General features: G+C 41.2%; 8 protein-coding genes across 9 annotated transcripts in view; 4 read left to right on the top strand and 4 right to left on the bottom strand.

Annotated features, from left to right (window-relative positions):
- Positions 1–891, top strand: part of LOC134186989 (uncharacterized) — a 998-nt gene extending 107 nt beyond the window's left edge. The window contains exon 1 of the mRNA XM_062655098.1: positions 1–891. This exon is cut by the window's left edge and continues 107 nt beyond it. Coding sequence (XP_062511082.1) covers positions 93–509 — 417 coding nt within the window. The 5' untranslated portion in view covers positions 1–92 and the 3' untranslated portion in view covers positions 510–891.
- LOC134186766 (mitogen-activated protein kinase kinase kinase 6-like) overlaps positions 1–6,436 on the bottom strand; it is an 8,975-nt gene extending 2,539 nt beyond the window's left edge. The window contains exon 1 of the mRNA XM_062654821.1: positions 6,406–6,436. Within this exon, the coding sequence (XP_062510805.1) occupies positions 6,406–6,407 (2 nt within the window). The 5' untranslated portion in view covers positions 6,408–6,436. The remainder of the gene's footprint in view (positions 1–6,405) is intronic.
- A 15,687-nt stretch (positions 6,437–22,123) lies between these two features.
- LOC134186700 (mitogen-activated protein kinase kinase kinase 15-like) lies at positions 22,124–41,884 on the bottom strand. Its single transcript, XM_062654723.1, has 26 exons — positions 41,708–41,884; positions 40,633–40,875; positions 40,272–40,367; positions 40,117–40,214; positions 40,005–40,053; positions 39,720–39,954; positions 39,493–39,652; positions 39,343–39,427; positions 39,208–39,276; positions 39,067–39,138; positions 38,585–38,629; positions 38,074–38,120; positions 37,922–38,017; positions 37,790–37,868; positions 37,595–37,731; positions 35,855–35,982; positions 31,500–31,603; positions 31,401–31,434; positions 31,239–31,343; positions 31,121–31,182; positions 23,560–23,625; positions 23,399–23,499; positions 23,271–23,342; positions 22,856–22,941; positions 22,756–22,795; positions 22,124–22,226 (listed from the first exon to the last, which is right to left on the bottom strand). The coding sequence occupies exons 1-26, from the start codon at positions 41,768–41,770 to the stop codon at positions 22,181–22,183; spliced, it is 2,418 nt and encodes an 805-aa protein (XP_062510707.1). The 5' UTR covers positions 41,771–41,884; the 3' UTR covers positions 22,124–22,180.
- A 178-nt stretch (positions 41,885–42,062) lies between these two features.
- Positions 42,063–47,740, top strand: LOC134186772 (spliceosome-associated protein CWC27 homolog). The gene is made up of 12 exons (XM_062654827.1): positions 42,063–42,128; positions 42,180–42,533; positions 45,271–45,369; positions 45,432–45,535; positions 45,598–45,667; positions 45,732–45,805; positions 46,012–46,033; positions 46,728–46,828; positions 46,896–46,990; positions 47,052–47,149; positions 47,203–47,309; positions 47,376–47,740. Exons 1-12 carry the CDS (start codon positions 42,087–42,089, stop codon positions 47,515–47,517), a joined length of 1,308 nt encoding a protein of 435 aa, XP_062510811.1. The 5' UTR covers positions 42,063–42,086; the 3' UTR covers positions 47,518–47,740.
- Positions 47,741–47,840: 100 nt separating this feature from the next.
- LOC134186770 (palmitoleoyl-protein carboxylesterase NOTUM-like) lies at positions 47,841–51,535 on the top strand. The gene is made up of 11 exons (XM_062654824.1): positions 47,841–48,424; positions 48,563–48,847; positions 48,937–48,989; positions 49,664–49,762; positions 49,854–49,914; positions 50,028–50,198; positions 50,257–50,448; positions 50,505–50,602; positions 50,670–50,808; positions 50,875–50,922; positions 50,990–51,535. The coding sequence occupies exons 2-11, from the start codon at positions 48,573–48,575 to the stop codon at positions 51,321–51,323; spliced, it is 1,470 nt and encodes a 489-aa protein (XP_062510808.1). The 5' UTR covers positions 47,841–48,424; positions 48,563–48,572; the 3' UTR covers positions 51,324–51,535.
- A 538-nt stretch (positions 51,536–52,073) lies between these two features.
- Positions 52,074–60,653, bottom strand: LOC134186771 (homogentisate 1,2-dioxygenase-like). Of its 2 annotated transcripts, XM_062654825.1 has the most exons (16): positions 60,616–60,653; positions 60,496–60,561; positions 60,334–60,422; positions 60,160–60,265; positions 60,036–60,092; positions 54,807–54,898; positions 54,702–54,736; positions 54,549–54,628; positions 54,393–54,492; positions 54,014–54,138; positions 53,713–53,817; positions 53,532–53,658; positions 53,405–53,457; positions 53,211–53,342; positions 52,998–53,149; positions 52,074–52,320 (listed from the first exon to the last, which is right to left on the bottom strand). In XM_062654825.1, exons 1-16 carry the CDS (start codon positions 60,637–60,639, stop codon positions 52,242–52,244), a joined length of 1,422 nt encoding a protein of 473 aa, XP_062510809.1. In that variant the 5' UTR covers positions 60,640–60,653; the 3' UTR covers positions 52,074–52,241. The 2 variants fall into 2 exon arrangements, with proteins under 2 accessions (XP_062510809.1, XP_062510810.1); XM_062654826.1 differs by lacking the exons at positions 60,036–60,092; positions 60,160–60,265; positions 60,334–60,422; positions 60,496–60,561; positions 60,616–60,653 and adding an exon at positions 58,169–58,348.
- Positions 60,654–60,706: 53 nt separating this feature from the next.
- LOC134186769 (probable lysosomal cobalamin transporter) lies at positions 60,707–62,621 on the top strand. Its single transcript, XM_062654823.1, has 2 exons — positions 60,707–62,389; positions 62,448–62,621. Exons 1-2 carry the CDS (start codon positions 60,764–60,766, stop codon positions 62,457–62,459), a joined length of 1,638 nt encoding a protein of 545 aa, XP_062510807.1. The 5' UTR covers positions 60,707–60,763; the 3' UTR covers positions 62,460–62,621.
- A 6,416-nt stretch (positions 62,622–69,037) lies between these two features.
- On the bottom strand, positions 69,038–69,944 carry LOC134187021 (uncharacterized). Its single transcript, XM_062655131.1, has one exon. It carries the CDS (start codon positions 69,894–69,896, stop codon positions 69,252–69,254), a length of 645 nt encoding a protein of 214 aa, XP_062511115.1. The 5' UTR covers positions 69,897–69,944; the 3' UTR covers positions 69,038–69,251.
- Between the last annotated feature and the right edge of the window lie 803 nt (positions 69,945–70,747).

Genomic DNA, 70,747 nt, shown 5'->3' with positions numbered 1-70,747 from the left:
GCAGATAAACAAAGAGGCCTGAAGAGCGCTGAAATAGGGTTGAAGTGCGGCATGCTCCAGAATCCAGTCTGAGTTCATCTGCTATAAACGGCATGAGGATGAAGAAGTCTAGACCAGAGAACAAACAGCAAGTGAATGAAGAAGAGGAAGAAGGCCTGAAGAGCGCGGGAAGAAGGGTAATTGTGCGACAAACTTCAGGATCTTGCCCAACTGCACCACTTGCCACAAAGACAGAAAGAAGTCTCCACATCAAAAGAACAGAAGAAAGGTTGAACATGAACAATGCAGAAGATGAAAAATTGAAGAGCGCTGAAGAAGGGGTGAAAGTGCGGCAACATCCAATATTCCATACGACTGCAATGATCAGAGTTAAAAAGAAAAGAATCCAAGAAAGAGAAATCAAAAAAAGCAAACCAGATGAGCAAAGAATCCTGAAGAGCGCTGGGTACGTGTTGAAGATGCGGCAAGCTTCAGGAACAAGATCAACTGTTCCACTTGATGACAAATGAGGCAGCAAGAAATAAGTACAGTTGCAACAAACAGTCAAAGCCGTTGAAACAATACAAATGTAAAGCAGAACACGCAGAGCGCTGGAAGTAGGGTGATGATGCGGCAAACTCCATGTTCCCGTTGACCTGTATACTCCAACAGACAAACAAAATACGAACAATACGACTACGACGAATTGACAGTTGCCCACCCAACAATAAAGCCAATGAAAAAAGCGTTCATTCCTCAAATGGGGTCCCATCACCAGAAGAAGGACTGACGCAGACAGCCAGAGTGGCAAAAGCCACAATGGCACAGTCTGAAAAGATGACGACCTCTTCTTCTCTTGTTCCTTCAGCAATTGACGGCTACAACAATTCTCGCGGCAATGCCAGCCATACATCCGGGATATATATATATATATATATATATATATATATATATATATATATATATATATATATAATTATTTGCATTGCAGAAATGTATGACATTGTGAGAGATCAGTATGCAGATTCCTTCAACCCTATTGAGTTGTCTAGAGCTTCATTTCTAACAGAAGTTAATAGTCTTCCAAGGGGCTCAGGCACAGGACCATCTGGATGGCGGTATGAACACCTGAAGATCTTAGCTGAATGTGAATCAACTGTATTTGTTCAATGATTGCCAAAGGCAGGATACCTTCCGGTGCATCAACCCTTCTTTCAGCATCTCGCCTAATTGCTATTCCGAAGTCAAATGGAGATGTAAGGCCCATTGCCATTGGAGAGTCATTGAGGCGATTGACTGCCAAAACTATCTGTATCCAGAAGAAGAATTCTTTTGCTCAGTTCTTCTCTCCTTTACAACATGGAGTTGCAGTTCAAGGTGGATCAGCACTGCTCGTCCATCACTTACAGCTGCTATTGGACTCACATCCTGACTCGGTAATCGTCAAGACTGACATAAGGAATGCAATTAATTATTTGGACAGATCCTGCCTTCTTGATGAAACGGCAAAGTCTTTTCCAGATTTGTATGAGCATGTTTTTAGTCTGTATTCACAGAGTAGTCCTCCCATGTTTCAACAAGGTTCTTCCAGTTTTAACCTTTTGTCACAACAGGGAGTTCATCAGGGGGACCCTCTGGAACCAGCTCTTTTTTCAATTGCTATACAGCCAATCCTCGCAAAAGTTCAGGAACTCCATTCTGCCACACAATTGCTGGCATATCTAGATGATGTGTTTGTGATCGGTTCTCATGCAGATGTTCTTTTAGCTCTGGATGCCTTGAAGGCATCGCTTTCTGCCATTGGTTTGCATATTTCTATGGAGAAGTGTGAACTGTTTGGTAGCACAAAGATTTGTTCCCTACAGAGGCCTGAAGGTATTAAAGTATCATCTTATGGTACCACGATTTTAGGAGTTGCTGTTGGCCACGTGGAATATATCGCAGAGAACTGTTTGGATTTTGCAAAATCAGGTCAGACTCTCTGTGATCAATTCTTGTCACTAGAGGATGTGCAAAGTGGGTGTTTACTTCTGAGATATTGTCATGTCGCACATATGAATCATCTCATCAGATCTGTGAACCCAGAACACGTACGTTCAGCAGTTCAGGCTCATAACAGTTTGACAAAGTCAACATTTATACGGTTAGTTCAGTGCCCTGACCCAACCAGCAAGCAATGGCTTCAAGCTACTTTGCCCATTAGGCATGGTGGATATGGATTGACCAACATTGAGTCGTTGTCTGCTGATGCTTTCGTAGCAGGTTGGGCACAATCTATTCAAGCACTTCCTGCTCGGTTCCCTTCTATTGCTAATGACATCTTTGGTCTGCCAATTGAAGGAAGAATGGGCATAGCGTTAAAGTCATCTATTCCTGACAACCATTCTTTAGCAGACATCCTTAGTGACACCAAATATCTCCAATGCAAACTAAGCTTGGAGCGTACCAAGCATACACTCTCAACATTTATACAAGAATTGAAGTCTATGAGAGATAAGACTCGTCTGAGATCTCTGCAAGGGAGGGGTGCAGGGGCATGGTTGGATGCTATTCCCACTTCCACGAAGTTTGCACTTAGTTCTGGTGATTACCGTTTGGCAACACGTGAGGTTGGGTTGTAGTATGCCACTGTCGTCTCATTAAAGCAGTGTGAATGTGGTCGAAGGCTTGATGAACACGGTTTTCACCTCCTTACTTGCAAAACAGGGGGTGACCCTGTTTGGTCACAAAACGCCATCACTGGTGTCTGGGCTGATTGTTTAAGAACTCTTTCAATCCCTCGTCATGTCAAGTTAAAAGATCGTTACACTAACAGCAACGACCGACCAGACATTTCAGTTTTGATGCTTGCATTGGAACATCGTATGATATTGATATTTCACTGGCTCACCCTTGGAATCAAGACATAATTGAAAGAGCAGCAGAGCAAGATGGGTTTGCAGCACAAGTCAGAGAAGAACTGAAAGAAAAAAAGTATAAGGACAAGATACTAGTAGCAGGAGGACACGCAAAAGTGATTCCTTTAGTACTGGAACACTTTGGGTGTTGGGGCTGGGAGGTTCACAAGTACCTCCATCAACTGCCTGAGAAATCGGTTGACGAATTTGGCAAGAAAAACAGAGGCCAGTTCAAAAATTATTGGAGGCGATGCTTATCAGTTGCTCTACAATCATGTAATGCTAAAGTTTTATCAAAGAAGATCAGCCATCAAGTGAAGAACGTTGACAGACAATCAGACACAAGTTGCTCTTTAATTATTTAGACAGGGACATCTATGTCCCTTTATGTAGTTACTAGTATGCAGTTGCTTTAGGAACATTACATAGACAGACAGACAAACAAACAGACAGACAGACAGACAGACAAAGACCTTCAGAACATCATTCATTAGAGTTTTAGTAGTATTCGATCTGTATGTCTCAGTTGATGGACATTTAGCTTAGCAGTTTTTACCTATAGTTCAATAGTGAAATAAGACAGAAAAACAGACAGACAGACAGCTAAGAAAAAAAGCAAAGTAGCCCTCAGGCTTATCAAAGCAAGTGAATTATCAAGAGCTGCCAAGGTACTAACAAGTAACGGTTTAGCTCCAGACAGATGAAACAGTAACCAAATTGAAGTCTAAGCATCCATCAGCCGTTGCTCCAACTATATTGCAAGATTCTCATACTCCAGAAAGCAAGCAATTCAGCTTGGACAAGTCAACTTTGTGTGATGTTCTGAAAAAATCACCAAGAGGATCGAGTTGTGGTCCTTCAGGATGGAGGTACGAGCGTTTCCAGTAGATTCTGAGCAACTGTAATTATCTTGATTCTCTTCACCTTATTTGTTCACTCATTTCGGAGGGAAAGATACCACATAATGTCGTACCTTTGATGTCTGCTTCAAGGCTCATTGCTCTGCCTAAACCTAATGGGGATGCTCGTCCGATTGCCATAGGAGAGACGCTCAGAAGAATAGCTGCAAAGGTAATCTGTCGGCAGGAATGTGCTTCTTTCTCTGAGCATTTCAGCTCTTTCAGCATGGGGTGGCAAAAGCAGGAGGGACCGAATAATTAACTCATCATGTACAGTTGTTGATGGAGCAAAATTCAACGTGTCAGTGTTAAAGACAGATGTACGCAATGTGTTTGGCTCTGTCAGCAGAAGGTGTCTCCTAAAGAAAGTTTCGAATATTTTCCAACATTGACTGGCCATGTCACTCAGATGTATTCAAATCCTTCACCTCTTGTATACGTCAAGAATCAGTCAGTAGTCATCATACAGTCAGAAGAAGGGGTACACCAGGGTGACCCGATGGGGCCAGCATTATTTGCAGCATTGATTCATCCTCTCTTGGCTGATCTACAAGAAAATCATCCCAATACAACCATTCTTGCTTACCTTGATGACATATATGTCATACAGACAAGTACTTGCTGTTTGTTAGCGTTTGGAGATATCAAAATATCTCTAAAGCAAGTAAACCTATCTGTCTGCAACCACAAATGTAAACTGTATTATCGAAGAGAGTTGTCATCTCAAGTCAGATCAGACATTCCAGTGGTGACTAAAGGAATGGATATCCTAGGAACATCTCCAGGCTGCCCAGAATATATTGAATCAAGATGCGTAGAAACCTCTAAGTCTGGCCAGGCTCTTTGCAACATGGTGACCAAGCTGCATGGCACACAGAGTGAACTTCTCCTTCTGAGGATTTGTCATGTGCCAGCCATAAACCATTTAGCCCGCTCAGTCATTCCCTCTTGTCTCCAACCAGCAGCTAAAGTTCATAATTCTCTGACAAAGTCTACATTTTGCAACATCTTGAATATGGCTACAATTGATGAGTGATAGTGGAGGCAAGCCACACTGAAAATCAAATACAGGGGTTTTGGTTTGACAATGGCAGAAGTGACATCTCCTGCATGCAGTCTTTGCATCATGCTGGGGTGATACTATCATGAACTACCCATCCGTTTCCCAAATGCAAAAAAGGTAGTTGACAACATTCTGATATCAGAGCCACCTCCATCCCCTCAGTCTTTGGCATATCACTTACAATCAGCAAACACTTCCCTGCCTTTGTCGCCATCTTGGAGTGATGAACAAGAAAGAACCCCAAGCCTTCAAAACCTATCAGACAAGCCTGTGAAATTACAGCACCAGCTGACACAGGACTTAGACAACCTCAAGCATCAGTAGCTTTGGAAGATGCAAGATCAGCCCGTGGTGCTGCCAGAATTCATTCATTACAAAGCAAGGGAGCTGGAGCCTGGCTAGAGAGTGTGCCCACCTCAGGATCGTTCACAATGGATAAAACAAGTTTCAAGTAGCGGCGTTTCTGAGGATCGGTCACCAAATGCCATTTGCTGATTGTATCTCTCAGCAACTGTGGTCAAATAGTGGATGCAAATGGTTACCATCTAATTACCTGTAAGCTTGATGGCGGTCCTGTTCAAGAACATAACGACCTTGTCTCAGAACGGTGTGAATGTTTGAGAGACCCTCAGCTTCATTATAAGAAAAAGCCAAGAAATCAGTACTGTACCTCAACAGCGATGATCGACTTGACATCACTTGGCAACTTTCCTAAGGTTGGGTTTACTTTCGATTCAGTGATGACATTAGCTTGTAACTGTGACAAGGCAACCACTGATGCTAGCGGCTACAATCAAATCACATGTACAACTGGAAGTGGCCGGACTAGTCTGAACACACAACTCCATCATACGCAACAAGGCCAGACTGTTTGGCCAGCCTATGAATATATCACAAGATGGACTCAACGTACAAGTACACTACCTCTGGAATGCCACCCAGATAGTCAGTGTTTGATGCTGAGGCTGGTTCCAATGTCAAGCTAAACATAGCTATAGCTTATCCTTGAAGTTGAAGTATTTCCCTTTATCTGCTTTGAGTGATGAAGCTGCTGCCAGAAAGAGGACAGAAAGGAGGTTGCTTTGCCCCGGAGACACACGTACCCAGGTCAAGTGATATGTTCATGCAGGTGGTTCCTCTACTTTTTTAGTACTTTGGGAGATGAGAAGGCAGAGAACTATCTAAACAGTTTATCCAAAGATCAAAAGTCACAACAAGGTGTTCAAAGACAGCAGACTTCAAGGACCATTGGTGAAAAGAATTTCAATGCAACTGCAGAAGTGCAATGTCAGCATATTCATAAGGTAGATTCCAAGCACATCCAATCAAGATGACTCAAGTTGTAATTCAATGATTTAGACAAAGACATGTATGTCCCTTTAGTTAGAACTATTCTATTGAAACAATGTAATAGTTGATCTAGAAGAACTTCAAGCGTTTATTGCTATTGTATGAAGTTTGAACATGTACGAGAGAGACAAAGACATAAATATACATACATACATACATACATACATACATACATACATACATACATACATACATACATACATACATACATACATACATTTTTTTTCTACAAGAGCCCCTAAGGCCCAGGTTAGATACTGCAACCACTCAGTACTTGTTATGATACGTTGTAATCTAACACCATCAGCAGTCACTCTATGTCACTCTATGTCACTATGTACTTCATACTTGCAGTATTAACAGAATTGACACTCCAGAGAGAGAGGCAATTGTATGTTAGTTCCTTGCCCAAGGGAACTTATGTATGTGGCCATCCCACACTTGAACTCTGACCCAAAGGTCCCAGATGTTGCCAATCTCCAATTGCACACTCTAACCAATTGAGCCGCATACATACATATATACATACATACATACACACACACACATGATGATGATGGTATGTCCACCGCTTTCGGTGATGACTCCTTCTTCAGTGTCTCTTACGTCGGAGATGCCTGCTTTTGAGTGGCAAGATAGGTAACACGTTGGACACTGTAGAGATGGATTTATGGTAGATGATTGTTGTTGTAGTTGCTTACGACGTTGTCTCTTGACTTCAGCAGCTTGAACACGTTGTTGCCCAAACTCATGTGAGGATGTTTGATAACAGCGTCACCACAAAGCTCTGTCTTTCACAAAGGCCTCAAGGCTAGAAGGGTTGATGTCACAGCACTTCAGATGACTTTTTAAAGAGTCCTTAGACCTCAATTTTGGTCCTCCTTGGAGTCTTTGCCCTTCTCCTAGTTGCCCATATAGAAGTTGCTTTACATACATACATACATACATACATACATACATACATACATACATACATACATACATTTTTTCTGTTTTATTTAAAAGAGTCCTTAAGACTCAGTTTAGATCGTTTACAATTATATGCTATATACTATTATCAAATTAACAGTTACAACTCCTTTTCTTTCTGCAAATGGTCTCCAATAGTTATTAAAGTCTCCCAAGCCCTAAAAAAGAAAAACACGTAGTTTTGTTCAGCGGTGCTTTATGCGCCCCTTTCGACATTTGCTCTTCTGCTCAATGACAGGTGATCTAGAGGTGATCACGAATGTGAGATCTATAGCCCTACACCACTTTCTAGTCAGATAAGCTCTCAGACCACTATCCCAATCAACTATAGTGGTTCAACAATTCTAGGCATCCCAATTGGAAAGGTTCAGTTTATACAAGAGTACTGTGTTGAGACAGCAAAATCATGAGACAACCTTTGCAAGCAGCTGACTGAGCTGGACAATATTCAAAGTGCCATGCTATTACTAAGATTCTGTCACATTCCTCGAATTAATCACTTAGCTCGTTCAGTAACACCACAACTTCTCAAGTCAGCAGCTGATCTTCACGATCTTCAATCGAGGTCAACATTTACCAATTTGCTTGGTTGCAACTCAATAGATGACACCGTATGGCACCAAGCAACCCACCCAATCAAGTATGGTGGTTTTGGTATGCCATGGGTTCAATCAGTTGCTTCATCAGCCTTCCTGGCTTCATGGGCTCATTCTTCGAATGAATTGGCCATTCATTTTCCACATATGAAACCTGAAATACACAAAGTTGTCATGTCAACACCCTCTTTTAGCTGTCTAGGTCAGACACTAAATTCAGTTGTACCACCATCCTAATCCTTATTGGAGCTGTTGTCTGAGTCAAAAGAGGCTTCAACACAAGCTCTTAGAAGAAATGCTAAACTGGAAGCTACTTGCTTAATTGAGAACGCAACTTCACTTCGAGATGGCATTAGACTTCGGTTTCTGCAAAGTAAAGGTGCAGGCGCTTGGTTGTCTGCTATTCCTACTTCAGAGAAGCTCACTGATTTGATGTGCCCTACAACAGCAAAGACCTATCAATATCTCTACGTCAATTTTATCCAACCTCTTTGTAATCCCATGTAGACAAGGCCATGGACTAAATGGTTTAAATTGGCAAGGGCTACAGTAATTCACAGTTCCTTATTTAAATGTCCAATTTAAGTACTGCTGTGACTTTAGTAACTCTGGTCAGACACACATACTTCAGCCTGAAAAGTCTATATTGTACACTTGGGACGAACCTCTTAGGCCCAAGTACATTTGCTGGAGACTGGTTGGGTCAAAGGAAGAGAAGAAAAAGATATACTGCATTGTATGTCATTCAACCATACTGGGTGGTCAAGCTAGAATTATTTGTCTGTTGATTATTGCAATTGTTGTAATCCAGAATGGCAAAGGTGGATTTATGATTCCAGTATGACGAAGTACATTTAAACCCTCCGAATTTCGGTTGGCGGCTTACCTGAGACTTGGACTTCCCTTGCCTTTGTGTGATAATATTCAGACGTGTGACTGTGGACGAGCAACTGGAGACTCAAGTGGATATCATCAGATTACATGCAAAACAAGGGTGGTCCTGTGTGGTCACATGACTCGATCATGTCTGCGTGGTCAGAGTGTCTACACGATCTCAAAATTCAATACAAAAAAGAGCCAAAAGATTGATATGCTACATCTGACAGCCGCACAGACATTGTTGTTTCTGATACTGGTATTGGTTCCAATGTAGAGTTAGATATAGCACTTACTCATCCACGGAGTTCAAACATATTTCCAACGTCAGCCACTATGGAGGGAGCAGCCGCTGCTAGAAGGGAAGACAGGAAGTTGGCTCGCTATGAGAAAGAAAAACATCCTGGTGCGTTGTCTGTGAGAGTGGTTCCACTAGTCTTGAAACATTTTGGAAGATGGGGCAAAGAAGACAGAGACATATTTAGAAAACGTGTCAAAACGATCAAAGGATGACTTTGGAAAATCAAACAGGGCAGAGTTTAAAGACTATTGGCATCAAATAATTGCCACTCAATTGCAACGTTGCAATGCCAATGCACTTCTGAAGAAAATCAGTAATGCCTTGTCGGGAAAGGCCAAGTGCCCAGACTTGTAGATGTTCTATAGAAAAGGGATCACATGATCCCTTTTAATCAATTAGTAGTTAAATATATCTTGTATTTAGTTGTTAGTTGTTTTCTCTTGCTTTTATTGTTATAGGAGATATGTAGTTAGCCATTTGCTATTGTATCCTAATTCAAATATGAAAAATATATGTATTGACAGACAGACAGACAGACGGACACTCATTCTCATAGACTCTACTTGTACATACGCTAGGAATTTGTGAAAGCAAACCAGTCCTTGCAAACAACAAAGTCGTAGATTAGCTAATGGACTTGGCCATGAATGTCAAAGTCAAATAATCTATCTAAATCACCAGACAGACAGCCAGATTGTTTTATTGACTTTAAACTTTAATACAACACATGCAAATCTTCAAAAATATACAAATCCACCTCAGCCCATTACTCTGTTCATCAATTCAAGACCTAATGGATCAAAAACTGAATATCCCTGTCTCTAAATTTGTCTATCTCTACTCGACCAGGTGAGAGGCAAGATATTTTTCGTAACATCATTTGGTTGTTACATGTCTGTAATAGAACAAAAGTCAGTGAAAACTTCTGTTGCTGATTTAGTATCTCCAATAGCTTTGCCTTTTTTGCCGGTTCTTGTAGAAACCATTCTGCTGACTCACCCCAGCAATCAAAACGTTCAAAGACTAGATAGAGGGATGATTGTGGTGTTGAGCCACTCAGCAAACTTCCTGTTTGTATTTTTTCCATTTTTTCTCTTCTCTCCAATGCTGCATAGCCATCTACCTGCCCTTATAGTTTGACGATATCAAGATTCCAAGAAATATCCAGTTCAATATCTTTGCCAGACTCCAAATCAAAAAACAATGCCTGAACGATATTCTGACTCTGCATACCTGAATAGTGGTTCCTTGTGGTGAAATATTTGCAGCTCATTAAGACATTCACTTCAGAGACAGACAGACAAACAGACAGACAAACAGACAGACACTTGTTCCACTTGTGTTTGAGCATTTTGGCTATTGGGGAGAACGAGCCACCAGATACCTACAAGAACTATCAACCAAGTCAATGGATGATGATGGCAAAATAATGCTAAAGAATTTATGTGTTACTGGAAAAAATAATTCTCAACAGCACTACAACGTTGCAATGCTAAGACTATTGCCAGAAAACTATCACACCTTTTATCTATGAGCTCCATTAATTAATGTAAAGAACTACCATACTCAGTTTTGCATATGTTAGTTTGCAAGGTATATTGACCCTATTGGGTCTCTGAAACACTTTAAATAACTTTGGTTGCAATAACATTCATTTATAAAAATATCTGGAAAAGACAGACAGACAGACAAACAGACAGACAGACAGACAGGATGAAGAGTGCATACACACATTTCTAGTCTGTTTGTCTCAAGGATCAAAGAGAGTTTTTGAGTCATCGTCCAAGTCATCGTATGTGGCTTCGGCCACTAACACCTTTTATGACTCTGTTGGCAATTGGAGCCCCTTTCGTTTTTGATCGTCTGTTTGCTCACCTGTTCATTTGCACAGTCTGCTGTCTACAATTTACTGTTTGGTACTTCTCTCTTCGTGTCTTTGTGCCAATATTTCCTTTGTTTGAGCGTCGTCATCATGGACTGTACGCAACTTTACCTCGCGTCGACATCAGCCCTAGGTGTATTCTATAGTGGCTCTGCACGTTGTGATGTCTTCCTCTACCTGTGCTGCCTACTCTTTTGTATCAACATTGCCGTCATGGAAGGGGCAATGGCTCTTGGCTCCAGGCATTCCCATCATCTGAGAAACTTGCACTCAACCCTAGCAGATACCGTTTAGCAGCTTTGATGAGGCTGAGCTGCCCAATGCCATTTGGAATCTGAATATCTACTTGTGAGTGTGAGACAAAGAATCAAGTTGGATCAACGACAGACAGAAACATTCAACAGTTGTTCACTAGAGCAGTATATAATCATAGTGGTAGTTACTGCTCTCCGTTCCGTTCACTGTGAATCTGGAACTACGTAATGAAGCACCTGTGTTGGTTTAGAAACACTTAACTAATTGCCTGTGACCTACAAAGTGATTATGACATCAATAGCTTGTTTACTGTGACTCCTGGATTTACTGTTACTGACACAGATGTGTTTTAATGTGACTTACAATATCTGCAAAACACGTAGAAAAAAAGAAGAAGAAAATTTCTAGAAAAGAGATGGGATGCAGGAAAGACATCATGGAGAGCTATAACATCACAAATAAGATAGATGACGACTACGAAGTGACCGAAGTTGATAGTGATGTTACATTGACCAGCCAAGCCCAGACAAACACGACCAAGCGTTGCTGAATGCATGAAGCTTTGCACTAGAGTAATTAATAGTAATGAAGTAATTGTCATGGCATCTGCTTATGTGACCACTTATCTGTAATCATATTGTAACCATAACGTTCTAATAGACTAATGGTCTTTGATATGCAAAACCTTATCCTCCTGCGTGTGTCTTATTTACATGCTATGTTTAGCGTCTACAAGAAATCCGAGCTCTTGCGCTTTCGAATAATGCCAAGATCGTCGCTTACCGACAAAGGACACAGGAGTTATAGCGATTTTTATAAATACACAGTGAACGCAAACAGAGAGTAGTTCATTTAGGTTTAATTGTTCTATGGTTTAGCGTTATAGGTTGGTATCGTAGTAGTTGGGGCTCATCTGAGTTATTTGCATTGCTCAGCTGTTGTATTAAATAGAAGATTTATTGAATAAAACAGACAGACAGACAGACAGACAGACAGACAGACAGACAGACAAACAGACAGACAGACAGAGAGACAGACAGATTGTTTTATTGATTTAAACTTTACAGGGTAACTGCAATGCACAATCAAAAATTCTTGATGTTGGAGATCGATAGTTCTAGTTGCATACATGACAGAAAAATAGTTTTAGATTTTTAAGTTAAGTCTTCGCTGAGAAATAGCAGGTCAAGGTTGCTTCCGGTTCTTCAAGTTCCGGTAACGAGTGCAGTGTAGTGCACACGTCACAGACGGGAGACACGTGTGCGTCTGTATAGTCAGCAGCCTGTAAAATGACTACATCTTCATATCCAAGGCACAACGCTGCTAAGGTAGATGCAATGGCAGCAACAGTTATTCTTTTGAAGAGCCCTGTGGAGGTTTTTACGTGATGATAACATTCCGTCATTGCACGAATCGCAGGATGAAGAAGATTTGCTGGGAAGCATCAGACCATACAGGTTCGAGCTCAGCAACAGTGTCTCTGAAGCTTTGAGATCGCCTGCTGCCTTGAAAGCGGACAAGAAGACAGGTAACCCGATAGCTTGCCACCATCGTAAGTAGAAGTAGAAGTAGCAAACATAATCGATGCACACCCGGGTAAGTAAACAACCATCACAGGTGAAGCTGCGGTCATTGTGAGATGATAGATACGTACTCGTGTTGAGTGCTTGTGCTGTCAAAACGTATTTGAGGTTGTCTTAAGTATCATGGTGCAATAATAATGACGAATACTAGCGACAATAATGGCACAGCGTACTGGTGAGTTCGTGCAAACTCTAGCTAGTGCTGTGAGAAAGAGAACGAAATAAGTTGACACTCGCGCGTTGAATTCACGTTGACACAAGGTCTGAGTTCACTGTACAGTATACTGTAATGCATACGACTGCATTCACTACACATGACGATCAAGCACATAGATGCAAGTCTATAATCATCAGGAGTATGACCTCTCCTAGCCATTTGCAGGAGTTTTAGTCTTGCACAAGATTCTTCCTTACACTCATTTTCCCGCTTCTCAAATGCGACGCTCCTTTTCTTTTGCAAAGGTTCCAGAGTGCTGCAATCTTGAAATGTTAGAATCAGAGCCAACAAATATCTCACATTTCTTTTGACAAATTTCTAAGTTAATTTTAGCCACAGACAACTTCAAATCAGATAGAGCCTTCATTCATTCATTAGGTCGTTATCAGGACCAACAACAAAATGTCATCAAGGTAGGCCAAAAAAGTCAAACTGGGATATTTGTCTTGAACAGAATTCAAACCTGGATGAAGGCTGACAGCAAATAAGACAAGAGCCAGAGGGGATTCCCTTGATGCACTCCATCTTCTGAGGCTATGTTAACTGCTGAGCCATCTCCCATCTCATATACCAAAGAGCTTGTGTTGCCATACATTTGAAAAACGTGGTTCAACAATTCCAGAAATTGAAAGGCAACTTCATGAATCAAATGATATCTGGATATAGAAACAAACGCATTGGAAACGCCTGTCTTTATAACTGACAAAGTTGGATATTGTTCAATCAATAACTGGATATGGTGGCAAATCAATTCTGCCTCACCTGGGGCTGCTACTTTATGTTGTAAGGAACTAAAATAAGTCATAAATCTTTCGCAATATTGAGAACACATAGATCCTGCTGTTACTCTTCTCAAACACTCTCCGATAGCTATTGGCCTAATGCCTCCATTTGTTTTTGGCAAAGCAACTAGTCTTGAAGCTGATAAAAGAGGAACTATAGTTGTTGGAACTTTGCCAGCTGTAATAGATGAACAAACCAAATAAAGAAGATCTGAAGATAGTGCATTATTCAATAGCAATCAAAGATGTTCATAACACCATGCAGATGGACCTGTTCCTGAACCCCTAGGGCCTTTATGAAGCCTGTCAAGAAACACAAACTTGTCTAGTTGAAATGCTGATGTGTCCTGTAATGTTGGGAAATGGAGTCCAAGGCAGTTTGCCTAGAAATATCTTTGTTTTCCACTTGTCAACAGTCCCCTCCAAGGTTTTGCCAAACCACTAGATGTTAGAACCTTAGCAGCTCTTAACAGTTCACCCATCTTGACATACCTCAAAGCTGGATTTTGATGAAGACCTTTTTGCTTTCTGATGAAGGAGCTCACGTCAATGATAATGACAAAAACTCTGATGAACTGCCTTTATTTCTCAATTTTCTGATTTACCTTTTCTTGGGTGTGGATGAAGAACCATTCTAGGAAAAAATTTCCAACAAATTTCACTCTCTGGATCCTCCTCAATCTTTTGCAGTGGAATGAGACAACACTCTTAGAACGATGCTGTGAGACATTGAGGAATATGCCGAACAGATCTTGCTGGCGCAAATTCCACTGACAAAGAATTTATGAAGTCCCAACAATCCAGATGCATTGTAGACAATGGTGAGAAATTTGAATCTAGTGATATGTTTGATTGAGAGAGTACATTCGAGCTAGACTGCAAGCAATCGCTGCAATGCACCGCCCCGCTTTCTGTTGCTGTAGATGGATTCAAATTTGCATACTTGTGCGAAGCGTTTCGCAAAAAACATGAATGTCGGCCTACCCGAATGAACCAAAGTAAACACTCTTCGCATCTAACCAAGCGATGTTCCTTCACAAAATCACCTGGACACTCATCAAAGTTGTGTGACGATTGAAAATGAGCTAGAACTCGCCGAAGAGGACCTCGATAGTAGCAGTCTACTATTAGGCAATCGACATCCACAAATAAAGCCGAAAACCAACAGCAAGCCCAGTCAAGCGTCGAAATGAAGAGCGTGGTCACTCCATATCTGATGCCATGCAACATCCAGGGACAGAGAGAGACAGAAAAACAGAGAGACAGACAGACAGACAAACAGACAGACAGACAGAAGACAGATACATGGATTATTTTACAGATCTGGAACTTCAAATATACAATAAACAAATCTTCAAAACAAAATAAATCCATATCAGTACAATACACTGTTCATCAGTTCAAACCTAATGGTTTGCAAACGGAACCTATCCCTAAATTTGTCCATTTCTACCTGTGAGAAGCAGCCTATTTTCGTTGGGATCACTTGACTGTTACATTATTGTAAACAGAACATAGTAGTCAGTGAGGGATTCCAGTGCTATTTTGGCATCTCTAACAGCTTTTGCCTTTAGTGCTAATTTCTGTAGAAACCACTCTGCTGACTGCCAGTGTCTGAATGTTACAAAATAACTAAGAAGACGACTGTGAGTGTTGAATCACTCAGCAAAACTACATGATTGCATTTTCCATCTGTTTCTCTTCTCTTCAGAGCTACATAAGCATCTAATTGCCCGCATCGTTTCACTGTATCAAGACTCCTTAGACACACCAAAAGCATGTCCGGTTCATTATCTTGCCCAAACTCCAAATCAAAGAACACAATATCTAAGCAATTTCCTGATGATCCTTTGTGGCGAATCATACGAAGCGCATAAAGTCTAGAATTAGACTGCTACAAAAGCAGCAGACAGTATGTTGCGGGGGGGGGGGAGGAGGGAGGCAAGGTCCCTAAGAGGTGTGTCACTCACAAACGTTGTTCCCGGATGTTTCACGGCAATATCTACTCAGCAATCAAGGTAAGAGCGTTCAAGATTAAAGTAACTACGGATCTATTATTAATGACTTTGCTGGGATCTATAAATGTAGAATAGAACTAACAAACCTTATTGCTGAAAGAATTTCCTAGGATGATTCTTGCTGATACTATAAAAGTGGTAGTTGAGATGTCTATTAATATTAACCGAGCACCAAGCAAAATTGAACGTTGGATTCATACCTGACTAAGTCCACCAAATTTCATCTTCAGTGCACCTTGTGCCCATATACTGTCACCAAGTGATGAGATGTAAGGCCCATTCTCTTAGCATACGCGATCCAAGTTAGGGTGTCACGAATTATAGCACTTTCTTGAAAGAGACCTGGAACAGGGACGTAGCCACCAGTCTAGTTGGTCCGGTTCTAACCGGACAACTTTTCAAAATTAGTACTTTCACCAACAGACCATTCCCGACAACGGAATAGGGCATAGCTGATTAAATAGAATTTATTCAATCAAGTGCCTGCAGACCCGCATATTAAGAACGTATACAGCTCGTAGAACTGTTCATTCTGGTTTTAGAACTGCGGATAGTAAGTGGAACCAGATGGTGTTGCTTCTGTCACCTCCCTCTAATGCCTCATCTGCCTATGAACTTCTTGTTTCCAACGAGATCCTTTTGAGCCGGGAGTCTATGAATTTACCAAATGTGCTGCATCGTACTCTGCACAGACCCAACGCGCTATGGTTCTATACCAGGCTGCCTTTTCACTAGTACGTCAATAATGCTCAAGACGTTGCATTCTGTCACTACATTACTATGTACCACAAGAAAAATTATCTTTTGTCTGTCTGCGCATGCGCATCGGTGCATCAGCCGGACCACTTCCAAACTGCCGGCTACGTCCCTGTGGAAGCACTGCTCTAGCAAAATAATTTACACGAGGCATGTGGCAATATCTCAGTAGAAAGTATATAGCACTCTCACAGTCATTCAAATCAGCTAGGCAAGAGCAAGGTCTTAACTACATTCTGTAGCTTTGCTGCAGTTTTGGACGATAAATGTCTCAAGTCCCATGAGAACACCTAAATCTCTATGCAAAATTTTTGGACACTGAAACAAGAACAGCTTGGCAGCTTAACCATCAAACCTAGTAATAGCTCACCTTTCTTGTGACAAATTTCTAGGCTAATGTTAGCCAAAGACAGCTTCGAATCAGACAAAGCCTTTAGTAAGTCATCGGCAAGACCAACAGCAAACTGTCATCGATGCAAGCCAACGAAGGCAAACTGGAATACTTGTCATGACTAGATTTCAAGACTGGATAAAGAGTGACAGAAAAATAAGGCAAGATTTAGAGGGTCTCCCTGGTGTGTACACCTTCTTCTGAAAGTATGGTGACTGCTGAGCTGCCTCCCATCTCATACACCAAAGACTTTGTGACGTCATACATTTGAAACATGTAAAACATGTGAGTCAATAATGTGGAAAACTGAGCAGAGACCTCACAAATCAAGTGATCATGATGTCTCAATATTGAACTGAATGAATTGGAAACATCTGTCATGAAGAAATGAGAAACTACAGTTGCTGGAACCTTGCCAGATGCAATAGGTAAATAAACAGACCAAGAAGGTCTGAAGATAGTGCATTATCCAATAGCAATTGAACATGTCCATACCGCCAACCTAATAGACCTACTAATAACCCTAAACCCTTTGATGCCTTACAAAGACTGTCTAGAAACACAGACTTGTCTAAGTAAAATGTTGACGTGCCTTGTGGTTTTAGTAGTAGTGCACTTTGGAGTTGAAAGCAAAACATGTTTTAGAACTACAGCCTTGTATCACTATTCCCTTCATATATGCTAAAACCTTGGCAGCTCTGACAATTCACCTATCTTGACACAACCTCAAGCTGTTCATTGTTATCACCCTGGGTTTAAGGTTGGAATACAAAATCTTTTTCTATTCAGATGAAGAAGCTCTGAGCAATAAAAATAACACAGCACTAATGGATTGTGTTGATTTCTTGTTTCCTGATTTACTTTGTCTTTCATGTAAACGAGAAAAGCATTCAAGTAAGTAAAAGTAGCTCTCAGCCTCGATTTCATTCTCAGAGTCCTCCTAGTGTTTTGCAGTGGAATAAAGTAACTCTCTTAAAAAAGACCCTGAGACACAGAAAAACTTGCTGAAGATTTCTTTCTGGCATAGATCTCAAAAAATAATCAATTACAAAGAAGTTAATGAAGCCCACCCATCTACCTGAGTTGTAGGCAACAACCACAAATTGTCCTTTGATGTGCAAACAGGTGGTGGGCCCAGTCCACACATATAATTCAATTGCTGCTGTGTAGGCTGCATGTTTATGTAGTTTACAACTGCGTCAAAAATTAGAGGTACAAAATCGATATATTGACTCTAATCAGCAGTAAAAACCTGGTATTACACTTTTTTGACAATCAAAGAGGAAAGATGTCTGATCTGGACATTGTGGTTGTTCATTGTTTGCATCAAGACCTAATGCCCAAGATAGCAAGAGAAGACAGAGCTGCTGCTGCCAGAAGAAAAGATATCAAAGACAACCAATTCAAGAAAGAGTGGTTGTAGTTGAAGCAGCTGCCTTATGCAAACCTCTGGTATTTGAGATCTTCACTCGGTGGGGATGGACAGCTCCAAAATATCTGAATAGTCTGTCACAATTGTATCAGGATGGATACAGGAAACAACTCACTATCTGCAAGAAAACAATGACTGTAATGTTATAGAAATGCATTAGAACTACCATTGTCAACAAGATTAAGACTACGGAAGACTTTAGCAGAAGTAGCACTAACAATGATAAAGATTCATGTAACTTGTAATTGTTTCAAGGCCCTTCAGGGTAAAAACCGTTTACGGAACTTTAGCTCTAGTGTTAGTATATTTGTTTATAAGAAACAAAAAGTGTTTGACACACAGACAGACAGATTGACTAGACTGACAACCAATGTATTGCTTCAACCAATTACCTCGTGTTCTCATCCAACAACTGGCGAATTTGTAATCTCAGCTCACCTACATCTGTGCCTTCTGAAAAAGTCGCAACAATAGGCTTTGATGCCTGCTCCCTTCTGTCTTCAGAAGCAGTTATTGTGATTACAGGAGTAGTGGATGCCTCAAAAGCATCTTGATAACTGATATCAGGTGATAACACACCAAGAGCCAAATTTACAACAGTTTTCACAAGCCCATCAATGGCGAAGAGAAAATGTGGCTTTGTTTTCCGCTTCTTTAATTCAAAATTTGTCTAAAATAAAATCTGTCAACTGCCAGTTTTCTCAATAAAAGTAATACAACATACCACATCTTGGAAGACAACAAGAGCAAGCTTCAAACCATTTGTTAGTGCTGAATCTCTCTGACTGTCTTTAATCAAATCATCTGAGGATGCATAAGAAGACTGTCATAATCAGTGTTTAAGAGAAATCCAAAGTACTTACTTATTACACTTCGCACAATTTCCTCTTTGCTTTCATTGAAGTAGTCTTTAAAACTGTCAATCAACTTACATAATTTCTCCTATGCACCCAAAAAATAAATGCAGAATTTCTGCAGCACACAAGTCTATACAACATCGTATGTATTCTTGTAAAGTTATTTATCTGCTCCTCAATACTCAGTAACTGTCTATTTGCATGTGTCTGACAATTTAATGATTTGCCTCATAGGATGCCTGACCACCCATTGAACTAACTATCTAGTTTTCTCTTACAAAGCTTAGAAAAACAGTAGAGGTAAAGTCGATTCCATCTAACTTCAACCCTCCCCCAAGCAACTTATGAAAAGACATTGGTAACTAAGATTAAAGTCATAGTAAACTGATGCATTATCAACAGACAATTTAATGTGCCAATAGCACAACTGCATTTCTAAAGACTACATGAACAAACCACAACCAGCATTGATGACATGAGACACTGATGATCCAAAGTCAAACAATTAGGGAAATTTTCTTTGACAAGAAGGTTTCACAAAGCTATTGACCTGTTTAGACTACTAATCAATAACATTACTAGCTAGATTTACAGTTGTTAGGAACTCTGATAGCTAAATGTTTCTAAGTGTTACTATGCCTCCAATCACGTTCTAACTGTCCATTGGTCATTGCATTGATGCAAAAATTAATATGACAGAAATTATCACGATATCAATATCTATCTTAGAAGAACAACATCACTTCAAAATGATGTTAGTAGCAAGTTGCTGCAACTTCCTAACGCCAGTTATTGCAATTTTTCTAGGGTTGAAGTTAGCTAGGATGAACTTTAGTTTCTAGTTTACTTGTAAGTACAAGAAACCAATAAATCTAAAGTGGTCAAGTGCGAAATGCTCTTGCACATTGTGTTTTGTTTTCCCTCCGTTGCTGTAGTGTAATCATAAAGTGTACCCACATTTTGCAGAAGCAACGAATTTCGTTTCTGAAGGCAGTGCACATGTGTTTGTACACCTCTGCCTGTTCTGCATTGTCACTGATTTTCTAACATTGGTTGACTGTTTCATAGGGGCAGTCCCACACAAAAACAACCTAGGCTATAAAAATATGTCTTGACAAGAGAATCTGAATGACATTAGTTACTTGTCCCAATTTGCTATCATTGCTTTTCAAGGACTTTGAAACCCCGGTTTCAAGTCAACAACAAGGAATGTCTTTCACATGACACAATGGGAAACCATTACTAGTAAGTGGTACTTGTGTATCAATCCAACTCAGGTTTCTAGGCAGAAGAAGCAGTAGAAGGCTACTGAAACTGTAGTCATGATTCATGAGTGGGTCTCTTCTAGATGGCAAGATATAAACTCTTGTGCATTCTACCTACTCGCTACGCAAACACAAACAATGAACGAGAATGTTCACAAGTTATTTATGCGTCTTTTAGTTTGTACTTGCATGTTCTTCTGCTTGCAATACATCCTATGTACAGTAGTACTTCATTGCGCTGGGTGCATGGGGTGGACGTTTCCCCAACAAAGAGCGCTAGCATAAGCTGATCCTATTTCTGCCACTCTGTTGATGCCTGGTAAGAGAGGGAACTCTCACCCTTTATGTACAAGCCAGAAAGAGAAATCAGCGACTGACTCTAGCGACGACGCTGGTCAAGAACACAAACAGATGTCTGGTACACTTTCCACACTTACTACTGAACGCTTCTCATTAGTTAGGAGAAAAAAACACACCTTTCGTTGACTTTTGAAATCAGTGATGTCATTTATTGCAGAAAGCAATGACTTCTAGCTCACTAACGGAGGCAAATACAGATGTGAAACTAATGCCATTCAAATTGTCTCATTAAAAACTACTTTTAAAGCATAACTTGTTTTTCCGTGGGACTGCTCCTTTAAGTATCCCCTTGTATTATGTAGCTAGTGCAGATAAAAAAAAGACGTGCAGAACAATGCTGCACTAGTTAGCATATGCATTTTCAATTTAGAAGACATTGTTGTTATTGTAGGAGTTTAAAACACATACATGTACAGCAATCAGTCTGTCTGCTTAGAATAATATGTCTGTTTGTTGTCTGCTATAGAATGTCTCATAAACCATCCCCTGACCTACATGCATCAAAACTTAAGCTCTGTACAAGCAATGAGCTGGTGTCTGTTCAACAATATTGTAACATGAAGAAAGTAGGCTATGCAACAAGAATACATGTTGCCTAAGTCTCTGAACAGACAATTACCCTGGAAACAGGACAGCAACCACGTGGTGAGTTCTCTGCAATTCGTCTTTCCCAACAGGAGCACACCTAAAAAGTCCTATTGATTTTATGAACGCTACCCTCTCCAACACATCAACTCACTTCATCTCGATTGTCTATCAATAATCGCACAATTTCATCTCGTCTTTTTTTGTGACTCTTTACTTGATTAAATGTCCCACTGCTATCAGATGTGTATCCTGATGAAGTGGTTGATGTTGTTGGTGACTGGAGGTCAGCTGACATTGGTGACAACAAACCGTGAGTGCAACTACATACACAACAAAATTACGTATGTACACAATGAAATGTAGTCACAGCTAAGAGTCTACCTGGAACTTACAGTCATGCTCATGCCTCTTGACCGTGGCCTGCCAACAAAAAAGCAAAGCTCAAGTTCAAATAGCGCTTACAAGTGCGTAAAAGATTGTCACAATGGCAGGCAGTATAGTGTGGTATAGTCATGGTAGTAGTGGTAGCAGTGTGTGTGTGTGTGTGTGTGTGTGTGTGTGTGTGTGTGTGTGTGTGCCGCATTCATGACTCCGTTATACATCAAGAAATCACAGAGATATTAGCTATGCTCACTGCAACATGACAACAGTAAGGTGTACTCACAGAATACATTAATATCTATTCTCACACTTATGCAATGAGCTCGAGACTCTATACTTTACATACGCAAACCATACACATTTAAAGTACAGTAAAGTATGAAATGTACATACTCATATTTGATTCATTAATATAGATGGCAATTAATCCAACACAAGTCTCAACTAGCTAGTAAAGTTTGACATTGACCATCAACTCAATTATCATTTCCACAGCAAAACTTCAACATATTTAGAAGCAGTTCTGTTACTACATCAACAAAACAAAATGCACATACAGCTGAAATCGTGACATAGTAAGGTAAGGTTCAACCTATCTCAGTCATAAAATTGTCATAACTGGTTTGAGTAGTTTGATCACAAGTTTTGCTCTACCTATCGTTGTTGTTCACTACAATTAAATCAGTTAACATTATTATAAAACCGGCATCACAGACTGTATTGAAGTAAACTTGAACAGCCTGCTATGTTAGAGATTCCTCTCATGTGTCTTCAAATATTGAACTTCACAATGTATTAATACTCTGCAAAGCTGTTTCATTCATTGCATAACAGTGCACATGTCCCACACACCTGTCCTTCCAAACCAAAATGCAAAATCGATTAGACATGCAGTTACACAACTTCCAACACTTCCACCACGCTTCCAATCCAGTTTCTTTATAAAATCCATAAATCAAAGTGATCCGTGCTTTATACACATAACATTGTATGCATTTTAAATTCACATACTTGCAACTTAATTCATTACTCAATCGAGCAAAATGTTCAAAACGTACTCAACTGAAGATGCTGTGTTTGCATCTTGTAGAACAGGTGCTAAAACAGAAGTATGAATTATACAAACAAGACGACAAGAACAATGTCTTTGTAGCTTACTGGAGTAACTACGTTGATACCGATCCTCGGGAAGTGTTGTTGCAACAGAGTTAGGCCGTTTTTTAGAATCGCCAGACTTGGTCCTTCTAAACATAAAAATTTCAAGAAACCCAGAAAAGCATAAACATGCTTAAAATAAACAAATTTATTAAAAATTAAGAATTTAATAATTAGAAGAATAAAATGGCCATCATAGATGTTACGTTTCACTAAATCTCAAATATGATAGGAGTCTTTTTACTCAGCACAAAGTATTATATCAACAACAGTGGATATACTGATATCAGAGAATGATAGTATACAATTTGTTGTTTATGATATACAGTGTACTCTAATACATTGTACACTAACTTGCTAGTCACTAAGGTAACACATCAGATGATCTGCAGCAAAACAATGCCACTTGTTTGCTTACTTTACAGCTAAGAATGGATGTTGAAGAAGCTCAACTGCTGATGCTCTTGTTCCAGGATTAGGATCAAAGCATCTATTACAATAACCGTGCTGCAATAAAATAATACTCATGATCATAGTCAGTGCAACCTTTTGAGAAAACTCTTGGCATCCTCTGACATCTCCTCTGGAATATCGGGATGGATTTTGTGAAACCCAACTTTGAAGACAGCAGCATGAGGGCTACCCAGCTTAAAATAAAAATGCAATAGAGCAAATCATGGCATGTACATAGCACTGGTCATAAGTACTTCAAAGAATGGTGGCAGACCAGTCGCCATTTCTATCACAGTGCAGCCAAGAGACCAAATGTCAGCCTAAAGCAAAGTAAATAATTACTCAAACAAATTTATAAATACTATAACAAGACAAGTATACAAGGCATGCATTGCACACGTGTACACAGTCTGTGCACCTTTCACCCACATGATGTCAATCAAATTCTGGTTTTTAAAAGTCAATTTGACAGAGAGGCACCATAACTTTGGCTGTTTGGTACCAACCAAATGTTGATGGATTTGGCCACAAGGTACCAGTCTCTAAAAAAGGCCATGCCTGCTGAAGTTAGGTATCATCCCTCAAAGTTGGCCGAGAGGTACATCCTTATAATGGTACCTTTCATCCAAGTTTGTATACCTTGATAATATAATTTCACTTCTTAGTTACTTGCCTAAATTGCAGTCAAGGCACCGATAGAGATGCAGCGTCTGCAGCTTGTAATCCCAGCAACCATGTTAGTTGTGAAACTGACAAGTTTTGGTTCTTTCAACACAAAGAGGCTAAACTGCCTCCTCTCCCAAAAATAAATAAAGGTTTAGCCGAAAAGTGCACAAAATCTATACTCACAATGTCCATGAAAATAGTTATGTATGTAACATAAAAAGCTTCTACTGTTTACCACCTTATTCCACTATCACACTGTAAATTAGTTCTTGTCAATTCTAACACAAACATGATGTAGCCAAAAGTTACCATAGTTGTGGTAATATTCAGCCAAATCAACTGAGATGTGCCAAATAATTGATTTCGCTGAAAGACATCAAACTACTATCTGATATCTCTTTGGCTGAACGATGCATTGACTGTACACAAACACACACAAACAAACACACACACACACACACACACACGCATGCACACACGCACGCACTCACATACATGCACGTGCGCACGCACGCACACACACACACACACACACACACACACACACACACGTATATGCCTATACACACGGTTTCGACAAGTTTACAGCATCAAATGCGTAGAATGATAGCTAATGTGACACTAAAATGTATTCTGCACCAAAAACTGTCAAGAGCAAAAGTGTACATACATAATCCAACACCACAACATACTCAGAACTTTGTACAATAGCTCAATACCCTAATGCATTTAATACTATTCTCTAAATAAGTAAGAGCAAAGAGAAAATAGACAAAGCAAAAATGACAGAAATACATAGAATTATTGGATGGCAAAGTATTCATCTGCAATAACATTTTGTAATTGTGTTGCTTCTTTTTGTTTCTTCTGTTGATACAAAAAACCATACCATACCTTCTTAACTGCAGAGTCAACAGACAGTGAAGATACCGTTTATAGCCTAACATGGTTCACATTGCATCATTAAACTCAGTCCCACACTCTCCACCATTCTGTTCAAACCCAGGCCTGGTTCAAACCCAACCACAATACCTTACTACCAGTATATCTAACGTACGTTTCTCATGTCTGCCCTTACCCTATTTAGTCAAACTCAATATTGACTTGACTTAAGCAGTTATTTCTTAACAGTTTTATTACCATAGCACATAAGATAACACCTAGAGTCTAACTCAATATTGACTTAAGAGTTATTTCTTAACAGTTTTATTACTATAGGACATAACATAACACCTAGACAAGACATTAAAAAATCGTGATTGCAAAGATCAGGTGAGATCAAGTTTAGTTAACAAACTGTATCCATGCTAGAGTAGTAAGTGGCTAAAAATAAAAATCATATAATTAGAGAAACTAGAAAAACTATTAGCTGCATTGTTAACATGCTATTGTCAAGGCAGTCTTACTCCAAATATGCTCCATGCTGCCATAGTTCATTAGCCCCTATTGAAAGTGACCATAGTCACACACACAAGCCCCACAGACAACTCTCAAGTAGTTTACCCTATCAGTCAAGAAGAATGGATTTCAAGTAAAACTGATAACATGATAGGTCTCCCTATTATCTCTGTCCAAAAAAGAACAGCTACTATCTAGACAACCAGACCACTAGCAGATGACAGCTTCCAGCAAACAAACTAAAAGCAAAACACTGCGGTCGAAAACCCATAAGTAGCCAAGTAGCCAAGCAGCAAAACTTGCTATACTAATTAACTGCAGCATTCATGCATCTCACATTTACTAAATGTATCTTATACTGTCTACAAGAGGTAAGGGTTTCTTGCCAAGACCAAGTAATGTTTTACTCTGCAAGATTACAAAACTTTTAGTCTCTAGATAGCAAGGAGTCATTTCCCTAAAACATCATTAAAATTACAGTATAGATAACTGAACTACTACTACAGCATTTCCCAGCATTTATCCGGTTGGGGCAACCAGTTATCCCACACTGTCAATCAATTATCCGCTTCAGTCAACCAATTATCCCATTTGGGCAACCAATTATCCGACTCAGCCAATCAATTATCCGATTGGGGCAACCAATTATCCAACTCGTGGTTTTAATTATGAGCATTGTAGTTATAGAAGTGCTGTTTAGAGGAATAATAGCACGTACTGACGGATGTTGTCCCGTTACTGCTGCACCAGTAAACAGGGTAATCCTTGTTTTCGCTATTAAATTAATCGCGGAGGAAAAACCATCAGTAATTCTCTGGTAATTAATTATCGACCACGCGGATTACCACACAGAGAAGTGGCGCAGTTACAGTTGTTGCAGTGACGATCAGACTCTTGTCACAGCAAGACGGCAACTTCTGCTAGATTTGTGTCCTGACGCACTAAAGGACTTAATTAACAGGTGATTTATGTCTCAACGCGCTTTCTAGCTAACATGTACTCACTGTAAAGCTGCACATGCAAGCAAAATTAGAGAGGATATGTACTGTAGAACTCAGCAGAATTAACAACCACACTAGTCAAACACACATTGATAAAGTACATATATATTCTCCAGGTCAATCGCTAGGCAATTGTGAATTTGTTTCACTCAGAATCGAATGAGGGCGCGAAGCTGAGAGTGTCGGTGGTGCAGTGGTCTTTCCTCTCAAGTCAATGAGATTGATGCGAAAAAAAAGACGGCAGAGCTGTTCAGTTGCGCCGCACTGCAGCTGGATGGTCACAGTCACATGTGTAGTAGCTTAATTGTCCTAGCATTCCCACGATGCTATCAATCTGCATCAGAGAGAGTTTTGACTGTGACCCAGAGCACTGAACAACTAACCAGCGAGGCAAGGTGAGAGTTTCATTCGCGAAGTGTACAGGTTGCCAGAGCGAGATTGGATAATTGGTTGCCCCAATCAACTAATTGATTGGCTAAGTCAGATAATTGGTTGATCCAACCGGATACTTGGTTGCCTGAAGCGGATAATTGGTTGACCGAGTCAGATAACTGGTTGCCCCAACCGGATAATTGTGCGGGAAATACTGTAGTAAGCATGATGTTGTCTCCTCAGCCCTATACTATATAGTTGCTCTACACTCAACTTGATATCGTGTCTAATACACTACTACATAGCAGCTTCAACTGGATCTTATATTTGGATATTGATTTCCAGTTCTTTCATTTCACTCCCAAATAACTCCAACACTTGTTTAGGCTGCACTGATTATCAAGGCAGTAATGTTCCATGATTTGCACACTCCAGCATATACCGTATTTGCCCGTAATAACACCCATACCGAAGTAACGCCCATGCCCATATATAAGCCCAGGTACAGCAGGTCAGAACTTTCAGCCCAAAAATGCCCATGCCCAAGTATATGCCCAGATAAGCATGCGCAGAATAAACAACATGGTGTCCGCAGAACATCCGTATCCGTCAGTGTGCATTTGATGACCTGCATGGTGTCAGTGTTGAGTGAAAGTGCTTACCGCTAGACTTATTTCTTCAGTGCAATTACTGATACTGATGCTTTTGACGAGCTTCTTCAAGGCGTCGACTCTAGTTTGCATGGTTAGTTTCTGCGTGTAATGCTGATGGTGTACAGATACCAGTACACCTTTGATCTTGCAAATGGATAATTGCGGGCATTTGTGGTATTTCTGTCTTCGAGTGTCTACATGATGACTAGCCAAATGACAGCATTTTTGTGACCAAATATACACCTACGACCAAAATAACGCCCATGCCCTAATATACATCCGGGAAAGTGTTTCTTTTCTATACACCCAGGGCATTATTACAGGCGAATACGGTATGGTGACTCAACTTTAAGAGATAGTTAGGCCCAGATTACACCAAGTGCACAATAGCCCTGTCCTCAGATAAGAAATGCTATTTTCTGCCCTAGAAGAGCTTAACCGTTTGTCTATTTGTTCATGCTAACATAGAACTGCTCAAAAATGAAAAAGCACTAAAGGGCTAAACCCTTGGCTACTACAACTGATTTTGGTCAGCAACAACACAGAACAGCCACTTCACATGCAAACAACGACACTGCAAGACTAGACCGCCAGGTGTACAGTGCAACAAGCGCATGCCCTACATTCCAATTGTCCAGTTATCAGTCCATCTAATGACACACTGCGCACCTCAAGTCAAAAATATACCTATATCCTATGCAAACAAGAGTTTAGAAATCAACAATGTGTCTACAAGTCTGTATTCATGCTACAATACCTACATACACAGATGTCTGCAGCACTTGCAGTGTTTCATCCAAGTGTATAAAACTATATATCCAGTCAGGGGCAAGATTCATGTCAATGTCTGTAAATAAAAAACTAACCGCCATTCAAAGTGACTTAGAATATAGAGAACTACATGAAGGTATAGTAGACAAAACCTGTCAAAAAATAAAGAAGCACTAAATGGCTAAACACTCGGCTGCTGGCTAAAAAATTTTAGGTCACAAAGTGTTCATCCACCTTGAATCTAATTAGTCAGTACCAATGGAGAGCCTGAGAATGAGGCTGGACACATTGACTGGCACATGGATAATTAACACGGGAATATGATTACATCGACTGGCACACTAATAACAATGAGCGCATGCACTGCATTCCAATTGTCTATGGTCGTTTGGTCCAGCCGGCCGTCAACAGCAGTATTACTGTAACCCTAGCACATGCATGTCTTGGGTTTTACGACAATTTGCACAAAGTAACCAAACCTACTTTCTGACACCTTAAAAAGTGCACGGTCACAGTCAGACATGTGTACTGCATCCCTTTGAAAAGGTGCACTTTTTCAAACACTCAGTAACCGCGAGGACTTAGACGCTCTAATTTGCACTGAAGGCAACACTGACTGAAGCCTCTCTATAGCCTGAATTGGAACGATCAAGACGTTGGCAGTATCAGGTTGCGTTAGACCGGAACTCTGGTAGCTAAATTCTAGACTCTTTAGATACAGTTCTCGGAATTTTTCTTCTAAAACGTCAAACTGACGCTGCTACACTGCAGTTTCAATGAAATTCAACAAGCACCCTCGCACTTCGAGCCAGATCGGAGTTCCTTACACTCTGTACTTGAGCAGAAGCACACGTCACATTCCCATATGTTGCACCTGCCATAGTCATGTTTTCTCTCAGAGTAACCAAGCGCACTCAGTTCACAGTGAGCACCAAAAATTGGTATTGTTTAAAGCTCACACTGCTGCCGTGTCTGTCAATCAACATCTAAATAGCTGGTTTCGCAGTAGTTCGTCTATTGATCTTTGTGCACGTGCAACATACAAGCAGCATTTGAAGGGTTTACTGGCGATCAACACTGATTTGCCAGTACACTTGTTACGTACAATAGCTACAAAGCAAAAGCTAACTCACTTGAAATCAACTCAAGTGCACATGTCCGACCATGACCCTGCACCTTTAACCACATGCAAGTCGATCCAATACACTAAATTCATTAAAAGCACCTAATCATAATACACAAAACAATAATGAACAGGGTTCGAAAAAATCTGGTCGCCAAGTCGCCATATGGCGACCACTTCTAGATGGCTGGCGACTAAACAAACAGTGTGGTCGCTAATTTGGCGACTAGAAAATATTGGTAGTTTCTAGTCTTTCGTGGCAGCGGCTCTTGGATGCGAACCACCTGCTCAGCAGATATTTTGCGTTCCGCTTTCTACTTCTACCATTTAGTGGCACCCTGCAACGTACGCCACCTACTTAACACCTTCATACATATCGTGTAACAACGTATCACCTAGCAATGTATTGCGAGTCATTGCTATTCTCTGGTATACCATCATTTTTACGGACTCTAGTGCCTGTACCGATCTGATTGGTCTGTGCCATCAGCTCCAGACAAATCCAACTAAAGACCCACAGGTGCGTATAATTTTTCAAACAATTGTGGTCACTCCTATCCTTCATAGGCTACACCAACAAATCCAAGTCAACAGCTCTATCATCGACGAGACGCCGTTGAGCAGCAGCTTCTCCCAAATGAAACATGAAATTCGCAGCCAATCGTAGTTGAAGGTGACGGCAACTGCCTATCTAGATCCTTTTCTATGCTGTCAAAGAACCTGACCATCTTGAATTGAGACAAATAAACACTATTATGCAGACGTTTGCAAACGGTGGGCGTAGAAAGTGGCAAAACAAACAGATTTTCCCCAGCAAGCTGCCTAAGTGTCTTTCTATCAAAAGAACTAGACCAAGGTGTACGTCCAGAAGCTCATATGTCTCCTAGTGCTACTAAGAAAGGCTGTTCAAACAAAAGTTTCTACATGTGAAATCTAGGTGTTGAATGAAGCCACGGCGTTTCAGAGACTAACACAGCTAGCCATAGGAAACCACGTGGGGTGTAGGGTTTCCCTGAGAGTTACCGGATCTCCTGTTCTCAGCAAATCAGTAGTGGCACTGAGTCATATAGAGAATTTAATTAAAAAACGCTCAAAGAATGCTCATGTCTTATTGATGGATAGCCAGGATGTGGATGTGATGACAAACCACATAATCACGTTATTAACATTACAAAACCACACAAACACATTTTGTTTGGTTGTAGCTATACAATTAGTGGAAAGTTTCTATAAAATATGAATACTCATACTATTACATAAAAAGAACTCCAAGTACCACACTGTAGATTGAGGTGTTTACTAGCCAATGTTTATCCAACGTTACTGCAAATTCCTAGTTAGGTCTTAATTTAATGTCAAACATGATAATCTGGCAAAGGGTCTCAACAGTGATATTAATGACTTGTTTACTTCTGGAATCTCTGACTTAGAAACTAGTGAAAGTTTGGCGACCAACCGTTCCTCTAGGTAGCCAAACTGGCAACCAGATTCAAACACATTTTTCGAACCCTGATGAAACTGATCAACAGCACAAATAAAAGTCACTGAACAGACTACAACAACACAACACAATATTCCTCAACATTATGTATGACTCACTAATGTACTGTCTTGCCTCGTGCAAGCAAAAATACTAATTTTCAAGCTTATAAATGTCTGTTCCTGTCACAGTGTATGACTAATTATCAGGAGGGCATTTTGACCTAGTCATCCACTGTTCAACTGGTTACTTTGTTCCCAATGCAGGTATCTCACATGAAAAAAAGGGTAAGGATCAAAATTTATCAAGCCATGATACTTAGCATGGTGACTATCATGCAACTGTACAGACCTTCATTCCATATCCTCTCTGGCCAGCATCAATTACTTCTGGAGCCATAAACTGCATTGTCCCTAAATGTGATAGCACTAAAGCAACCCTGCAGACACAATGCATTTTTTAATTTCACCAGTAAATGATGCACTGCTAGGATTGATGCCAGACAGTCGTTTTGATGTACCAAAGTCAGATATCTTGACAACACCACTGTATGTATTCACCAATACATTGTCACCTACAGACACAACAAAACATGCTATGCTAATTCAAATACAAGATTCTGATCATTCACCTTTAATATCTCTGTGAACTATTTTTTGGTTATGCTATTTGCACAAAAAGCAATTATATAATTTGTCTCTTCTATTTTAGTTTATTATTATTGACTTACCAAATAATTCAATCCTGCTACAATCTGCCGTGTGTAATGTCGAATTATCTTCTCATCGTTCTTCAAAGGACCCCAGTGTTTCTTCAGTAAAGATGCCAAGCTCCCTATGAGTATTCAACATAATCTCATGTTTTGTAGACAGTCCCTCCTTCTAGTTCGTCATTCTTAAGTACATTACATGTAATGAGAAAGAGGAAGAGCCTGGATAGCACTGAAAACAAAACTAAGGCCACAAGAAAGACGGGCTTATAAAACTCAATAACTTCATCAATAATATACAAAAACACCAAATCAACCATCCTAAATGAACTTACATAATCTTATCAACTAGGAGTAAAACACAATAATTTTCATCATGTCTGTGTATGTGGACGAGCCCATAAATTAAGCACTTTGCCCAAGAATTGATGCAATAACAAATCTATCAGTTGCAAAAGCCTGAAGCTGTAGAAATCCACAAGTTATGTAAATCAATCTAAGCACTATCAACAAATAATTGTCAAATCAAAAGAGAATACAACTACATCAGGCTTTCAGTAAGAACGCAATGAGAGAATCATATGTCAAAGTTACTAAAATGTACAAGACACCAAAGCGGTAAGCGGGTTATGTTGTTTGGACTACAGTTAGACACACCCCTTATTAAAAACAAAACCACCCATTCTACTGTAACTCTACCAGTGGCGAATCCAGATGGTATCTGCCCTTTGGCTCACTGTTATCTCCCACACTTACATGATCATCGCATAACTTTGGTCAGTTTCAAAATTAGCACAACTAAAACAGCATGTTTAAAACACAAAAATATTACCAGACACGAGGAAGCTGGTAGACGTTTTCTGACTTAGTAAAACAGAAGATAATGACATAGCCATGATCAGATGAGCAACTATGGCACTTGTATTAAGCTGGCAATTAGTTTGTTTCCAACATCACCTAAATATCATTGCATACACATAATTGTCACATAAGGCCACACCGAAAAAGTTCTTCGTTTCAGGTAACCCGACCAACCGTCTCTTAGAGGTTTTTACGTGTCTTCAAACATGTTGCAAGCATGTGCATCTATCACTTATTCCTGTCGTGCACAGTGCGCACAGATACAAGGTTAGTATTGCACAGTATACACAACATGTAACTGCCATGCCTGCATAGCGGTTTCTGTCACAGTTCTGGATAACAGTCTTTCCATCGTTAATTCTAGGATACTGCAGGTCAAAGAATCATCTCTGCTGAAAGACATTCTTTGCATGATACAACAATGCAAGCGCACGCACTGGGTCTGATGTCTGTGCAGACAGCATCAAATCCAAGAATTCGCTATAATGCAGTGCCAGATGATGATGGTGGATTGCATTGAGAGTTTGGTAGACATCATGTGTTTTTACCTTAGAGGCTGCTACAATGCAAACTTGTCAGCAAGTTAATTACAGCTGAATGTACATGTAAACAATGTCATAAACCTACTGATGCAGAAGGCATCGGAGTAGTGTCTCCCCAACCACCTACACCAGCATGGATCGTCTAGTTGCCATTATTGATACGGACTACTGTCCTCGAATTCCCGGTTTGTGTCTGTGACAATGAGGGTAAGTACTTACAGTCCATGTACATACCACGTACAGTTCATCTCGCGGTCCATTGTTCGCACGTTGTGGATGATCGACGACCCCATGTAATGCATTTAATGTATGTATGTATTTTTAAATTTAAAAAATGTGGAAAATAGAAAAAGTTCCGACCAAACTCGGTTTTTTACTCTATGTTACCCAAAACAAAAATATTTCTCAGTGTGGCCTAACAAACATTAATGACTCAGTTAGTGTAGTTTAAGTGGCTGTAAAAGACAACAAGTGCCATAAATTCTATGCAGTGTAAAGGTAGTAATGTCAGTCCCATACATATTAGCCTGCCAGCTATCACTTGTAACATTGCTGTCAGCATAGCATTAATCAACCTATGTGCAGAAAGACCTACTATAATATTTGTGTTCAATTACCTGAACCCAGTGTTCAATTATCTTATTCAGGCAATCAATTATCTGAATTGGGCATTCAATTATCTGACTCAGGCATTCAGTTATCCACTGCTTATGGTTGTGCATGAAAAACTAAATAACTTACATGGTCTGCAGTTGGGCAGCTGTTGAAATATCATCACTCATCAGTTGTCTCTATGCAATAATTTGTAATTAATCTTGAAGTTAGCATATGTGTCGTTAGCGTGTGTGTTATGTTGCTTTGGAAATAGATAACACGTCTGCTTTGCATTGACTTTGTGGCCCACACTTCCACGCTGGTTTGAGCTGTTGCAAGCGAACTAGCATCACATATCTACCCATGAAGCTTTCGACGTTCTGCTCTGTCCCTCAATTTCGTGAGGTGTAATCTACATACTCTGTAAGCCGCGTCCTGCTCGAGACCATACAATACTTCCATTTGTCAATAAATTGCTAGAGGGTGTTGAACAAATCAAAAAGCTCAACTTTCATTACTTATCGTCTTCCTATGTCAGTTGAATCAATCATTTATTGATCAGCTGAAACTTAGTGAGCATCATAGAAAGATGTCATGAAAGCAATGTGCACTGTTTTGACTTACGTGTCAGACTAAATTATTACTATAAATACGGTACTTCCATGCCAGATCCTCAGATAATTGATTGCCTGAATCAAATTATTGAACACCAATCCGGATAATTGATGCAAAATATTATAGTTGCTCACTGTTACTGTTAAATTTCATCAGTTTGCTACTCAGTAAATCAGTCTTGACTGCCAAAAGAATAAATGGCAATTCATAATGATAAATGCTGTTTTAATTAAATTCATCAACAGCAAAACGATAATAATAACTTCATGACCACGACCTTTTCTAAGCCAAAATCAGAAAATTTCTTAAGCCTATTTGTGACACATATTAGTGTCCACAAATATTAAACAAATAGCTAACTCTTCAGACTCTCTTGCACTCTTGGTAAGTGTGCATTTCCTTAACACCAACTAGCTCAGCAGGGAGAGCCAGTGGAGATACTATGGTAAAGTGAAAGTAACACGCTGGTAGAAGTAACAATAAACATCACAGTAGAAGTAAGCATGTGCAGTGTGTCAGATTCTCCATCATAAAGAATTAAGAACTTTTAACCAGTCCTCTGTGAGTTCTACCCAGATTACTCATCCTGATAAGATGGTAGAAAAAGAAACAAAATTTTGACATACAATGTGTGTCTCCATTCAACCTCCACCATCTCCACCAAATGCTCAACCAAAGTCAGTTGGTAAAAAGGCCTGTTGAGCTGATGAAAGTCAAAAATGTGCCCAAATTAGAAAACAAGCAAATCTCAGTACAACGAATGGACATAAAACTTACCAGCAGATACTACTTTCTAAACATCATATCACTAAATTAGTTTAATTAATACAGTCACTAAGACACAGAGACAAACATAGCACCTCATTATAACCGACAAACAAGCTCATAAATACCTGTATGTACCTTGCGAATTCAGGGAAAAAGAAAATAATAGAACAACATTCACAATACTAAGGAAATTTTAGGTAAAACACCAGCTATCCTTCACTCTGGGAATACTTAACTATCACATAAAGAACCTCGAGTTAGCTACATGGCTTCCTCAAGAATTGATCTTGACTCAACATTCATTGCTTTTACTCACATCTTATGTCAAGCTGTCTCCTTTGTTTCATCAAACAAATATACAGTGGAACATGTCTTTGTGACCACACAACAAATGCGAGCACCTAAGAAATGCGAGCACCTAAGAAATGCGGATAGTTGGTGGTAGTCCCTTGAAACTCAATAGAGCCAGGAAAAAGTGGGCAACTGTGAATCACAAATAGCAGACACAAATCTATGTCCCTATGATGTGTTTTGACCTTTGAAATCCAGACGTCACAACACGAGAAGGCCATTGTCAAGAATCAGAGCACATTGAAGCAGTCTACCATTTGTGTGATTGTCACATTCATCCTGACATCTACTGTACATACAGTTTAACTACTTCTGGTGTAGGATAGTGTTTGCTTTTATGTGTTTGGCTACACGTGTAAGTACGTATATTGATCTGCTTTATTAGTACAATACATATTTGGATTGTCATTACGTTACACATAAGAACATTGATTGGTCTACATATACACATGCCAGTCTGTCTAACAATGGGACCACCTGAGAATTAGGGGCAGTTAAGAACAGTCCCTTGGGTAGTCACAATTCACAGGTTCCACTGTGTCAACACCCACATTCCAAAAAGAATAGACTAAAGCTTGTGATTTGTCTTCACAATAGTTATGAGATCACCCATAACACTGTTATAACTGATAAGTTAATACTCACCTCCAGGCACTCGCTCCATAAAAATCTTGAAGAAACCATCCTCACTTCGAGACCCAAGGTAGCGAACAATGTTATTATTGTGAAGCTGCTGATGAAGTCGTATCTCTTCATGGAGAGGCTGCACATCACTATGACAAAAGGACAACAGTAATGCTATGTCTGCTACTCCTATCTTTATAGTCATACACACTTCATAGATTTACATATTACTGATATGCATATCACTGATACAGGCATTGTTCATGTGACTACAAGCAATGAAATTGCTCCTGTAAATTCATGTCAAGATTGCATCCATATGAACTCATGGTATGTCTGGAAACAATATTCCTGTTTGAGATTACTGCAACCCAAATGCAGACCAGAAACAAAAATTGACATTGTCAGACATAAACATATAATTCAGCTACAAACTAATACCATCATATTGCACTTTAGCAAAGTTGTCAATTATCTTGATTTACATTTGACTAGTAATGGAAGCTGTGTTTACACTGTCACTTCCACAGCTATGAGCCTTCTGAAACCATGATAGAATTGACCTGACAAATTATGGATATTTTATTTAAGTGTGCTGCTTGTAAAATCTATCTAAAATCCTACAAAGCAACTGTTGTTTCACATAACTGCAAAGTCAGCAAGTAGTCTGTAATCGTAGACGTGCAAGTACAGTAATAAAAGTTATCACATACGTGGCATAACTATCACTCCTGGTTATGCAATGTTAGGTTCCTGTATAAATGTTGTAAGCAAAAAAGCGATTGATTTTGTATCAGCAGCTGCTAACAGATAAGTTATGTTGTTTATTCCAACAAGACATGAACTACACTGTTCTGGTAAGAACCTCTTTCATGAATGTTTTGTGGATCTGATTGGTGGTTTGTCCATTGACTCTGTCTGCCACGTATGACATAAATGAAATACTGATATGTGATTGGGCATGGGGTGTGGCACATTCCTGAAGCGTGACAAGACATAGCCAGCCAGCCAGCCAGCCACATAACCAGTCATAAACATAGCCAGCCATAAGCATAGACCGGAAGCCAGTTCACCCTTATTCGTTTTGAGTAACTACTTGCCAAGTCTAGTGACTTTACAAAGGCCTGTTTCTTACGGCTCACAGCTGAATTATTTTTGGTTTCTGTGTTGTGTCTTAATCCAAATTAGTTTTAAACCAAATCTTGATACTAATGGACACAGCTACCAAACATAAATTGCTGCTCATATCTATAGAGTCCACATGTCTGCAAAGTATAAGTGTATCTATCTATATACACTGTACCTCTACAACAGAACAACAGTCCATAAAATACAACTTTCAACTAGCAAAAAGCAAATTTGATATCCTACTTGTTTAACTACTTCATCTCATACACGTTTAACCTTACACCAGTCTCACAATCTCTCACCCAAGAGCACAGATGGCAAAATACAAGACGTGGCATTACCTCACACTGTTTCAGCACGTAAAAAATTTCAGAACAAAGACCATACTCAATTTAGAATCAAAACAACTTGAATAGTCTAACACCAACATATCAAGACTGACACGTTACTGATGCATTACTGATGCATTATAATCATTTAACCAAACAACAGTGTTCTTAACGACAACCAGTCTTCAGTAAAACCATTCGATGCCTGTTGCATCTTTGACATATACGCATGTGTGTTTGCACTGTTTTATATCAACTACTGATAAGCTCGTGTCTATATGTGCATCTGCGACAGCTGACAGACCTTTTGTCTTTCTCAGGAACTTCCTTAATAGCCAGGCGCTGTTTGGTGCTTGAATGAAATCCTGCATAGACGACACCAAATGTTCCTCGACCGAGAATAACTCTTTCATTTGTTTTCTCATCATATTCATACTCATACTATATTCACACAACTCTGATAAACATGCAATCCAACCCTGGCAAACAGCTCACATACAGGAAATCCCTCCTCCTCCTGATCAATGTCTTGTCCTACCTCCTCCAGATCCACAATACGCATAGACAATTCATGAAACCTAATCATCACCATAGAGGCACAAGCAGACAACCCAACCAACAACTTGTCTACCTTTGTCTGTGAGCTATAGATGGAAAGAAGACCTGAAAGTCATCAGAGTTTTCTTGCACATAGAGGAACAAACATCTCTCCTCCCTCTTGTACAGGCTAATACAGAACAGCCATTTGTCATGAAAGGCTGCACCATGTGTTGTACAACTCACCTAACACTTTTGATTGAGTCAGCAGAAAATTTCCAGTTGTGGGGAAACTAGAAACAGACAGAATGACGTTAGATACTTAATAAGAACATGCAGCCCAGCAATGCCACTCTAAGAGCCACAATCTGCTTAGAGTCAATGAGTGACAATTTCATTGTTCACATTTATGTCACAATAGCAAAGCTCGTGACCACATTAAACGGCTCTCACTTCAGGATTCGGTTGCGTAGAGTCATCTGCCATAAATATGCCAATACAATTCAATAGAACAATTTGAAATGCACCATTAAGGTTTCGAAACAATCCACTGACCAGGAGTCAAGTTGATTTATCATAACAGCCATCAGCTGTTACACCCTAACATCCCTTAATAATTGCATTTGTAAACCCCAATTGCTTTTGAACACACACATCATACATCCCATTACAATGTCCATGCATTGTTGCTATAGACATATTCACGCTTCCATGTAAAAACACAAAAACACTGTTAACATATCCAACATATTCATACCTTTTCCAACGACTGAGGCCAGCATACGTGACACAGCTCAATGGACTAAAGAACAGGAAAACAAGCGGTAACACATATAAGTCTTCACATAAGCGTAAGACCCATCACCTATAGGCTTCACCGGCTGAGTAAAGATTGCATAAATGATTTAACGTGTTAGAGCCAATTAGCCAAAAAAGAGACATAACTGCTCATGCAGAACCCACCACCCAGAATAGAAGCCACAACAGCACCCCTAAAACTACAGTGTATTGCTTTTGTTAGAGAGATGCCTTAGGAGGGACCACATTATCAATCTGTGGTCCAATTTTGACCAAACTATGACAACCATACATTATTCCAATAGGTAAACCATCCAGGCTTCTGTTGACAGAAGCAGTACTTTACATAAAATTACATTGGTTTGAGGTCACAGACAACTGGCATACCCTTATGACTTCATAAAACCAGTAACTTATGACTCACAAGACCAACTAACTTACCTTCTCATCGGTGTCTGTGTGTACAACCACATAACTTGGGACATAGATTTTGCTCGGTTCAAGAACAAGCACCTGATGTCACACAAACACACAACATCAGTACACATCTGTAAACATGTGTCCCCAAAATGAGAATAGTACTGGAAATCTGACTGCAGCTGTTGTTTCAACTGTAGCCTCAACAAAAAAATCCATCCAGAAATCAAATCCCTACATTGCAAACCACTTGTCTCATAAGACGTTAATACCAGAAACCCAGACCATAAGTTTGTGTACCGTTTTCTCTTGGCTTACATTCTCAGTCTCATCCTTCCTCAAAGAGTTGATCAAGTTGATGTTTCCAAGAGTTGATTTGAGATACCTATGGAACATAGTCAAAGCCTCTATCCCATAAAGGTGCCGATTGAAACCTTCGATAATTCTAACCATACTGGTGGCTTCATCTTGAACATACACTCAGCAGCGGCACACGCTTTGCTGTAGTCTTCAGCCAATACACTTATCTCAAAGAATGTGGCCACATCCCAGTAGTCTTGTAAAGACTCCAGGCTCCCCTTCTTTCCCAAGAGATTGTTCAATGTGATGCCTTCATGTCAACAGTTACATAGCAAATGTAAAAGTGAGCAAAATACACGTAGAAATGACTTCTAAACCTATTCTTTGTAGTTCTGTTGATTTGTTGAACTGTTTGCCTGATATGACAAGCAGAGTTGCCAGATTGATACCAGCATACACATTAGGTTGGACATCAAACCCCTGTCGATACCACACAATAGCATTTTCTAACGATTCTTGGTCTCCATACTCAGATTCAACAAATATGTCTTTGTAAATGCGTCCACAAAGACAGAGAAGATCAGGTACATGGTTCTCTTTCTTTTTCAATACCTACAACACAACAGTCAGATGTGACTAATAACGTCAATCATCAGTCCTACTTCTTTTAGAATCGCCAAGGCTTTCTCCCTGTCACCTTCATTTTTCCGTCTGTAAACGACATTGACACACAATGTATAATACAAAACAGCAGTTTGTGACTCTTACAGCTACCGATTCAAAGCAAAGGCATAATGCTGTTGAACAGCAGCCTTCTGTGTTTGCTCATCAACAGGTAACTGCTCAACTAGATTCACCATAGCATCATAATCCTATTCAAGAGAAGCAGTGTTTGCCACTGTATTTTTGGGTACCGGTGAGTGTCTTGCCTGCATGTCCCTGTATGTCAGTAGCAACTGTACAATAATATCTCCTGAGTACAAACGTGGATCTTCATCCATCATCTTCTTGATTCTTCCCAACTCCTGCTCAGAAAAAAGAGAACAGCTACCAAAAAAGCATAGAAAACAGACAGACAATAGACAGAGAGACAGACAAACAGAGAGAAAGAGAGACAGACAAACAGAGACAAAAGACAGCAACAGACCAACAAACAGACAGACAGACAAACACACAGGCAAGCAAGCATACAAGTAAACATGTAAGTGTGTGTGCATGCACATGTACACACACACACACACACACACACACACACACACACACACACACACACACACACACACACACGACCTCTTTAAGTTCTTCTCCTTTCGAATTTTCCCTGGCTTTACGTAAAGCACTTAGAAAATACTCCTTGTGCTGCTTACGAGCTGCCACATCCATTTCCTGCAACATCCTTCGAAACTTCCGAACCAATGGCACTCCTGTTCGTGTCCCATTCTGTTTTCCACCTCCATGTTGAACTTCAGTAGCAATAACACTGCCGTCTTCCAACACATAATAAGGAACAAACTTGTAGGTAGTGCACGACAGCTACATAACAACAACAGAATATATCTACAAACCAGCCCAATAAATGCGATCATAGTATGAGTATGTGGCAACCAAATAGTTACTAAGTATGTATGGCAACTAAATATTCCTTCGAAATGAATGAGCTACCAAATGAAAGATTATCATGTGGCTCACAGAGAATCATTCCATGTAACTTACAGATGCTAATAAAGTGACTCAGATTAATTTTCCATTAAAACAATGACAACTTCCTCTCAAAATCGGCTACTTACATTAATAATAACTCTGTTTGAAATCAATCAATCAGTCAATCAAAATTGAAATGACCAGTCAACATTACCAACTGCCTAAACCTCTAACCTAATTAATTTCAGTTGACAGTAATCACAAGTTGTGAGTGTATCAGTATATATACTAAAACATATTAAGAACGTAAATCCATAATCACCACTTGTCCAAACCCACTGAAGACACCATGTCAAGTAAGTTCTAGGTACCCTACTGCTACTAATGTTTTTCAAGTAATAATCTTTTCAAAAATTTTGCCTTCGAAAAATAATAGGATAACAAACAAGAAAAAATAATATTTTGGTCTCGAAATGCCACCACTTCCAGTGTGATACAGCTTCTGTGGAGAGTCAACTATAATTATAGTAGAAAACATATTTCGTCGTATTAAATCAAATATTACTCATCAAGACCTCGAAAAGTTGGATTGGTAAAAATATTCTAAATTATTTTTCAGTCTCGAAAAACATTAGGAGCAGTAGGGTAATACTCTAGTCCAGTACAACTATACCTAAGTGTATAGATAATCATCATCATCACACACTGATTTTACAACCTTGACCTTTAGCAACGCCAACGTCTCTTCCTCATCCTTGTCAAGAAATGTTACGATGTTGTGTAGCATATCGAAGCTGTCTCGCACTCCCAGCTGATAGAACAGCGGTGCTCGCTGAGCACTTTCGCTTAGGTCACCAACCACGACATCTGCATAGTAGAAACGATCAAGGGCTGACGTTTCACCGAAATCAAGCTTGTCGAAGGGGATCCTGTCAATCTTCACATTCAGCGGAAGATCTTTGGTGGCGGCATCGAGCGCACTAAACGCAATACCAGCTTCTCTGGTGTCTGGGTGAACAGAAATGATGTTCAGTTTCGAAATATCCATAAAAACAAACGCGCATGCGTAAAAACAGAGTTGGAATAAAAGTCCTCAACTACAAATGAGTAACATTTATATCCAAGAACCTCCAACAAATGGCAAGGTACAAGGATATTTGAGCGAGATGTCGTTCGTTTCCTTGATTTTTGTTTAGATTTTGCTCTACACGACGTGTGGAGAGATTGAAGTCGAATTGTGGTCGAAGGAAACGCCCAAGACGTGTCGAAATTTTGTTCAGCTCTGTCTCGAAGGCTACTATGATGGCACTATTTTTCACAGAATCGTCGCTGGGTTTATTATTCAAGGTGGTGACCCAACTGGGACTGGAGAAGGAGGAGAGTCGATCTACGGTCCGTCGTTTAGAGACGAGTTTCATCAGAGATTGAGATTTGTTCGACGCGGGCTTGTCGGCATGGCCAGCAATGGTCCAAACACGAATGGCAGCCAGTTCTTTTTCACGTTGGATAGAGCAGATGAGTTAAATAAACGACACACTTTGTTTGGAAAGGTTTGGCAGCATTTGTGTTGAACAAAGATTATTGGAGTACTTTGACGATGTGCAGGCTCAACTACTTGTCTTATTATGAGATATTTGTGTATCTGCTTGTTGTATTGCCATCTGTCTGTCTGTCTGTCTGTCTGTCTGTCGATGTTCAGGTATTTCATCGATTGCATTGATTGCATGTAAGACACTGGATACACTAACAATTATACGTTCATCAGTCCCAGAGGGTTAGATACAAGTAGCTAAACTGTTTCTCTTTGCTTTTGTCTGCCTGTCTGTCTGTCTGTATGTATGTATGTACATGTATGTATGTATGTATGTATGTATGTATGTAGATCTAGGTATGCCTGTCATGTTACCTTACTGAAATACAAAATCTACATAACATTGCATTTCTATCACTATAAATTTTTGTGTTTCACAATACATGATTTCAGTCTAGTGAATGCACTCTGAATGTTTCTTCTGTCTGTCTGGGCACATCTCCACTAGGTCTTAAACAGTGTTAAACCTGTTTAACTGTAAACTTAAACAGCTTTTGCTAAACATGTTTTAGAGGTAGTTTAACGAATTGGTTTAACTTTAATGGTCACGTGATAGTAACGCGCTTTCCACGACAATAGATGTTAGTTCTTTCACTCTGTTCTCCTCTTTCTTTGGAGACTATTGGAAGACAGAATTAGGCAATGTCAGAGACGGTGTAGACTGATGCAGATGTTCGAAGAGAGCGGTGAAGACAGACACTTGTGTCTCTGATTGTTCTCGAGACGACCAGAAGATGATCTCCGACTGTCTGGTGCACAAGAAACGAATTCGCACGGTACAGCAAAGTCCCGGATATTTACTTTAATAGCCCTGATAAAATGGACAAGTGGAGACGCTGTCTAGCTAGGCATGTTTAGAGTTTAAACATGTTCAAAGAGCAGCAAGTGGAGACACAGCCTCTGTCTCCTAGTTGTCTGTTTGTCTTTTTGTACATGAATGTATGTATGGTCATTTTCATGAGGGAAGGGTGAGGTGAGTGCACTGAGGTAATTACTCTTACCATGGTAGGTGAGAAAGTGTAATGTATATGCACATGTTGCATATTGTTTAGCGATTGCAAGTGTTACAAGGATTTTGCCAGATTTGAATAGCAGACTTGTACACTTCAACAGTTTAAGACATGACTCTCATTTCCAGACATTCTGGACAAGATCTTTGAAACTCTAGACTAAATGCGATTTAGATATTTATAGAGTAGTGAACGATATTGTACTCTACTTACAGTAACATGTATGATCCTAGCCTCATGTATACATATGTCTCAGTTGTGTGTATTTACATTGAAGCTAAGAGAACACCCAGAGGTAAAGTCATTACCTTGGAATTTCCGCCACTTTGTGCCTTGTTTATTGTAGTCAGTTGGTGGTGGTATATGTAGAATACAATGTGTAATGTGGTGATGGTTCCAAGTAGTCTTTCATCAAAGTTGCATGTTTAGTGCCAGTGGTTTCTTTATATACAAGTATGCATATGTACAGTATACAGCCCCAGAAAAGTATGTTTTTAAGGACTAATTGGCATTAATTGAATCCAATAGCAAGACTGAAAACACATTGGTAGGTTCTAACAATGTTTTCTTTAGATAACTTTTGGGCTTTTAAGTTTGTTATATAGTTTTTGTTGTAGTGACATATACCATTGTCATAGAGTATTGTCATCTCTTAAACTAATAATTATAAGGGATAGTGCAAAGTAATTAATAGTCATAGGATAGATTAACTTTGTGTGTGCTATTTGTGTGTGTGTGTGTGTGTGTGTGTGTGTGTGTGTGTGTGTGTGTGTGTGTGTGTGTGTGTGTGTGTGTGTGTGTGTGTGTGTGTGTGGTGCAGTGTTTTGTCACCTGTGTGTGTGCGTGCACACACACACACACACACACACACACACACACGTCCACGTGTCTGTCTGTCTGTCTGTCAATGTTAATATATTTTCATACATTGACACGAAAACATCCATATATATCATAAACTAAAAGAATGTCCAGCGACCACCAAGGCCGCAAACACACGACTATCTAGCTAACAACATCTCAGAATACAAGTCAAACTCTGTCTGTCTGTCTGTCTGTCTGTCGATACATATATTTTCAAACATTGAACTATTATGCACCATCTAGGCAATCTGTCTGTCTGTCTGTCTGTCTGTCTGTCTGTCTGTCTGTCCAATGCACATTTTCAACGTTGAAATCTACATACAGCACAACTAAGCAACTCTACTGTCCCAATCGCACATAACCTCTGTCAACAACCTACAGACACATGTTTGTCTGTCTGTGCGTCTTTCTGTTGTGTGTTTGTTGACAACATGTTTATTCAACAGAACATTTGAACCAGTAATTGTACAATACAGTATGCTGGCTGGTCTGTAACTACACATATGCCTATCATGGTTATACCATTCACCTCTCACTTTGTTCAGTGAACAGCTGCTTGGACTCTACTCCATTGACCACAAAGCTTAATGAGTGTCCATTTCAAAGTCCCAATAGAAGAATAATATTGACATGTAATCAACCTATGGTCATATCCTATGGGGTCATATCCTATGGGCACATACATGCATGCATGAGTTTTCTGTTTGCAAAATGGTGGCTTAAGTACACATTTGATATGTTTCCTGGTGCATGACATGTCTTGTACTGAAGCTGTGTCTATCAAAGTCATTTGTTCTAAATTGAACTTGTGGTGCTGATTAGGTGGCTGGCAACACTGTGTTCAATATGCTGAGATTGGCAGAGAAGGAAATAGGCCCTGGTGATAGACCACTAGACCCACCTAAAATCATTAAAACCGAAGTATGACTCTCTAGTGCTTGTCATGCAGTAATGTAATGTGAAGGTTACATTGTTCCTACTAGGTCTTATCGAATCCCTTTGATGACATTGTGCCTCGTGAAATCAGACACAGCAAGGTTGAGACACAAGAGAAGCCTGAGAAACACAGCAAATCCAAAGCTACCAAGTTTGAGATCAGCAAACTGTCTAGTGCAGATGGTGCTAATATCATACTTATAAATGAATTAGGAACTTCAGTTTGCTGTCTTTTGGTGATGAAGCAGAAGAAGATGAAGAACAAGTTAACAACATTGCCACTGTAACTGTGCAGAGTTGGAGTCTATAGGATGCCACTGGTTTAGTAACATGTGTGTTTCTTTTAGAAAATCAAGTCAAGTCATGACGTATTGACAAATGATCCTAAACTAAGTTCCAAACCAGCTGTAGATGACTCTGAGTATGTCTGGGCTATTCTACTAGAACAATGCTCATTGCACTTCTGTAGACTAACGCACTCTGCTATGCTCTTATCTACTCTATATAGCTATACGTACGACTCTAATGACTAAGGTGCATGACGGCAACATCGCTTCCCTTGTCTATCTGCCACTATTCTAGACTAAAGGGTTTCTTTCTGACGGCGTTATTTTTCTGTTTCTGTAGGCTGGAGAATGAAGCTAAGCAGGTTAGTTGCTGTGTTGTCTAGTATTGTCCAGTTAGTTGCTATTCATTTCCAATCTCTAAGCGGCAATCATCCTCTGTTCTGTTTGCTGTTGAATCCTATGTTTGCTTCAAAACTTGTTCCGTTCTGCACTCATCGTCTACAATTGTGTTTACGGTTATTACTGCATTCCGCAGTCTTCACTTGTCGTCTTTATGCAAGACAAACGAGAGGATTCACTTTGTGCTGGGTTTGATACCGCATCCTTCACGCGCCAGCACTCGATAGTGTAGAGATCTGGGTATGCGGTTGTCGTCTGGATATTGTTGTAAGAAGAGTTTGCTAGACTAGTCTCAGGTCAATCTGTAAATTGCGTAATGGCACCGCTGTGTTTCTCCTGATTGAGTAAACCATGACGGGATGCAGCGCATAGTTGATACTGTGATTGGATCAATCGGCAGTTGTCAATGCAAGAAGAAAGAAAGGCCAGTCAGGATGATGGGGCTGTTACTGAATGGAAATATTACTTAATTAACTAGCACGCGTATATACTTCTGTCTCTTTTGGTGCTTGGTAATTCCTTTGGGTGCTGCTGTATCTTAAGATGGCAAAAATTGGTGTTGTGGTTGGTTTGTCTGTGTTTATTTGTCTGGTGATTGTCAACAGTCAGCCGTTACCACCGAACAAGGAATGATTCTGCCATGTTGATATAATCTAGAGACTAGACTTTCCAAATATTGGGGAACGCAAACGGAGGAACCATCTTGATGACGATGAAGATGATTACGATAAACTAGAATTAGAGAGAAAAGCGAAGAGGTAGACATGAGCGGTTCGGTAACACGTCCAACATTTGCGCCAAATTTGTATTGTTTATTCCATCAAGAGAGGCATTACAAAGAGAGTCAAGAGAATTAAAACGTCAGTTGAGAGAAGCAAAGCAGCGTAAAGAAGAAGAGAAGACAAGCCAGCCAGAAACAGGCAAGTCTATGGAATTGCTAGAGACTTGCACGTTTCGCTAGACGCTAAAACTCTGTTTCAGTTGAGGAGGTGGGACCCTTGGCAGATTTCAGGCGAGAAAGAGACAAGTACCTGTCTGAGAAGAAGGCATTCTCCAAAGGAAGCAATAGACAAGAGGAAGTCAGTTATCCATTCGGATCACTGTCCAGTCTCTCAATCAAGTTTTTGCTTAGACTCTAGCCATGTTGTCGGCTTTCCAAGCTCGATTGAGTTCAGTGCGTTCGTCTCGACCGACAACCACAGGTGATCATGAGAATGAGGATGACAGTGACGTAGGATGGTATACAGACATCCCTAGAGCTAGCTACCATTCTGTTACTAATCTATTCATCATGTCTACTTCTAGGATGACACACACTCTCGTGGCCACCACGAAGACCCCTGTTAGTGCCAAAGATGCCAACATTGAGAACGAAGACACTTACGACATCTATGATCCCAGAAATCCAATCAACAAACGAAGAAGACAGAAAGATAAGACTAAATAATACCATGTAGAGTCTCTTCACCCAACACTACCTACTGTTGATACACTCGATCGCTGTAGAACATAATTTATAATATAGTAAAGAGACATGCACACTCACACAGAATTTGGTTAACATCTTGCCCAATGATTCTCTAACCTCTATCTGTAGTGAGCGTAGAGAGATCGAGACTTGCGTTTGCCTGCTAACTGATGCAGAAAGCGGCCGTTTTTACTGTATTCGATTAATGTTACGGTGTGTGACCGGTAACTTGAATCCTGCTAGTGGTAATCCCCAATGATAGGGTCATTACATGAGGTAACGACGGAAACATTTCTTCAGGCTGTTTGGCTACATCAGTCGGCCGACTTTGCCTGTCAATACGTGGGATGCCTACATGTCATGTCAGTCAACGATAGATGGGGAAACGATCGCGGTGTTTTCAATTGCTATTTCGGGTATTTCGAGTTTCGAACGTCAACAGAGCGTAATTGGTGGAAAAATTCTGTTAGGCGCATAACTGGCCACAACAGTGTTCTAGGGAGAGATTCCGCTGTCGGCAGTGGCCACAACATCATCTTCTAACTGCAGTTGAATCTAAGTATATCATTAATAGTTATAGGTGACTTGTTTTATGTCATTTCATTGACGATTAGCTGCGTCGGAATTGACGTCCTATTTGGCTTCAGTGTGAGCCGCAGAGGTGCGCCTCTAACAAGCAGTCCATCTGGTATCACCACGTACAATAAACACAACGCCCACTTGGCGGTGAGGTGAAGTGGTATTAGCAAAGCCATCAATAGTGTAAGTAATTATATCTAAGCCGGTTGGAGCGGTTCCGGAATTCTCATTTATAAGCGTGACGACGGTCGACCTGTTCATTCTGCAGCAGAACAAGAAGCAAGTCGGATCGACAAGGAGTGAGGAGGTCAGTTTTTCCAAGCATCTGATATCGCTCGGTACCTACCTAAATCGTTTTTCTACTGGCGGTACCGAGTTGTCAGTTACACGTTCTACCGCCTCAACATCGCCGATTCTAATTCTTTGCGTTAACATTCTTCTTCAGATCCGCGATCATGAGTTTGTCATGTCAAACAATGTTGCACATGGTTGTGTACGGGTATATTCTCTCCAATGCGTTCCTCTGGTTATCCTCGGCATCTCCTACCAAGGGAACAGCGTCCGCGTCCTCCTTCTATAATGACGATACCAGAGAAGATCTGGAGGCTCAGCTGCGGCACCTCCGTCAGAAACTGAGCGAGTGCGGCTGCAGCCGTATGTCGCAGAATGATATGAAACTTCGGTACGTCCGTAACGTGGAGGTCACTTGCAATGATCGATCAAAAGCAGGGTCAGTGTATGTCTCACAAACAGACATTTAGTCGGTCAATCTTGACAGTTCTGCTCTGGTCATACTAATTGTTGTTTGGCTCTCTGCAGCTACCATATTCGCAAATCTCAAGGCAGCAGACGCTGGGTGATCTACCTAGAAGGTACAACTCAATATACCACTGAATCAGCATAACCTAGTTACGCGGCTCAAACAGGAGGGCGCTGCATCTAGGTTGCAATATGGTTTCAGTTCATGTCGATTTCATTTCTTTCGCATCTATCTTACTTGGTCTCCGAGCAGAGACCAGCAGTCTCTCCGTGGAGGCTATTAAACCACCCACCACGAAATGTTGCCCACTTCCGCTGCACGGGTTTGAGGTTGAGCACTTGTGGCTTCTGGACCGCGCTTAGAAAAATATTTTCGCGCCGTTGGCACTACGGTCTTGTAGTATATAACGTGACGCTCGTTTTCACCAAAACAATACCTAAACGTACGGCTTCCACGAGCGACGCGTGCTGAAAGTTAGAGCCGGTATTCCATATTCGTTTTCACGCTGTGTGTGCCCGTAAATACGAGCGGCGTGGACCTGTTATTGCATGTGTGCATTACTGGGAGCAACCGCATGTAGATTTGTTTCTTAATAGCGACCGCTCTTTGCTTCCTGAATTGACAACTAGCGTCGCGTCCAGATTTGCTAAACGAAGCAGTACTTGAAGCCTCAAAGCAAGCAAAATCTTGTGGGTCTTGCCCAGACTAGACACTTGGACTAAGGACACACTCTGTGACAGAGCACCGATACACGGTGTGACATAAAGCAACTTCTTTTCATTTTAGGCGGTGCCTTCTGCTATGACAACTCATCGTGTGACGAGCGCACTAAAGTAGGACCGTGGAGTCATGTGTCGTCACGTGGCTGGCCTGTGACTAAGCGAGGTGCGTTGATAAACTAGCTGATAATAAGAATTAACGTACAATGGCAAGATACTTCTGCACAGCCGGTACTAACGCTGACGTTTGTGTCTAGGGACAGGGATCTTGTCAGGCAATATTGAAGACAATCCTAGCTGGTGGAACGCCAATGCTGTGTAAGTGTTTTATTCATAGTACATTAGTCGCTGCCAGGAGATTATTGCTTGTGGAATGCCGCAAATTGGTGTATGCAAACGGCCATATGTGACTTGACGTACTTTTACCGCAGGTCTGTGCCGTACTGTTCCAGTGACGTTTGGAGTGGGAATCAAACACTAGCTGAAGCCAGGAACAGGACCTACGTATTCATGGGGGCAAGGATCGTTCAAGAGGTCATTCATGAATTATTGGACCTCCACGATCTGGGGAATGCAACGCAAATTCTCTTGGCAGGAAGCAGGTATGCCAGAAAATCGAATTATTTCTGGAAGTTGGTGACGTCAGTTTGCCCAATATAGCGTTGGTGGTACCGGAGTTATGTTAAACTTGGACAGAGTAGCCGATTTCGTTAAGAAAATGGGCTCTCAAGCTGGTGTGTACGGTCTTAGTGACTCCGGATGGTACATCGACCATACCCCACGAGCAAAGAACCTATGCAATGGAAAAAGAAAGCGCTGCTCGGCATCGAAAACCATTCAAACGGGACAACGGTGAGACAATATTCAGTAGCTTTACTGGATGACTCATTCACGTGTTGAATATCCAGGTACTGGAACGGTATCGTACCGGACAATTGTGCTAAAGAGTTTACTACTAAGCCTTGGAATTGCTACTTTGGGGACGTACTTTACAAATTCATTCGACGTGTGTAACCATTGTTCTGCTTTTCAAAACAAATCTTGAATAAGTGGTATCTGGTTTCTGAGTGCAGGCCCGTTGTTCATAAGTCAGTATTTGTACGATGAAGAGCAACTAAAACTGGCGCATCTGGAGATACCGCACAACAACAGCGATTACGAGCGAATTCTCAAGATAGGAAAACAGATTCGAAGAAGTCTGAAAGACACAAGGTGTGATGGAGACGACCTCCATCTGTACGTAACAGAGTGGCGAGTAAAATGATGTTGTTTCTGCAGGAATCTCTTTGCTCCGGCATGCCTCGCACACGAGCTTATCAGCAAACGGTATACAGTCTTTCATCTACCACCCCTGTCGTCGTTATTCTTACTCTTGTTTTCTGCACTTATTCAGTGAGTGGAAATTGTATACAATAGACGGATTTACTCTACCGGATGCTCTCGACTGCTGGCTACCTAAACCCTATAAAGCAACGGACCCTCGCTGCCAGAACAAGCTGATCGACAACTGCACATATCCGTCGTGTAATGTCCAGTGCCCTGATGTCATAACGCAGTACGGATCTGAACGGCCTACAGTTTACGACATGACAAAGCGTTATAATCACTATAAGAGGTATCTTGCAAGCAAAGGCGAAGGTGGCGCAGGCACGAGTCGCAGTAACGACGTTCAGTATGACAGCGCTACCCACGTGAGATCGACGTCCACAGGAAAACGAAAAACGTAGATGCAAGACGTCTGGTCGTGCATTCGAACCTGTCTATATTTCACACTTGTACAGTTGTATGTTACTAATTAGTAGTTAGAACAGACAGATCTTGAGACCTGGAAAGTGCAGCCTGTATTATACGTCCGCTGTATACCTATATACAGCGAGGTTGTGTTCATGGCATGCCTAATAGTGTGTTTTCATAAGAAATAGAGTCGGGTTTATAACAATTGTTAAGACAGAAAGAGTTATGAGACGACCAGCACTCGTACAGCTTGTGCCCTGCAGCCGAATCCTACACGCTAGTTTAAAGCGAGAAATACAGATGCAACCCTAGGGCACACAGCTGTTAGGTGTCACGACAGATATCATGCACATAGAGTCCAACCTAGATTAAATAGTTGCAATTACGTTAGCGCTCTATGAGGCAACTTTCCCTTTCTAGCCCAAAAGGCAAGAGCGCGGTGGCATGCCATAGCATATTAGGTGTAACCAAGTACTTGTTGATTACAGCATCCTCTGAGGTATGCACCACTCCTTTTCATCTTTTGCAATGAGATTAGATGCTGATGACTTACCACATGGTGTTCGGGTAACAACAATTCAATATAAGTGTCAGAATTACAATAACAGCGGGAGCGTTCGTGACTTGGATCGATCGCACGAGCGTCGTAAAGACCATGACGCAGCGTTGATGAAGTTGGTCCCAACGGGTGTTCTAGCACGAGCACGGTAGGCGATTAATTAGGTAGGTATTCAATGTACGAAATTGATATCATCGGGATGTTTCGTGGTTAACTTGCATGAAGTGATACTTAGTCCGACTGCAAATACACACTTCGCAAAGTAACAACTACCGAAACTCAACAACACAAAGTACGGTACAGTCAAGCAACCATGCACTATGTTGGCCACGGTGATCGTTAATCATTTTTGTCAAAATGAATAACTTCCCTGCGTTATCTGTGCCTCCTGTTCGGATAGCTTGGAACCGTTAGTCCTCGACCGATCATTTCTATAAGAACGCAGAAATACGGCTTAGTGCCAATGCTCGGGTAGGATCCAAACGAGCAGAAGAAAACTGTCCATTCCTTCACTACGTCAGCAACAGTAATTTGGATACCACGTACGCAACAGAAAGTGACAGCAGATATGCAATAATTAGCTAGATACTAAAGCGAGACCAAGAGATGGGAAAGAACAGAGACCGCCTAACACCAAGTCTCATAAACTGTCAATCAATTAATGTCAAACGAAATGTAAACAATCTGAAAGTAGAAGAAGAGCGGTCACGTTCCGTCTATATAGAGAATCACTAGAACTGGGTCGGTAAGAAAAGGCACCCAATTCAACACACAATGGCTTTGATGTCCACATATTACGTCTTTTAAGTTGAGACTGACTAGAATTAGATTTTTCTATCACATCTTAATGGGCAAACTCAGTTGGAATCCAGAAACCACCTTCAGCTAGTATGATGTGCATGGTTCTCCGAAAGATGCCCAAGAAACTTGGGCTATCAGTTAAGGCGAGACACATATTACGATTAACGTTATCTCCTGTCACATTGATAAACAATTTGTTCCATTCTTAGAATATATGCCACTGTCAAGATTCTAGCAAGATGGTAAAGTAAGAGAAATAGACAGTAGCATTTAGGATTACGAACCGAGGACCGACGACAGGGCTCACCCGTCCGTTTGCTTGCTCTCCGGTTTCCATTCAGGATCAAAGTGACTTGCTACAGGCTGCCATACGGTGAAATAACTGTGATCAAGACGTCCACACGTCTCCTCTGCCCAGCGCGTGACCGCCAAACTGAACGATGACTCAAACATAAACGCCTGACACAACGCCGGTTATACTAAAGCAAGTTAGATGTAAGTCGAGCAAACAGTGCTCTACCATCGTCCCATCGGCAACTCGTTCTGGTCCCAACTTTTTCGCTGATGACGCTTTCTGGAAAGCAGCGGCATCAGGTCCATGCGGTGTCATCATACTGTGCAAGCTGCCTCCGCCGGGTAAGAAACCTTCTTCCTACACAGCAGAGACAAAACTTGAGACCTGCTATAGTTGGTAGAAGCTTTACTCAACTGGACCTTTGCTTCATATCTACCGTAGATCAAACCCATAAACTCGCTCATACAGTTGCCTGTTACCGTAATACACCACAGTGAACACACGTCTAGCTAGTACCGTCACACGATCTTTCCGACATTGACTTACGATGATAGTACGGCGGTCGAAATGTGTGCTCTTGAACAGACCAGCGAGGTGGAAAGATAACAAAGTCCGCTACCGCGACGCCCGGCTTCGTTGACGGGCAAGTCAACACAGTAAAAATCGACGGATCCTATACAAAGAGCCGGTCACTGAATTCCAACGGATACCGTCATTCATGCCGTACGAGATGGTCTACGGACACCGAGTTGACGACGACGAAATTGTCGAGGTTGTACTTGTAAGGAGCGTAGTTTCCGTGCCACGCGACTACATCAAACGGTGTGTGGTCCTAGGTCAACAAATGCCCCATATCAGCAATAGCGACATCAGCTGCACTACAACAAGCGCCCGCAGCACAACACACAGCGCAACATTTGACAGCTACCGCTACTGTCAAAAGACAACATGCACAGCCATCAATCGTAAACAGCCTGTCATGCAAGCGAAACAATAGCTAGAGACTGTGTGTACCGTAATTGACTAACCTGTGTGGCTGAAAATAGAACGCCTTGAAACTTGCTGACAATGGAATACCCTTCTGCAACCGTTCGGTCTTCGAACGAAGCCACTGGGGTGAGAAAGTCTCGAGGGTTTGCAAGACCATTGGCTCCTACACGTATATCAAGCAGCTGAGACATGTCTCTTCGCAATCTAGATAACTGTACAGTGTACGAGAGCGGAAAACCGGCTACATGCGCTAATCCTGTAGCCAGACGATATTCACTCACAAAACGAATTCGCGTCTTCTGTTGTTAGGTCATGTTCTCAATTGATACATCAGCCAGTTCAGTTGCAAAAGGCATCAAGTATCAATGACCTTCTTACCAACTATCCACAATCTAAAAGGACTGGATTATAACTCACCAATTGGTCCAAGATTTGGCAGTTGGAAGTGATCATTGAATACTTCCAAAACATAGCCGCGGCTTGGACCTGACACATCAACACTGAATCTTATTCCTTGCTGTTGAATAACATAACATCATACAACAAACAGCTGTCAGGTTACACGTGGTTTACTTGAATAACGCATATCTCATTAGGATCAACATGGATCTTGCCGAATTCTGTTGTTATATCCAGAGCTCCCTGCTGTGGTACTACGCAAACACAAACTATACATGACATCCTGAATGCATGCATGATGTCCATAAGTTGTTCTTAATTACTTGCCTATCAAAAGATCTCCATCAGAGTTATAGAAAGCCCTACAAGAGACAGTTAGGGTTATCTTAATGTTCTCTGGAATGTTGCTGCTGAACATAAAGAAGAGCATACTTGTTCTTCATAGAACTGTTGCAGAGGTATACATGAACTCCAACACCATTTCTACTACAAGGATCTCCCGCACCACATACAGTGCACAGTCCCTAGAAACACATCTCAAAGCTAGCAAAGCTAGAGAAACTGTAAACAGATGTGTACAAGAGCAAACGTCAAAACGTAGCAAACAAGAGACAGACAAACAGATACAAGACTAGAGTCTACATTGCTCTCTTTATGTCCAAAACAGTTCCAAGGAGCTTGACATGCCCCTAGCCCACCTTTGAGCAGATTGCTCCCATCCCATTCATCTACTGAAGGTAGTTAGCTGTAGCAAAAAGAGAACGAAAGAAATCTTAAAAATATGCCAGTGCCCTAGCTAGAGATGTATAAAACTTCTTCCAGCTGGTGTTCCAACGCTTTGACAGGTGTAAAAAGCAGATTCAAGTCTTTAGCACCTCTTCTTGCAGTTTGTTTTAAAAAGATAACAGAGAAATGATAACAAGGCTTTAGCCTTACAAGATAATATGCAAGTATGAGAGAAAAAGCTGTCCAGAACACATGGTCTGAGAAGAAATCTCTAAACAACACTGGTACTTCAATTGGTTGCTGCTACCATAGGGATTATCGCTAATAATTACTAACATTTTTGAAACTGTACAAACATAAGATAGGGCTCAGGAACGAGGGCATTGCAGGAGTCGACTCCAAAGTCTCAAAACTTTACTCTTTTCTGATTCCCATAGGTATGCATGGTAAAGGGCACTGGCTCTACAACTCACATGCATATATGGCGTATGTAACCACATTCGCTAATGCCCCGGAAAACGTTGCAAGTACATTTTACAAACAAATGTCATTGAGTTAATTAAGCACTTAGTAAGATTGATTCATGGCGGATGCGCTCAGGTGGTCAAATGAAAGCAAGCAAACGTCCAGACATCTCATGTGCTCAAAAGCTACACGTCCAGGTATCAACTCTTGAAACACAGAGATGAGAAAAGACAAGTTGAGGCCAAGGAAAAGTTCAAAAACAACAATGACTGTTTTAACAGCTGATAATCAATGTTGTGTTTTCAGTAACTTCCTTATCTTATTAATAATTAATAACAGCAGAGAGGAGCCATCATCACTATTTCTTGGTATCTAGCAATAAAATGTGCACAAGTCTAGAAAGCACTCATTTGGTATCATCATTCTTGCGCATGCTTTGAAGGAAAATGACGGGTGAAAAACAACAAAGTATGCGGCTTTGTACACTTGAAAAATAACAACAACCATGGATTAATAGTTGCTGTAACAAACAATTTAGACCTTGCAAAACATCACTGCCTTATTTTGCAATCAAAATAGTAAAATGTATAGAGTTAAATCTATTTGATTAAAGAGAGTAAGACAGACAGACAGACAGCCTATGGTCTGTTCTTCCTTTTATAAGAGCATAGCTATGGCTCCATGACAACATAGATTTCTGCATAACGCAGATGCAAGGAGACTGAGACAGACAGACAGACAGGCAGGCAGACAGATACACAGACGGACACACAAACAGATCAAACAGACAGACAGACTTGGGATCAAACATAGACCTTGACATCTCTTACACACGCGTGCGCACACACACACACACACACACACACACACACACACACACACACACAAATGCACTAATGGCCAAATGTCAAGCCCTCCACATCAGACGTCGACCTTAAGGTCAGTTGTGGAGATAGCTCTAGAGACAGGGCCTCCATGCACTACTTGGAGGCTTAGCGCTAGCGCTACAATCCATCTGGAGCTTGGCCGGAGTCACCCAGGTGCACTGACTATGGCGCAGCTCTGGGACTGGACACCAAAGCCCACAAGTACCTGCCTGCTGCAAGATGTTACTTGCATGATGTTACTTGCATGATGCCAAGACAGCGGTCATGTCCACCCCAGTCAATGACCAGGTACTCGTTTATACTCCTGAGTTGAGAGAAGCAATTGTGTGTTTCTTGCTTAAGGAAATTATGCCATAGCTTGCTATCACTGTGAACCTGCAACACTGCAATGTCCCGGATGTTTTAATTCTCCAAATGCACTCTCTAACCAATTGAGCTACAGCACCACACACATACACACACACACACACACACACACACACACACACACACACACACACACACACACACACACACACATCTGGAACTCAGAAACTTTCTTAGCTCAGCTGGAAAGACTGGTGCTGCAGCATCTCAAAGGGAAACAGAAAGAAAAGCTAAATATGACCAATTCAAGCTACATAGAAGCTCAGTAACCAACATCATCCCATTAGTACTACTGCACTTTGGAACATGGGGAGAGTAAGGCAAGGAATTCTTGAAACAGCTTGCCCACAAATCAACAGACAAAGCACGAAGGCCACATGAACTAGACTTCATGATTACTGACAACACTCGTCGGTTCAACTACGAAAGTGCAATGCAAGAATGATTTTAAAAATACTGTCAGACGTCGTGATAGACTTGACATGTTTGTAGCTCTCTGAAGTCAGGTCTTCCCACATTAGCTTTCTTGTGTATGTATATGTAACTCTTCTTTACACTGTTATAGCCTTCTATGCTTAAGCAAAATCAAGAAAATTTCTTGATGCCCAGATTTGTCGGTCCAGTAATGTTCTCGACAAAAACAATTAAATTTAATGAGTACGCACAATGATATTATGGTTGCTGTAAAGAATTTTGATACATATATCCTATGAGTGTCATGACTTTGGAAGTCAATCTGTAGTACGTACGTGTAAGTTAACTTTAGAATAACAGTTTTTGGATTTGTGGTACAATAACTGTTAACAGTTCTTGACTTGTGGTGCACAAATTAAGTCAAGACAATAAGTAGGTATTGATAACTCCGTAAGCGTTAGCAGTGCATGTCTGTTTCCACCATCCGCTCAGTTCAGCACTATTTGTTTCAATGTCCATTTTGTTATCTCTCACATCTGTAAGCAGTAGAATAAGAACTGCAAATGCTCAAAATGTCACACAATCATTACTTTTATTTTTGTTTCAGTCAGACGATCTCATTTTCCTGTCCAAAGTTTGATCCAAGCATCAAGAAATTCAGTTGGTCTGGCCTTGTTGCTGAAATGTCTATTAGTCTGATCTAAGAAAATGTTGAACAGATAGACATACATACATACAGACAGACAGATTGCCAAATAGATGGTCAAATGTGCCTGCTGGAGGCCACTTGAGGGGGATGGGTACCACCTCATCACATGTAAGTATGGCAGAGGGTCTGTCTGGACTCATAACACAATAGTTCAAACATGGTCTGAGTGCCTCAGCCAGCTGCATGTTGTTCACAAGACTGAACCAAAACACTTTGTAACAGCAGACCTGACATATTGTAGTGGATCCTGACTCCGGTAAAGAAGTAGAGTTAGACATCTCTTTGGCACATCCATGGGCACTGGATGATCTTCCAAAGGCAGCCCTAGAAAATGGGACAGCAGCAACTCGAAGAGAAATGCTGAAAAAAGACAAATATGCAAAAAAGAACATCCTTGTGGACTGCACTGAATTTCATTCCACTGGTGATGGAGCACTTTGGTCGGTGGGGGCAAGAGCCAAAAATATCTCAACCAGCTCTCATCAATAGCAACACGAACAGACGAGTTCAAAAATCAACGGAGAACTCAATTCTCAATTGCGATGCAGCAATGCCATGCAAAGGGTTACTGCTGTAGATAAGCAGAGTCCAGTATAGTGGTGACTCAGATGGTGCCTTCGTAACTCTGTTAGCTTTTCTCAATTGTTTGACTCTTAGTCGTAATTAGGGACCTCTTGGGTCCAAGTTGTGTTAGAACTTGCTGATATTTAGCATACTGTAGACTGAATAATGTCTTGTATAAGAAATATACGCAGAACAGTTTAAATAGTTTTGGTTTCAATAGCGTTCATTTATGAAAATATATGACAAAGACAGAAAGACACAGACAAACAGACACACAGTCAGACAGTAATGCTAGTAAGCTCTCATAGTTGCAGAACTTCATATAGTAACCTTGCTGGCATTGTATTATAAATGTATGTTTGAAATAAATGTTATTTGACAGACAGACAGACAGACAGCCAGACAAACAGGCGGGATGGTCAAATAAAGCAGACTTCCAAAGACCGTGGTAAAAAGGTTTCTGTGCAGCTACAGTAGTGCAGTGTCAGAGTATTCCTGAGGAAGATTGCAAGCAAGAAAAGTAATTTAATGACTTAGATATGGACATGTATGTCCCCTAGAAAAAATGACACAATTTGTATTTTAATTTAGTTTTTAGTTTAGTAAATTTATAGTTGTTCTAAGATTTAGGAAAGATATCAAGAACATAGTATTTAGTTGATTTAGTTGTTACTGTAATACATATTGCTATTGTATGATAGTTCAGTTAAAATGTATTATCTTGACAGATAGACAGACAAACAGACAGACAGACAGACAGACAAACAGACTGGAGCAGCGAAGCATTTTCTCATCAACATCAACAGAGGGTTTTGCTGCGTCACGAAAAGAGCAAACAAAATCTGAGAAATACAGTATGGAACGTCTTCCCGGTAAAGAGGCTGTTAGATTGGTTCCACTTGTTCTTGAGCATTTTGGACACTGGGGTCAACAAGCAGAAAAATATTTACATCAGTTGTCAATAAAGTCAACAGACGAGCATGGCAAGAACAATAATTCTCAGTTCAAGATTTACTGGAGAGAACGCTTATTGATTCAATTGCAAAAGTCCAATGCAAGGGTTATATACTGGAAAGTAGAGGGACTTGCACGTTAGATTGTCGAATATGTCTTCCAGGTCCTTTGTGCCTTGGAAATATGTTAAGAAAATGTATTAGACTTTGAGAACACTATTAGCAATTAGTAGTTTGCATATTGTAATAGCTGTGATTTATGAAAATAGACTACCATTGACAGACAGACAGACAGACAGACAAACAGACAGAACAATCAGGTAGACATACACAGAAACAAGATGATCTAGTGCATAACCAATCTGCTTACTAGACATTCCAATGAGTACACCATTTAGTTATTGATGTTCCAGTTGTTACAACGTGCAGATTCGTTCTACACTACCTTGCTTAGTATTTTAATTCATGCTTAAAAATTTACGCACTCACCAACTAACAGTCACAAACTGACAAAACAAGACAAACAGTTACAGAAAAGCACAATCATAAACAATGACAGAACGAGGTATTGGAACACCTGCACAAAGTCCTTTTGATCACCAGGTGCAGGAAGTGAAAACGGTAACCATCTCAACTGTCATCAGACAAGTCAAATCCCACATTAGCCACCAACTAAACCCTGACAAATTCCACTGCCATACCTGATTGGGATTCGGATACCACTCATTGAACTTATTGGTCAAGTAGCCTTGTTCGATCCTCTTGAACGGCTTGTGCACAACCGACGGTCTAATTCTGTAAAACCAGCTAAAGAACAAAGAAGAAACGCACTAACTTGATTTCGAAGTCTACAATGTCTACTGTGGTATCTGTACGTTCTTTTGTTTGTCTCTCTTGGTGCAGTGAACGCAGACCCTTGAAGCTGTTCAGCGTATAAACCATAAGGGCACACCTGAGGATTATTCTAGAAAGAAACAGTAACGGTTCTCTAGAGCTGTGAAGACCGTGGTATGAATGAAGACCCGTCATTTTCGCACCTGTCCTTTTGGTAGAGCATTAGGTAGAGCTTCAGAGCTAAATTCATTGCCAAATCCAGACATGTACTGTTTAGAACCAATTGTTAATAAAACGGAATAGTAAAGGCAAAAAATGAGAACCTTGTACGAATCAGACGCCGCCATTGTAGAATTACAATCACGTGATGTGTTAATCATGTGACCGAATTTTTTGTCACGAGTTCATATTTCGTGTGCCCATTTCGTGTGACGTGTGCGAGTGTCGTTTTGCTACTGTAGCTGTGACATAATGCCATCGTTACCTCCCGAAACTCTAACGGGCGTCTTACTGCCGTTGATTGCAGTTGCTGTTCTTGCTCTTCTCTTTTCAGTCATCTACGCCCGGTGCTATCAAAGGAAACGGGACGCCGAGTGCTCCACTACTGTGGTTATCGTTCTGAGTCTTTCGGTGGCTCTTCTAACGCTCGCTTTCATTCCAGTAGACATTTTCACTGTTTCATCATTCAAGCATTTCAACGGTACATTTCAATCATGGGCAACGAATGGGAGCAGAAAATCCGTCCAAGACGTCTTTATGTACTCGTATTATACTATTTACGGGCTTGTTATGGCGTTTTCCTTTCTCATTCTTCCATTTGTGTACTTCTACTATGAAGAGAAAGATGAGGACAAATCAACTGGGAAGAGGATTTGCTCTACACTTAAGTATTGGATAATGTTCGTTGTCATTGCAGCTGTGTTTATGATTATTGGAGCATTTGTTCCTTGGGCAACAGGTGAATCATCGCGTAACACTAGTAAATCCGTTTTAGGTGAAGCCAAACTATTTCTTGGATCTTTGGAATCTAACAGTGGAGAAAACGCAGTCTCATTCACAGTCAGTTTTTTGGTGCTTATTGGAATGGTTTGTGTGGCTCTCTATACAGCTGTTGGAATGGCTGTTCTGCCTGTAGATTTGATCAAGGGGTACCGCAGAGTTGCTGAGGAGTCTGAAGAGCTGATGAAAACGAAGAAAAGGCATCATGTTCAAAGAGATCATTTGAGGAATAGATATGCTGATGGAAAGAAGATGGCAAAGAGAGATCGCAGAAGTAAAGAATACTTAGAAGCACAGGATCGCTTACTCAAAAAAAGAGAGAAACAACTGCAAAGAGTTTCAAAGGGTTGGTTGGAAAAGTGTAGGAAATGCTGGCGGCCATTTACTGTTGTGATTGGAATTGTGTTGTTCTTGCTGGCCGTGCTTGTCTTTCTCTCACTTTTGCTGAGTAACATTGATCGCATCAGGCATGGGCTAGGCTACCATTATGGCTTTCTTCTCAAGAAGTCAACTCTTCCTAGTCCTATTGGAGAACTACTTCTAATCACGCAGCCTTTCTTTCCACTTGATTATGTTATCATAGTTATAGTTACTGTCTATCTAGTGGTGGCCACCATATATGGAATACGTCGGATTGGTATCTGGTGCTTCTGCATGCGTATGTATCGAATTCGTCCACGTCGCACGGCAACACAAGGTCTTATGTTCATGAGCTTTATTGTCATGTTAAGCGTTTTCAGCCTGAGTGTGGTCCTCACCTCTTTGGCTCCTGATTACGTTCGATATGGTCACCAGAAATATAATACAAATTGTTACTTCACAGCCAACAATCAGACATGTGTCCCTTGTCATGGCTATTGTACTCTAAAGATGCAAGAACGTCTCTGTGATCCAAATGACTGTGTTCAGACTCGAATTGCTGTTCTAGTCTCTCGTTTCTGCTATAAAATGTGGTTCTTTGGAGTTGGCTACTATGCATGTGAATGGGCATTTCTTGGTGTCTACCTATTGGCTTTCATTGTAGTGCTATGTCGAAAAAGCCACTCCAACGTTCGTGATTATGTGACCTCAAGTGACAGTGAAAGCTCGAGTGAAGAGGTGTAGGTTTAAAGACTTTGTCATGTGACTAAAGCTTACATATTTTCTGTTCTTGCAGACTCTGCTATAGTTGATGTGCTGAGTTAGTGTGGCATTGTATGTAGACACAGCTGCTCCTTGTAAATGACCACGTTTATCATAATGTACACGTAATGGCGATTGTATTCTGCGCTTGGATTGGTAAAGAGAGGACAGAACATAAGAAAACAGATGCTGCAGTGTGTCAGTGAGACTGCCGTTTGGAGCAAATTCACGTTATGGCAAGTGCAACACATGTAGGTGCACGCGCATTGAAATTCAGACTGTTCATTGACACTACTACCACGCTGCGTTCCATCCATATTCAGTAGTTGCAAGTATATATATAGATGATGTGAATGAGTGCTCACACTTGCAGACGTTCTAGATGTCAAAGGCCTGGAGCATCACTTCTAGCTATATTAGGAATATTAAGTTAAAGTTCACGCTAAGAGCGGTTTTGTAGTTGTCACTACGTGTGCCGCACCTTGCACCACTGCATACCACATTATCACAGGTACGGTAGCGGACCCTGTATGTAGGGTTATGAAGCGTTGTGGGGGCGTGGTCGTCTTTTGTGGGGGGCGCACTTAGAAACAGTAAATGAAGACTAAAATTTTTCAAAATTAACGAAATTAAATGTGTTGTGTGTTGTGTACAATATTCTATTTTTGTTTTGGTCACTAATTATCTAACAACCTAGAAAACAGTTGCCAGCCTCGGAGGCCCGTGCGCCAATTTTGTACTTCTGTTACGTACAGGTGTGAAACTTGAGAAAACGCTTTAGAATTACCCGAACTCATTATTTTGGTAATTAAAGAAACCGAAAGGAATGTTAGAAAATGTGTTTCTTTCAAGCAGATTTGATCCAACGACCGCCGATAGAGCACAGTTTGGGCCAATCACGAAGCAGCATTTGCGATTGCTTGTCCATGGCAATCAGAGAGAATGGACGAAGCGCCAATCAAAAAGGCAAACATTTAGGAAAGAGTTTATCACCACGACTGTAATTCGATCATGTTTGTCATTGTCAGGTCTAGTCTGAAATTTTTTACGATCTACGTCGCACACAGGACAAGTTTCACTTAACAGTTTCTACAGGAACCCAACACTTGCAACGTCTATCCCGTATGTGATAACCTTTGGCTTTGACTCGAACCCCACATTGCCTTCATTTTACATTTAGTGGGTTGGAAGGATTCAATAATGATGTCTGGCTTTGGTTCATATTATCTATAGATCTTGTTACTTTATATAGAATCCCTATGCTAGATATCAATTCGATGACGTAGTTTTGGCGCGTGTAATCTATCATTCGTGAATAGAAGTACAGGTTGTAGGTTGCACACTACATTGGCGACGAGGACGACGTATCCAGCATAAGCGAGAACCACATGGCGGAGCGAGGAGAAGACGCTAACGCGGTCCAGGCGGGAGCGCCGACCGCCAAAACGATTGTCATTCTGGTAGGTAAGCTAATGCAATATACCCAGGGAACAGACTGGCAGAACTATGTGGAAATGTGGAACAACTAAACTTCTTTTTCCTTGCAAACGGCGTAGCCGATGAGAACCGGAAAAAGGCCATTCTCATGTCGAACATCTCCGCGGGCACCTATCAAGTAATCAAGGATCTGTTGGCGCCACATACAGTACACTCGAATAGTCGAGATGATGAAGGAGCACGTGAAATCAGAACGATTCGCGCTGGTGTGCCGCTATGACTTCGACAATTGGTTACGTAAACCGAACGAAACTGTAGCCGAATATGTGAATTCAAGCACTGAAGCATCTAGCCACTGATTGCAAGTTCTCCGACGAAATGCGACGCGCACTACTGAACGAAAAGGTTACAGAGTTTACATTTTGACAGAGCGGTAGATCGATGTGTGGTCACAAATCAAGCGTCAAAAGACATTGTGACACTTCAAGGAGGTACGACGGAAGCACAACAGGAACATACTAGCACCGACAGCGGGAAAATTTGCCAGGTGACATCAACGCAGAGGTGTTATCGTTGCAAAGGCACTCACAATTCCCAGACATGCAAGGCAGCCACTTGTCACAACTGCGGCAAACGCGGCCACGTCAAATCAGCCTGTCGCTCTAGGGATAAGCCGGATAAGAGTAGTTCCAATATCAGACTGAGGGGAAAGGACATAGACAGCACGTCAACAAGATTCAGGAAACCGACAATAGCCATGGAGATAACAGTTACTCTGACCAAGATGATGGAAAATATGGAACCACCTACCAGACTTGCAATACGTTATTCGGCTTAACTTAAACGGGAATCAACCCATCAAGGTGAAGGTGGTTACATCAGGTGAACCCCTTACCTTAGAACTAGATACGGGGCTGCAGTGTCTGTGATTAGCAAACATAAATTTGACAAGTGCTTGAGTAAACATGTCAAACTGAAAAAGACACCATTAGAGTTACACACCTATACAGGAGAGGAGGTAAAACCCATAGGAATCTGCACGGTGACTGTCCAAAATGGAGAGCAAATGAGGGCTCTACCATTACATGTCTTGGCAGGGAATGGACCGGCGCTTTTGGGAAGAGGCTTGATGGGAGAGATCAAGCTGGATTGGAAGCTGCTGCACCTGAAGTCCAAGGATGATTTACAGAAAGTACTAATCCGGCACCAAGCGGTGTTTTCACCAGGGCTTGGAAGAATGAAGAACATCAAGGCTAGGGTGACATTGCAAACTGGATGGCAACCTCGTTTCTGGAAGGCGCGACCTATACCTCTGGCCCGGAAACTAATTATGGAAAGCGGGCTGGATAAGCGGGAACGAGTCACTCACAGTAACTGGACCACCCCCATTGTTACCCTCGTGAAGAAAGACGGTAGTGTGAGAATCTGTGAAGACTTCAAAGTAACAGTAAACCCACAGTTTGATGTAGATCCCTATCCGATTCCTCGTATAGAAGACATTTTCGCTGGCCTTGCAGGAGGCAAGCAGTTTAGTGTGATCGCCTTGTGGCGAGCGTATCTGCAAATGGAGCTGGAAGAAGATTCCAAAGACTGTCTTACCGTGAATACCTCAAAAGAACTCTACCAATATCAACGTCTACCCTATGGTTGTCGCATCCGCACCGGCCATATGGCAGAGAGCGATGGACGTGGTATTGCAAGGTATTCCTGGAACCGCCTGATATTTTGGACGAGATTATAGTGACTGGACGATCTACAAGGGAACACTTAGCAAGTCTAGAGACCGTACTACAGAGATTACAAGACTACGAGTTGAAGGCGAATGAATGTAAATGTCGATTCATGCAAGACATGGTGGAGTACTGCGGCCATGTCATCTCAGCCGTCTTCACCAGTCCAGCAGAAAGCTACAAGCGGTTGTACAGATGCCTCAGACGACGGACATCACACAACTACGGTCTTTCCTAGGTCTAGTACAATGTTATGCGAAGTTCTTACCGAACTTGTCTAGCCGTCTGGCACCACTCTATGTGCTACTAAAACGAGACACAAAATGGCAGTGGGGGAAGAACAGGAGAAGAGTTTCAACGAAGTCAAAGGCATGCTGTTAACTGATCGGGTGCTGACCCATTTTGATCTCGAATTGGAAGTCGTGTTGGCGTGCGATACTTCTTACGGAGTGGGGGGCGTGCTCTCACATCGGATGCTGGATGGGCAAGAGAGATCAATCGCATACGCGTCGAGGTCACTCACGAAGACGAAGAGGCAATGCGCTCAGATAGAACGAGAGGCCTTGGCACTCTTTTAGGGAGTAAAATAGTTTCAACACTACCTAGAAGGCCGTCAGTTCATCTTAATAACTGACCACAAACCGTTTACGGTATATCATGGATCCTGGCAAAGCAGTACCAGTGACAGCGGCAGCGAAACTACAGCGTTGGTGCCTTTTCTTGGGTGCTTTCTCATCCAAAATCAAATACAGAAACACCGTACATCACTGCAATTGCGACGGCTCGTCAAGGTTACCACTGCAGTAACCCGAGGCTGGTCAGCAAGAAGAAGCGGATGTATTTTATTCCAACATAATCGGCAGCCTGCAGGGATCCGCTATTGTCCAAGGTCATGACTTTTGTCGAAAAGGGCTGGACGAAGATGGAGAATGGCAACCTTCTCTCTTTCTACCGTAAGAGGGATGAGTTGACAACACACGAAGGAGTTCTTTTGTGGAGCTCTCGTGTAGTGGTTTCCTTTAAACTACAGTCAAGAATCATTGAAACACTTCACGAGGGCCACCTTGGCATGGTAAAAAATGAATGGGTTGGCTTGATCTTATGTGTGGTGGAAAAACATTGACCGAGACCTCAAAGACGGCGCTTGGCAGTGTAGAGGGTGTCAGGAGACAGCAGGTGAACCGGTGCGCTCTCCACTACACAGATGGGAGTATCCTTCGGCTCCATGGCAACGTATACACATCGACTTTGCGGGGCCAGTCCAAGGAATCACTTACATGGTAATTGTGGACGCATAGTGAAAGTGGCCCGAATTACTGACAATGCCCAGCACAACGGCTGAAGAAACAGTGAAACAACTTCGATCTGTTATGTCCCGGATGGACATTCCAGAACAAAATTGTATCTGACAACGGACCGCAATTTACGTCAGAGCATTTCCAGACCTTCACCAAGGAAAATAGCATTCGTCACGTGAGAGGTGCGCCGTACCACGCTGCCTCACTGAACGATTAGAGAGGAGTTTTAAACGCGCACTCAAAGCCGACCAAGCTCCTATTTCTACACAACATAAACTGAACAGGTGTTTGTTGGCTTACCGCACTGCTCCACACATGGTGACCGAAGTGAGTCCAGTCCAGCACAACTAATGTTTGGACGAAACTTGAGAACCATATTGGATCTGGTCAAACCAGATGTCAGGATAACTGTGGAGAATAAATTGGTACAGAACGAGAATAGGGTGGGCGTGCAGATCATTTAAGATCGGTCAAAGTGTCATGACTAGGAATTACCGTCCAGAGTCAAAATGTTTATCTGGTATGGTCCACAGACAAACAGGACCAGTGTCTTACGAAGTTACCGCGACGCCCGGAGATCTAATATGGAGACGACACGTCGATCAACTGCGACCAACACCGGACCAACTAGAACAACACCACCGATCCAGACAAAAGACAGACACCACAGAAACAGAACCGATGACAGAACAGTCACGGAAACAGATAGCACCATTTGGAGCAGCCGAAACCAGCGACGAGGCTGACAATGACAACAGTTTTTCCAACACCGCCAATCAGACACCTCTTGAAGATCCACCGGACATGGAATTGTTGTCTTGGCTATTTATGTTGCATTTGGTTTGTTTTTCCTTTTTCTTGCAGCTTAAGAACTATGACATTAATTAATTAAGCATGGGGAGTGTTAGATATCAATTCGATGACGTCGCTGACAGAATCTTACTAGGGTTAGAGTAAGGTGTTCTCAGAGTAAAATTTATTACCAGTTGGAGACGTCTGACTTTAGTTACCGTTACGTTTTGACTGCCTTTTTACGTTTTGCCTTTGGAAAAGCCAAATTCGCCTATGGGCGTTCCTTTAACGCACGCTAGCTTTCTACATCGCACAGAGTTGTGGTCGTTACTCACCGAAAACGGCAGGATAACTTAGGATAATTTACAATACAGTATTGTATAACGACTCATCTTGTCTCACACAAACAATGAAGAACAAACGTCGTGGAACCACGGAAAGACGGAACATTGTGACCACTGACAGCGTAACCATGTGACGTCCACATGTAAACATAAATTCGCAAAAGCAGCTCTTATCAGTCCTTATTTAGAGTACATCCAGACATACAGTAGCACAGAAACAAAGCAAATAACGTCCAGAGAAGACCAAATTTGTTTATGGGCGTGCGTTTAACGCACGCTAGCTTTCTACCTCAATCTGTTCTGTTGACCCTCGAATGGCACCGTTTGACAATTATAGACAGAGTCAAGCAATTGCAATTATGACAAAACCAATCACTGACGTCACTACACCAATGGCACCCAACATAACATTGGAAGGGAATCCAATCGTGGCCATAGAGAGGCCACCACACACCAGAACTACTGACACTAAAGTAAGAGTATCGCGCGTTTGAGCAGATTGCTGTTCGTGCATAGTAGAGTACGGTGATGCCATTGTCGAATGAACTCTCGTCGTTGTTTGAGCCTGGGAAACGACTTGAGAAAGGTTTTGCAATCTAATCTGCTGAAACAGTGTTGGCATAACGAAATTCCGGATGCAATCGAATGTGAAGGCGTTTCGTACAGCGCATGCGTGGACGGTAAACTTTATTGCTACAGTCCATCGAAGTTATAATACAATGTAACTCAAATTAGATTCTAATTTCACAAGGGGCAATGTACTTGTGTCCTCTGTGTGTCACGTGAGTCTGGCAGTGTCCAGTTACCATATGAGACTTTCAGAGGCTGACAGGCTGAAAGTGTCATACGGGAACCGGACACTGCCAAGCTCACGTGAGTCTGGGAAGTTGGCTATCGCAGCTACACTAAAAGCTGGACTGCAGTAGCATATGTCCTGCACGTTTTACTAGCATCCATCCGGTTGCGGTCGACTGACGTACAAGAAGAACTCTTGACCTAAGCAGAAGTTTAACCTTTCCCACATCCATCCTAGCACAGCTGCACTGCTAGTGGCAGTTAATTTTGCTGTGTACTAGATGTATTTCAAAACTATTAGATTGTAGATGTAAACTAGCAGCTATAGCTATCTATACCCTTACAACTGATCGTTAATGAAGAACTGTAAAACCTGTTACTGTAATTCATCCAGTTTTGCTCTAGTTATTGTAAGCTAAGCTAAATTCCAAACACTGCCTTTCTAATATACATCTTGGGTCGCCATTTCATATGAGGGTGGTGGTGGTGCAGATGCAGTATTATCATCACCAATAGTCACACCCTTCCATTCTGTAGCAGGAACTGTTGGTTCCAATACTGGAGCAGATGAAACCATTAGTCCAGTAGGATATCCACTAGTTTGACCATAGGGCGAAGAATATGCAGATGCAGCAAGTTCAACTCTTGGTGCACTGACAGGCACAGGAACCTGCCCCTGCCCACTGCTTGGCAAAGGGGCATTGACATTCTGGGCAACACGTTGACGTTCTGCAAACATTCTCTGTCTAACCACACTACAGTAGTAAAACCCACATGGAATCATCACGATTCCAGCTATCAGAAAAAGAACGCCAATCACTCCTATGGCAGTGGCTCCACTTGAGAACCCAACAGCTGTCATTGAAGTACCAGAAAACACACAAAAGACTCCAAACATTATAAGAAGAACAACTCGTGAATTGCCTTGGGATGAGTTTTGTCCGTAGACGTGATAATAGCCTCCTTGTCCAATGGCAACGTGAAGGCCATCGTTTGCACCAACGGCTTGGGTGTTGGAAAGCGAAACCACTTGAACATGAGCGACCTGTGCCGACGGGTGATGGTAAACAGGTTGAGTGGTCGTCATTCGTACTGTAGCAAAAAAACAAGCGACGTGACTGTGGTAGTACGGGACTCGGGTTTAGTACGGGACTCAGGTGTAGTACGGGACTCGAGTTTAGTACGGGACTCGGGTTTAGTACGGGACTCGGGTTAGTACGGGACTCGGGTTTAATCCGGGGAACCCGTGTAAGAAAGTGTGAGCGGGAACAGTAGTTCTATCCATCTAGAGAAGATATTACATTGGCGACGAGGATCAACTATGGAAGGGGAGCACGATCACGCAGCGTAGCCAGGTCAGGCCAATGAGGTTGGGAGGTGGCTCCACAGACGGTCATTACATGTCAGTTTCCGTTTTTGCTTCCAATCACCCGATTTGAGGAATATGGAGCTAAGGTGGAAGAGTGGGGTGTATATCAGGAACGCCTAGAACAGTTCTTTGTAGAAACTGGTGTATCACCTGGAGACGAAAACAGGAAACGAGCAAGTCTGCTGAACTCATGTAGTAAGCAGACTTACCATCTGTTACGTTGTCTGGTAGGACCCAGCAAGCCTGCAGACACATCATATAAAGTTATGCGAAACGCTACAGAATCACTGCGACCCTCGTCCAACAGTTATAGGAAGATGTCTCTACGTTTTTGCAAAGCTGCGGGAACTGGCAGAGTTTTTGTGACTTTGGAGATCGTCTAGACGACCACCTTCGTGACAGATTGGTGTGTGGAGTGAGGGATGATCGCACCAAGCGACATCTGTTGACAGAGCGATTTGACATTCAAGAAGGCATAGGAGATTGCTAGATCAATGGAGACAACTGAGAAGAACGTGGCAGCAGTACAGAAGGAATTCTCAGACAGGTGGAACACGCAACTTGGGCGA

Source organism: Corticium candelabrum, chromosome 11, assembly GCF_963422355.1.
Source record: "Corticium candelabrum chromosome 11, ooCorCand1.1, whole genome shotgun sequence".
Classification (NCBI taxonomy): Eukaryota; Metazoa; Porifera; class Homoscleromorpha; order Homosclerophorida; family Plakinidae; genus Corticium; species Corticium candelabrum.
This window is presented reverse-complemented; position numbering and strand designations above follow the sequence as displayed.

Coding starts and splice junctions, on each gene's coding strand:
- LOC134186700 (XM_062654723.1), bottom strand. CDS start 41,770: ATGCTACACAACATCGTAACATTTCTTGACAAGGATGAGGAAGAGACG. Junction 31,435..31,499: donor TAGCAGGATTGAATTATTTG/GTAAGTCAATAA, acceptor TTGTGCAAATAG/CATAACCAAAAAATAGTTCA. Junction 22,227..22,755: donor AACACAGCATCTTCAGTTGA/GTACGTTTTGAA, acceptor TTGTTGATGTAG/TAACAGAACTGCTTCTAAAT.
- LOC134186772 (XM_062654827.1), top strand. CDS start 42,087: ATGAGTAACATTTATATCCAAGAACCTCCAACAAATGGCAAG. Junction 42,129..42,179: donor AACCTCCAACAAATGGCAAG/GTACAAGGATAT, acceptor ATTTTTGTTTAG/ATTTTGCTCTACACGACGTG. Junction 45,806..46,011: donor CCAGCTGTAGATGACTCTGA/GTATGTCTGGGC, acceptor CTGTTTCTGTAG/GCTGGAGAATGAAGCTAAGC.
- LOC134186770 (XM_062654824.1), top strand. CDS start 48,573: ATGAGTTTGTCATGTCAAACAATGTTGCACATGGTTGTGTACGGGTAT. Junction 49,763..49,853: donor CTGGCCTGTGACTAAGCGAG/GTGCGTTGATAA, acceptor GTTTGTGTCTAG/GGACAGGGATCTTGTCAGGC. Junction 50,809..50,874: donor AGAAGTCTGAAAGACACAAG/GTGTGATGGAGA, acceptor TTGTTTCTGCAG/GAATCTCTTTGCTCCGGCAT.
- LOC134186771 (XM_062654825.1), bottom strand. CDS start 60,639: ATGGCGGCGTCTGATTCGTACAAG. Junction 54,493..54,548: donor ATGAGATATGCGTTATTCAA/GTAAACCACGTG, acceptor GTTATTCAACAG/CAAGGAATAAGATTCAGTGT. Junction 53,343..53,404: donor ACGGTAGATATGAAGCAAAG/GTCCAGTTGAGT, acceptor TCTGCTGTGTAG/GAAGAAGGTTTCTTACCCGG.
- LOC134186769 (XM_062654823.1), top strand. CDS start 60,764: ATGCCATCGTTACCTCCCGAAACTCTAACGGGCGTCTTACTGCCGTTG.
- LOC134187021 (XM_062655131.1), bottom strand. CDS start 69,896: ATGACGACCACTCAACCTGTTTACCATCACCCGTCGGCACAGGTCGCT.